This window comes from Dipodomys spectabilis, unplaced genomic scaffold, assembly GCF_019054845.1.
Source record: "Dipodomys spectabilis isolate Male_0828 unplaced genomic scaffold, ASM1905484v1 ptg000039l, whole genome shotgun sequence".
Taxonomy (NCBI): Eukaryota; Metazoa; Chordata; class Mammalia; order Rodentia; family Heteromyidae; genus Dipodomys; species Dipodomys spectabilis.
Genome location: NW_024870716.1, coordinates 13,834,515 through 13,906,603, shown reverse-complemented (window position 1 = coordinate 13,906,603; position 72,089 = coordinate 13,834,515).

Below are 72,089 nucleotides of genomic sequence, written 5' to 3'. Positions count from 1 at the left end.
CTAATACTGAGTATTTGCAGCACCTGGATTAGGGCCTTTGTCTCTATAGTCTTGAGGAATGAGGCCACAGATACAGAGGGAAAAGTAAAATGGCAAAGATTTAGTGAAGAAAAAAATAAGCAGAGCTCTTGCTAGATGGGAAGGGTCCCAAGGGAGGGCACCACCTGGGGTGTGTTGTGCCACTTGTTACTCAGGTAACTCTAGGAGAGAGCTATGTGACTTTCAAGGTTACTGGACAGCCTGTGGGCCATAACAGTCCCCTGACCCAATCAGAGACCCCACACAGCCTGTATGAGCTTTCTGTGTGTCATTTACTCACTCTGACTGGATGCCCTTTTCCAAGCACATCTCTTAAGTCCAATCAGCACATTGTTCCTGTGCAAGTCTTCCTGCAGCAGTGATCCTTGACATGATGCCCAGAGACCCACAATTTTGACTGCTCAAGGCCATGGTGATGAGATGACCAGGGGTCTGCACACGGACTGAACAAGGCCATGGCAGTAAGACGTCTAGGGGCCTGCACACAAGATTGCTACAGGCCATGGTGAGGGATGAAGAACTTCCATGAAAGGAGATCCTTATTCCTTGTTTAGCCTGGCTTTTTCTGTTCTTATTACCACCCACTGTATGAGCATTAGTGTTAGGGTTAGGGTTAGGTGTACAATAAACTAGATCATGCCAAAGTCTCACAGTGACAAAGACCTCCACTTTCTCAGGTTCCCCCTGAGGTCCATGTCGAAGTTGGTGGTACTGAGGGCTATCACATCAGTTCAGCACTGAGGCCACAAGTCTCTGCCTGGTGCTAAGACAGTTCTAGGGGCCACACTGTGAGCACTGGCCTGGCAATCGTTGTCCTGCCCAACGTTGGGAAACGGGTGGTACAGAAAGTCCCTTGGCTGAACTGACTCTGGACAGACACATTCCAGGGGTGCTGTTGTTGAAGCAGTGCCAGCTGTACACTGTCTTTCCAGCACACAGGGCCCCTCTGGATGCTATCAACTCTGATCTGCTCACAGGAAGTCAGGGTCTACCCAGTGCCATTTCTCCTTCTAGTACTGAAGGCCTAGTACTGAACCCCAAAACAAACCCTCTGATACTTGGACTTCGTACTCCCCAGCAAGGGGACTTTTGCCCTCAGTTCTTCTTGCTAGATTCAAAGAGGGATGAGAGACCCATAACTGTCCAGTACCGAGGGGGTCTGGGCTGCTAACAAAGACCACAAAGCTTTCACTTACCACCTCTGGGATTCATTGCACAAAGCCTGGCACTGGGTTTAAGTTCAAGGCAAGAATTTAATTCTATTTTGTTGTGAGGCAGTTTGTTTGTTTTTGTTTGGGGTGCTTTTTGTTTTGTTTTGTTTTTGTCAATCCTGGTGCTTGAACTCAGGCCTGGGCATTGTCCCTGAGCTTTTTTTTTTTTGCTCAAGGTTAGCACTCTATCATTTTAGTGACGGGTCCATTTCCATCTATGTGGTGGTTAATTTGGGATGAATCTCATAGAGTTGAACTGCCCAAGCTGGCTTTGAACCACGATTCTCGGATTTCAGCCTCCTGAATAGCTAGGATGATAGGCATGAACCACCAGCATCTGGCTAATACTATTTCTTTTTCCCAAATGAGAGGCATCCATCTCCCCAATCTGGGTTGCTTGGAGCTGGGAGGAGTGGTAGACACAACTCTTTCCTCTGGCTTTTCAAGGTGATTTTTCATCACATTATACTATGAGCTATGGTTCTGGAATCGAGTCTTTGAGGCCTCAAGTGTTAGGCCTTGAGTCCAACAGACAGGTGGGAGGGAGAGAAACCTAGGCCCATAGAGTTGTGCATCTGTTTTCCTTAAGTCTTGTGAAGGTAATTTGGTACATGAGTAGCTGTTCTTTTAGATGTCTTTAGAGGAACAATTACTGAATGACATTACTCAGCCACTCTTGCCCTGTCCCAACAATTTCATATTTCAATAGCCAGCAGTATAGTCCACAAAGTCATGTTCTGGCAGGGGGGCCCGGAGGGCTGGGTTCGACGACTTGTTTTGGGAAGGCAGTCCTGGGATAGGCACTGTCTCTGAGCATTTGTGCTCAAGGCCAGCATGCTACCACTTGAGTCACAACTTCACTTCTGGCTTTTTGGTGATTAAGTGGAGATAAGAGTCTCACAACTGGACGTCAGTAGCTCACATCTATAATCCTACTCAGGAGGATGAGATCTGAGGATCACAGCCAGCCCGGGCAGGAAACTCCGTGAGACTCTCCAATAAACCACTAGAAAACTGGAAATGGCGCTGTGGCCCAAGTGGTAGAGCGCTCACCTTGAGCTGAAGAGCTGAGGGACAGTGTTCAGGCTCAGAGTTCAAGCCCCAAGACTGACCAAAAAAAAGAGTCTCACAGACTTTTCTGCCCAAGCTGGCTTTGAACCACAATCCTCAGAACTCAGCTTCCTGAGTAGCTAGGATTATAAGTGTGAGCTTCCAGCTGTTGGCACATGTTTCAAGTCTTCAAGCAATTATTCACCATATAGAGCCAAAACCAGTATTACAGATTAAATTTCCACTTGACAAAGTAATTTTTATCTCTTCTATCTTGAATTGCTGAAAATATATTACAGAAGAGATGTGTTTTTTGTTTTGTTTTGATTTTTGTTTTTCTGAAAATACCACACAGAGGGGTTACAATTACATGAGCAAGGTGTCCTTGAGTTTCTTTATCGCTCAACCACATGAGCCACAGCACCACTTCTGGCTTTTTCTGCTTATGTGGTACTGAGGAATTCAACCCAGAGCTTCATGTATGCTAGGCAAGCACTCGACCACTAAGCCACATTTCCCGGCCTTGTTCATTTGTGGTAGAGCAGAATTTAATATTTATTTGCTTCAAAGCTATTACCCACATACTCTTTAGGTACCTTCATAATCACTATTCTGCACTTTTACATCCTTCTCTTTCAATAGAGGGCTTATATGATGCTGCTTCCTTATTCCCTGGACAAAATTAGATCCATAGTTAAAATCCACAGAGGTGTGCACTTGTTAGCTCTGTGGTCTTGGGGCAAGATTTTTGACTTCTTTGAGCTTGCATTTCACCATCTGTAATGTGAAAGTAATATTTACTTTGTAGTGATTAAATAATTTCTTAGATTTATGCATGTATACACAAATTATGTAAATTAGTCTAATATTAAAAATTTTTAGAGCTCACAAACATAATGATATTAAGTAAATATTATAGTACTTCAAATTTTGCATTTTATCAACTTAACACTAATTATTTTTGTTACCTAATTTGGCTAAACAGGCTCAAGTGGGAGAGTGCTAGCTTTGAGCAAAAAAATCTTAGAGAAAGAGCATAGGTCCTGAGTTCAAGCCCCAAGACAAGAAACAGCAACAACAACAAACCTTCAAATGAAGAGCAACTAGAAAAGAATATGTCTGAGGATGTCACCTATAAAATTACTTTGGCTACTCTAACTTACAACTCAACACTCATTGCCTTCCATTTTCTAACACTAACTTCTGTATTTGAATTATTATATTAGGAAAAGATGTGGGTTTAAAGGGTTGGAAAAGATGTGGGTTTAGGGAGTTTGGGTTTTTGTTTTGTTTCTTTGTTTTGTTTTTTATTTTATTTTTGTTTTTATGAGTGTGTGTGCCAGTCCTGGGGCTTGAATTCAGAGCCTGAGCATATCCATGAGCTTTTTCACTCAAAACTAGTGCTCCACCACCTAAGCCATAGCTCCACTTCTGGCCTTTTTGGGTAATTGGGAGAGAAGACTTTCATGGACTTTCCTACGCAGGCTGACTTCTAATGGTGACCCTCCGATCTCAGCCTCCTGAGTAGCTAGGATTATAGGCGTGAGCCACCAGCAGCCCCCCCCTCCTTTTAATTTTAATATACAGAATCCATTACATTGGCCTAATGTGATGATTAGATAGAAATTCACACTCTCTCTCTCTCTCTCTCTCTCTCACTGTTTCTCATCCCCTCTCCTGGTCCCCCCCTCCGACAAAATAGAAATTCTAATTACATATGGAAGATGATTCTTTCATATCAATATAACAAATGATAAATACATCCATTGATTTCCAGAAAATTGAAAAAATTCAAATAGAAATTTCTTATACATATGGTCCCTACTATTATTTTTATTCTTTTTTTTTTTTTTTGTCGGTCATGGGGCTTGAACTCTGGGCCTGGGCGCTGTCCCTCAGCTCTTCAGCTCAAGGCCAGCGCTCTACCACTTGAGCTACAGCGCCACTTCCGGTTTTCTGGTGGTTTATTGGAGATAGGAGTCTCACGGTCTCGCCTGCCCGGGCTGGCTTTGAACCACGATCCTCAGATCTCAGCCTCCTGAGTAGCTAGGATTACAGGTGTGAGCCACCAGCGCCCAGCTTATTATTTTTATTCTTAACCTCAAATGTTTCTATGATTTCATATGTTCAAATGTTCTACTAGAAAATAATAAGATGAAAATATTGAATACTTCTATTGATAAATTTTAACCTTATGTATATTTATTTAGCATATATACATATATGATCCTATATTTAGAAATATAAAAAGGTACCTATACATATACAAATAATTCACATACAGGAGTAGAAATACAAAAGTGAACATCTATGGATTTCACAAAATATTCTCAAATAAATAGCAATTAAGAATCTGGGTACCAGTGACTCACACTTGTAATCCCAGCTACTCAGGAGGCTGAGATCTGAAGATTACAATACAAAGCCAGCCCAGGCAGCAAAGTCTATGAGAATCTTAATTCCAATTAACTAGTAAAAGGCTAGATGTGGAGTTGTGGGTCAAGTGGTAGAGCACTAGCCTTTATCACAAAAGCTCAGGGCCAATGCACAGGTCCTGGACTCAAGACCTAGGAACTGCACCCCTCCCCCCACAAAAAAAAAAAAAAAAAACAGTGCACCTGCAATACAGAAGCTAATTCAGGCACTATGGTTGTCCCCAAGACAGAGACTGTAAGGTGAAGAAAATCCATGAGATTCAGGCAGTGGCAATGCTGGATGCTCTGTCATCTGATTCTTTACCAAAACTTCTCCTCAGAAAAATAATGAAATTCTCAAAATCCTAGTGAGATCTGAGTGTCTCAGTTCAAAGCCAGCCCAAGGAAGGAAAATCTGTAAGACTCTTATCCCCAATAAGCTACCAAAACTACAGGAAGTGGAGCTGTAGCCTAAGTGATAGAGTGCTTGAGCAAAAGAAGCTCAGGGGTAGTGTCCAGGCCCTGAGTTCATGCCCCAGCCCCAGCAAAACAAAAGAAAAGAAAAAGAAAGAAAGAAGAGAAAGCATGTATGCTAAGATTTTAAAATGCACTTGTTAGCATTCTATCAAAAAAATAAATCAGAAAAGAACAGAACCTTCATGTGCTAAGCTCCCATAGGGACACTCAAGCCTACTGATTTTAGTAGAATTCAGGTATTTTTTCCATTTGTTTTGGTGGTGACCTAAGCCTACCAGCCTTTGAAGCAGGTGCGTGTTTACTTACTGACAATTTCCCAGTCAACCTATTTTCAAGCTGTGAAGATTTGTGAATTTCAACACATATTATCCTAAACCCATAAAACTCCACAATTTTGGTGCCAATACTTGCTCAAAAGGCTTCCTGATAAATGGAGCTACACAGGCAGCTGGAAAATCTTTTGATTCTGCTTCTTGATCCAGTTCAAATGATAAACAGAGAAAAAGCACCTTTTTTGACCCAGGAAAAAAAACCAGAAATACCAAATTCACATAATATTCATTCAACACATTGACTAGTAGGGAAGAGAAAATCTCTTTGCAAATATATGCTTACAAAATATGCAAAATATACGAAATATTGGCCAGATACTGGTGACTCATGCTTTTTTTTTTTTTAAGTGTTTTTTGTTTGTTTGTTTGTTTGTTTTTTTGGGGTCCGGTCATGGGGCCTGAACTCTAGGCCTGGGCGCTGTCCCTCAGCTCTTCAGCTCAAGGCGAGCACTCTACCACTTGAGCCACAGCGCCACTTCTGGCTTTTTCTGCTTATGTGGTGCTGAGGAATCAAACCCAGGGCCTCATGCATGCAAGGCAAGTGCTCTACCACTGAGCCACCTTCCCAGCCCGACTCATGCTTGTTATACTAGTTACTCAGGAGGCTGAGATCTGAGGATCACGGTTCAAAGGCAGCCTGGGTAGGAAAGTTCATCAGACTCTCATCTCCAATTGTCCACTAGAAAACTGGAAGTGACATTGTGGCTCAAAGTGATAGAGCTCTAGCCTTGAGCGTTAAAGCTCAGGAACAGCATCCAGGCCCGGAGTTTAAGCCCCACAACCTATGGGGGTGGTGGGGGAAAGGGGGAGAGATGAAATCTTGCCTGAGTTTTTGAAGATTCAATTTTCACTAATAAAATATTCATCTGAAACAGATGAGAAAAGTGACCATTGTGTTTAAAAAGATAATTCTTATAGCAAAATAAATTCCATTTTAGATATTGAATAAAGACTAAGTAGATGAAAGAATTAATATTTGATTGGACCAAATCTTTTTTTTTTTTGGGGGGGGTCCAGTTGTGTGGCCTGAACTCTGGGCCTGGGCACTGTCCCTCAGCTCTTCAGCTCAAGGCTAGCACTCTACCACTGGAGCCACAACGCCACTTCCGGCTTTTTATTTCTGCTTATGTGGTGCTGAGGAATCAAACCCAGGGCGTCATGCATGCAAGGCAAGCGCTCTATCACTGAGCCACCTTCCTAGCCCATGGACCAAATCTTTACCAAGCAATGTTGAATTGGAACACATTTTTTTTGTTGGTCTTGGGGCCTGAACTCTAGGCCTGGACGCTGTCCCTCAGCTCTTCAGCTCAAGGCTAGCGCTCTACCACTTGAGCCAGAGTGCCACTTCTGGCCTTTTCTGCTTATGTGGTACTGATGAATCAAACCTAGGGCCTCATGCATGCCAGGCAACACTCTACAACTGAGCCACCTTCCCAGCCCCTGGACCACATATTTTACAGAAGTTAATGATAGGGAATGCATATAACTTTACTAAGGGCTACATGGAATAAGCTAAGCCCACACTGGTGGGCTAAGCTCACTGGTAGAATGGAAAGCCACATGCCATGGGAGATACTAAAATGTAATCAGGAAGAAATGAAGTTATCGTGTGGGCCCTCAAAGAAAGGCACAGTAAAGTATCAGCATGGAGGGAAGAGAGTCAGAAAGCTTGGGGGATGATAGAAATGTGAGATCATTTATTCTTACTGGAATGATGGGTATAAATGGAGCCCAAAGAATGAGGACAGAATATAACGTTGGAGATCATATTTGGAGCACCTTAAAGAGTTAGCTGCAGAAAAAAATCTTTAATTTCATCACCATTACCCCCCCCCAAAACCAAAAAAGCACTTATAATTTATGTGATACAAACTTCTGTTCATTGTTTAGACAATGTCTCCATCATTTAATAATGAATATTGAAGAGTTTTCAAAAGACTTGAAGTGGATAGGATTTTGTTCCTGTAGTTTCTATCTACATTCATTACTCTGACACTCCATCTATTCTTTTTTGTGCAAGTCTTAAGGCTTGAACTCAGGACATGCTAAGGTACTGTCCCAGAGCAATTTTGTTCAAGGCTGGTGCTCTATCACTTGAGCCACAGCTCCACTCTCAGCTTTTTGATGATTTTTTGGGAACAAAAGTCTCTTACCTTTTCACCCAGCAGGTCCAGGAATAGCTCAAGTGGCACAATGTCAGGAAATTTTAGAGAATGGCAGCTTGTCTTCATTTTGTTTCTTCCTTTACCTAGTACTTTGTTATGCCAGAAATTGAAATTTTTTTGCTATTAAAATCTTTTTTTTTTAAATCACTTACATTTAGTGACTAAGATATTCCATATATATATATGGCACCACATTAATCACCAAGGATTTGTAAATACGACTAAAGCACAGTGCCTGCTCTGCAGAAATTATACCTATACAATAGATACGGACAAATAAGCAATAGCAGTTTTGCTGTGGAAATGAATTAATTGTTATCATAAATAGAAAAAGATCAATTGCACAAGTTTTTGTGAGAGGAAGATACATTTGATCAAAACTTACTCTGTGTCTGATACTGTGGTGGATATTATCACAAGCTACCAATCCAATTTTACTTTGATGTTAAAGATATATTAGGTAAAATGTCCAAAGAAATATATATATATATGTATCCAAATATAATATGTTTATCTGACTTTGGGGGAAGGGAAGGGGAATAACAAAATGATGAGACAAAGGACAAATGTTGAACCAATGAAACAGTGATATTCACAAGACAATATGTTGGAAATGAACTTTATAACTTGAGGGAGAGTGGAGTCGGGGAGGAAGGAAAGCAGGAGAAAACGAAAGAAGGGATAACACTGCTCAAAATGAAATGTACTCATTATTTTACTTAGGTAACTGTAACCCTTTTGTACATCACCTTTTCAATTATATATATATATATATATAAACATATATATATATACATCCACATATATATAGATGTGTGCGTGCGTGCGTGCGCGTGTGTGTGTGTGTGTGTGTATGCGTGTGTGTGTGTGTCTGTGTGTGTGTTCTACATGTGACTGTGGAAGTCATAGAGTGTCCAAGACAATGTGGTATGTAAGTTGGATTTTCACAGCACAATAAAATGTTGATGTGTGGGAAAGAATTCAAGGAATGGTTCTGCATCAAGAGCACTGATATCCTTAATGTCTTTTCCATGTCATCAACTCTTTTATCTTTCTTCTAGCGTCTATCTATGTTCGGTAACAATCTACATGTGAAGATGGTGAGAAAATATACATGATATCCTTGGAATTCTTTTTCTTTTTTTATTGTGAAAATACTGTACAGAGGGGTTACAATTACATGGGCAAGATAATGAGTACATTTCTTTTTTTGTTCGTTTTGTTTGAATTTTTTATTAATAGATTTTTTATTGTGAAAAAATGAGTACATTTCTTATCAAGCATTGTAGCCTCCTCCTTTGTTTCCCCTTCCCAACCCTTCCCATCCTCCCCCCGCCCCCCAACCAACCCGCCTCCCCCCCCCACAAAGTTGTAAAGTTTGTTTTCAACATAAAGACTTGTACATCTCATTGTTGCAATGGATCCACCTGTTTCCTTATTTAAACAATTTGTTTTTTCCCTTCCCCTCCACAAATTACATCAACCTCAAATATTGTGAAAGCAAGGGTTATACCATGGGGGAGGGACAGACAAAGCAACAAAGAAATAATCTTACAAATGTGTTAGAAAGAACCACCTGAAAGAAAAAGAACATTTGAATAGGAATTCTTTTTCATTGAATATCAAATCCTGCCCTCATCAATGTTTTTTGCTACAGCCTCACCTGATTCTTATAAAGTCTTAGAAAGGAAAATAAATGAATATGAGATAAATAAAGCCTTACACATCATAGAAATCATTTTCCATACTTTGGGGGAGGAGGTATGTTCCAAATTTATATAACTACAGTCTAATGCTCTTAGCAATAACCAGATTATAAAAAGGTGATAGATTCTGGGGGCACAATGAGTTATGAACTTTAAGGCATCAGAGAAGTGTAAATCTTCCCAAGCAAACAGCAAGAACAGGCTCGGGCTTTTCAGGACAAAGGCACTATCTGCAGTCTTTGAAGATTAGAGTATCAATAAAAATTATATACAATTTCATGAAAAATGACACTTTGGAGATATGCCCTTTGCCAGAAATCAATTTCTTGCACAATGTCTCTAAATGCTATCATAAAAGATAAAATCTTTTTTATATAAAAAATAAAATCCCCCTGGGGTGGGAAGGGAACTTGGGTGTTTCTCTACTCTATAACCCTGTCTCCTCATAGGACCATACCTAATCCAGTTTTGAAATATGACATTGTTTTCTTTTACAAGAATCTCAGGAGATGCGATAATAGAATTTTTTTCCACTTCTCAAATAATGTTAAACCGTCTGCTAAGCAGGAATACTTTTCAATTGAATTTATGGGATACCTATTTCTTAGTAAATCTTTTCTTTTTCTTCCTTCCTCCCTTCCTTCCTTCCTTTCTTTTTCTTTCTTTCTTTCTTCTTTCTTTCTTTGTTTCTTTCTTTCTTCTTTCTTTCTTCCTTTCTCTTCTTTCTTTCTTCCTTTCTTCCTTTCTTCCTTTCTTCTTTCTTTCTTCCTTTCTTTCTTTCTTTCTTTCTTTCTTTCTTTCTTTCTTTCTTTCTTTCTTTCTTTCTTTCTTTCTTTCTTTCTTTCTTTCTTTCTTTCTTGCTGTCCTGGAACTTAAAACTCAGGGGCTGGTCCCTTTACTTTTATGTTCAAGGCTAGCACTCTACTACTAGAGCCATAGCTCCAATCTGGCTTTTTTTTGGGGGGGGGGGTGTTTAATTGTAGATAAGAGACTAATAGCCTTTCCTGCCTGAGCTGGCTTCCAATAAAGATCTTCAGATCTCAGCCTCCTGAGAAAGTAGGATTACAGGCATGAACCATCAGCACCTGGGCAAATAGTGAATTTTTAACCTTACTCCCTTTGCTTTCCCCTTCCCTGACTCGTTGTTTTTTTTTTTCTTCCTTGGCTTTTATGTGTTAAGATGCTTCTATAAATTAAATGTTTGCAACCCTCCCCAAATGATCGGGTGTCTTTGGGTGATAATCAGGTTATGAGGTTGTGAAGCTGTTGTTTTCCACCCCAGACTCAAACTCCAAAAATTTCCATGTGTCTAGTCTGACGAAGGATAGCCAACTAAAGAGACACAAGGAAGGGCAAAAAAAGGTTTATTCCTTGGTACAATTTGTCATAGCAAGATAGTACTTCATTCCATCTACATCCATCTTCAAGATATGGACATAAGCTACAAGTTTAAATACACAAAGAACCGTGGATGGGAAGAGAATTACATGTAGTCAAACAATCCCATAACCAGTGTGTTCTGGTCATCAGAAGTGGTTTCAGGAGGTCTGACAGCCCATTGCCTCTGGTTTGGTCAAGGCCTGGCCATGTTGGAGTATGGTGCTGTTCCCTGGACAGTGCCCAGTCTCCTCAACGTTCCTTCTGCCTTCCAAGACAACTTCAAAGTGACTGCAGGAGAGAATTGATCAGGGCAAAGGACGTAGATACAAAATGGAAGCTTGGATGGCAAGCTTTTTTTCTGCCTCTAGCTAGTGTTAGGCCTGAACTCGGGAGTCACAAAAGCAGCTTTAAGTACCTATTATTGTAGATATAGCCCTCATGAATTGGGTGCTCTGAGAGCTAGAGCTCTGGCTCCTCCCAGGGAGTATACAATTAAAAGGGAAGGGCAGTCAGCAACCTGGAAGAACCTGACCTATTAGAACGTGACCATGATGACATCTTAAACTCCAGACCACCAGCCTCCAAAACAAAATTCTGTTTTCTAAGCCACCTGGTCAGTAAGAATTTGTTAAAACATCCAGAGTAAACTAAGACACATGTCCTTACTATTTTTGAAAAGGTGGTTAAATTCACCCTTAAATTTTATTTCCCTTTGTAAATATATCTATTTTTCTAATATTTCCTTACAGATATTATTTTCCCATAGGTGATATTTCAATATCTTCTAGAATTTGTAACAAACAATTTCTGACTTCATAATCATTAATTAGTTGTGAAGCCAAGAATAGTTGCCCACTTCCAAAGCGGGCAAAGATATGTGTATATAGCTGAAAGATTTGGGACCTTTTCAGGAGAAGAGAAAAAAGAAAATGTGTTATTATTAGTAGTACTAATAGTATTATTTTATTGGTCAGTTTATTTTTATTCTTATTTTTGTGTGTGTATATGAGAGAGAGAAGAAGAGAGAGAAAGAGGCAGAGAGAGAGAGATAGCATGTGTGTGTGTGTGTGTGTGTGTGTGTGTGTGTGTGTGTGTGTGTGTGTGTACTAGTCTTGGAGTTGAACTCAGGATCTGGGCACTGCCCTTGAGCTTTTGTGCTCAAAATTAGAGCTCTACCATTTGAGTCACAGCTCTACTTCCATTATTATTATTATGTCAATACTAGTACTTCAACATAGGGCCTAGAACATAACTTGAAGCCTAAGCTGGGTGCCCATGGCTCACACTTGTAATCCTAGCTACACAGGATGCTGAGAGCTGAGGATTGTAGTGCAAAAAATGAAAAGTCTGTAAGACTCTGATCTTCAATTAATCACAGAAAAAGTCAGAAGTAGAACTGTGGCTCAAGTGGCTGAGCACTAACCTTGAGCAAAAGTAGCTCAGGGACAGTGCCTAGCCCCTGAGTTCAAGTCCTAGGACCAGTTAAAAAAAAGAAAAAAGATGGGCTGGGAAGGTGGCTCAGTGGTAGAGCACTTGCCTTGCATGCCTGAGGCCCTGGGTTCGATTCCTCAGCACCACATAAGCAAAAAGAAAAAAGCCAGAAGTGGCACTGTGGCTCAAGTGGTAGAGTGCTAGCCTTGAGCTGAAGAGCTGAGGGACAGCGCCCAGGCCCAGAGTTCAGGCCCACAACCGGACCCTCCCCCCCAAAAAAAAGAAAGACATCTGTGGTTTTTAAACTATTATTTAACAGGATGACCGTTAAATAGTATGGAATGGCACACATCTTTTGATCTGCTCTTGTGGTCATGTGACATTGAAAATTAGACACCATTCATCTTCCTCCATCAGTTTTTATATATCATATAGACTCCCTTCCCATTGGGCCATATGTATCACTGCTGAAAGAAGAAAATTCCTATGTTTCTCCTTCTGTGTCATTATAGAACACACAAATTAAATAAAGTGTTACAAAAGAAAGCTCTGTGTGTGTGTGTGTGTGTGTGTGTGTGTGTGTGTGTGTGTGTGTGTGTGTGTGTGTGTGTGTGTGTAGCTAGAAAAATACAAAGATACATAGGGGTTAGATAGATAGATAGATTGATTGATTGATTGAGTAGGTAATCCACACTGGCCTCAAACTTTTGATTGTCCTAAGCCTCCTGAGGGCTGGGATTACAGGCATGTACTGCCACACTACGCCAAGATTATAACTTTTATTCTTGATTGTGAACTAGAAGTTTAGCACAAAGTTGAGATCATTTTTTGTTAAATATAGTAAAAATAACAATAAAAGATGCTTTTCTAAAGACTCTATGCCAAGTGTTTGTAATGGACAGAAACAGAGGACTCCATTTTATTGGATGATTCTGCAAATGTGAACAAAAGCTCAAAGATTCTGGGATGGCAGTTGAAGCCTGCTGCTTCACAGAACTCTCAGCATTGGGAATGACTACTTTTAGCTTACTCAGACAAAGGCAATATTTATACAATGATAAATTTGACTCTGGTCTAAAGTAGATTTCCAAAGAAAGGGTCAGAACTGGGCACTGGTGGTTCACATCTATAATCCTAGCTACTTTGGAAGCTGTGATCTGAGGATCAAGGTTCAACATTAGCCTAGACAGGAAAGTCAGTGAAACTCTTACCTTCAATTAACCAGCAAGTGGTAGAGTGCTAGCCTTGAGCAAGAAAGCTCAGGGACAGTGCCCAGTCCTTGAGCACAGCCCCAGGATTCACATAATAAATAAGTAAATAAATAAATAAGTGATTAGACCTTTTAAATACATGACCCTCAAAACAGAAGCAGGATTTGAAATTCCATCTCTCAGACTGTGGTTCCTATTTGGATCATATTTAGGAAAAAGTCCTGGATTTGACCTCCGCAGTTACAAGGTCATTTGGAGAAGCATGAATTGGTAAGGATGGATATAAGAGCTGGAAAATTGATGTTTAAAACTCCTCCCCTTCAAATATACAGAAGTAGAGTGAATTTTTTGGATCAATATGGCATTTGTTGTAGAGACTATATCATCTTAAGTATATGCTGAGAAAGAGAAGAGCGTAGATTTTCTTTTTGTTTAGTTCAAAATCTGTAATGTTAAACACAGAAATAGCCACATCATTCTGCAGCCTAGTAGGGAACACAGAGTCATAAATATTTTAGTGTGGTCACCTAAGGAAATGATAATTGGGTATAAAGAACATCAATTTTAAAATCTGATTGTCGAAATGAACCCCAAGATAGGGACACAAGAGGTTTTATCTTTGTTGCTGTTGTTTTAAATATACTTATAATGCACTATGTGATTTTTTTTTTGTCGGTCGTGGGCCTTGAACTCTGGGCCTGGGCACTGTCCCTCAGCTCTTCACCTCAAGGCCAGTACACTACCACTTGAGCCACAGCCCCACTTCTGGCTTTTTCTGCTTATGTGGTGCTGAGGAATTGAACCCAGGGCCTCATGCATGTAAGGCAAGTACTCTACCACTGAGCCACTTTCCCAGCCCATACTCTGTGATTTTTTTTTGTTTGTTTTGTAGGTTCTTCCCCCATGGTATAACCCCAGTGCCCTGCATCGTGTATATACATTTTTCTAATTTGGGAAGGGAAGGGAAATACCAAATGCAGAAATAAGGATACAGGTTGACCCATTGTAGCAATGAGATGTACAAGACACTATATTGAAAACGAACTTTCCAGTGGGGGAGGGGGGGGGAATAGGGAAAAACAAAGGAGGGGGTAACAATGCTCAATAGGAAGTATACTCATTACCTTACTCATATAACTGTAAACCCTCCATACAGTATCTTTACAATAAAAATATATATTTAAAAATCTGAGCTGTCACAGTAAATTGTGGAGAATATGCTCACATTCTAGCATCCATGACTTGAAAAAGATAAGATGGTGTTCATTGTCAACACAACTATGTTTCCTTCCAGGAAATCAAGTATTGAAAATATCTTTGCTTTTGTGAATCAGAGAAAGTACTCTTCACCCTTGAGAAATTTTATATACATATATATGCATATATATATATATATATATATATATATATATATATATATATTGTTCTTGCCCATCTCCTGTCTAAAGGAGGGCAGTCTTGAAGTTCCATGAAGAATGATACTCCCTATTTTATTTTGGTAAAGACTCAAAGTAACAGAATGAACAGAATTGCTGAGGGAGGGCAGACAAAGATGACCAGCATAAATAACCCTGCCAGGTGTTTTATTTCGTTTTATTAGTGATTGGTCATTTTTTTCCTCCATAAACATAAGCCTAAGTCTTAGAGGTGTTCTGTTAACTCCTGTTGAGCAAATCTTTTATTGTAAGATAGAGAGCTAGAGGGAAAAGAGGTGAGGCAGCCAGCCCCAGGGTGTGACATCATCAGACATGGTAGCTTCTAGTAGCTGGCCCAGAGCTGGCACTCTGTGAAGACTGGTGGCTCTTGCTTGTAATCCTAGCTACTCAGGAGGCTGAGATCTGAGGATTGTGGTTCAAAGCCAGCCTAGGCAGGAAAGTGCAAGTGACTTACATCCAGTAAACTACCAAAAGCTGAAAGTGGATCTGTGGCTCAAGTAATAAAGCACTAGCCTGAGCTAAACGAACTCAAGGACAGTGCCTCGGCCCTGAGTTCAAGCCTCAGGATCAGTATTTTTTAAATCTAATTTTATTTTTTATTTTATCTAATTTAATTTTGTCTGAGCTTCAAGTTTTTCAGGCCGGGCACCAGTGGCTCAGGCCTGTAATCCTATCTACTCAGGATGCTGAGATCTGAGGGTCGTGGTTCATAGCCAGCTGGGGCAGGAAAGTCCATGAGACTCTTTTTGTTGTTGGTGGTGGTGGTCATGGGGCTTGAACTCTGGGCCTAGGCGCTGTCTCTCAGCTCTTCAGCTCAAGGCAAGTGCCCTACCACTTGAGCCACAGCACCACTTCTGGTTTTCTGGTGGTTAATTGGAGATAAGAGTTTCATAGATTTTCCTGCTCTAGATGACTTCAAACTTTAATCCTCAGACTTCAGCTTCTTGAGTTGCTATGATTACAGCATGAGCTACCACTGCCTGTTTTTCATTTTTCATTTTTGGAAATAAGTGATTTTTTTCTCCTCCATTAAATATTTCTCAATACTCAGCATCAGGAGTACAATGGAACAGAAAGATTTATCTGACCTCAAATTAGAAAAGCCCTAAGAATTATAAAAGATCAGGGGCCAGGGATTAGTATAATATTTATAATATTATGATATTGTGCAAATTATTGATACTAGGAGCCCACCCCTACATCCCCAGCTCCTAAGTGTCATAGTGTGAATAGAAGAAACTTGGAATGTTTTCCTCTATTCATTTGAAGGATACAGAATCAAGGTCAGCCTGTTGCCCATGCATATTTTTGTTTTTGGTGCCAGTCCTGTGGCTTGAATTCAGGGCCTATGTGCTGTCCTTAAGATTAGTCTACCACTTTGAGCCACAGCTCTCCTTCTAGCTTTGTGGTGGTTTATTCTTGGGCTGGCTTTGAACCTCTATTCTCAGAGCTTAGCCTTTACAGTAGCCTCTACAGTAGCTAGAATTATAGTGTAGAGTCTTTTAGTGCCCTTAGGGATAAAAAGAATAGTCCTGAAATTATTGGGTTGAAAGAAGAGGATTTGAGTGTAGGAGAGGCAGCAATATTAACCTCAGCCATCTCTGTGTCTATTTCTTCATTTCTCTCTACAAGTATTTTAAAGCTCTCCCTCTCATTGACCAGGATGCCACATGTTGAGCTTAAGACCTACTGCATAAGAAGCCTTTGTCCATATCTTTTCTTATTCTCTCATTCTCCCACAGGAACATAACACTGAGAAAAACAAACTATTAAGTTTCCACCTTTGTGAAACTTACAGGAGGCTCAGGTCCTTGCTGAGCCTAAGTCTTCAAGCACCTGCTTTGGAGACTGCTAAGTGAATCATCTCATCATGCATCTCTCTGATACATACAAATAACTCCCACAGGTTGCAGAGAGGCCTCTAACAGTCTTATCACTAGGAAATAAAACTGGTGATTTCTAGCTTCCTTTTTCTCAGCTGCTGTAATGGTATGGTAATATCAGGATGTGACATTTTTACTACGCATGCTGTTTGCTGACGGTTGTATTTCTACCATAAATAATAAGGCCCTCAATTCATCTTTGATGAGTACATCTGCCCAGATCTTGCCATTTCTGAGACATCTCGTATTCATGGCTCTAATATTGAAGGTACACTCCTCAAAATATAACTCAGGAAGCTCTTAAAGTAGTTTTTATAAATTTTCTTCCTTAGTCTGTTTAAAGAACATCTGACACCATTAAAAAAAAATTTTTTTTGGTTGGTCATGGGGCCTGAACTCTGGGCCTGGGCACTGTCCCTCAGCTCTTCAGCTTAAGGCTAGCGCTCTACCACTTGAGCCACAGGGCCACTTCCAGCTTTAGTGGTGCTGAGGAATGGAACCCAGGGCCTCATGCATGCAAGGCAAGCACTCTACCACTGAGCCACCTTCCCAGCCCAGACCATTTAAATTTTTAACTAAGGTTAAAGTACTTCCAGGAAAAAAAATGTTCAGTCTAGTGTCAGTAGCTCAGCCTGTAATTCTAGTTATTCAGGAGACTGAGATCTGAGTATCATGGTTCAAAGTCAGCCTGGATAGAAAAGTCCATGAAATTCTGATTTCTAATTAAACACCCAAAATAAAAAGGCTCAAGCCTGTAATCCTAGCTATTTAGGAGAATGAGATCTGAGGAACTCGGTTCAAAGCCAGCCCATGAGATTCTTATCTCTAATAAACCACTCAGAAAACTGGAAGTGGTGCTGTGGCTAAAGTGGTAGAGAGCTAGTCTTGAGCTGAAGAGCTGAGGGACAGTGCCCAGGCCCAGAGTTCAAGCCCCATGACCGACAAATAAAAATAAAAATAAAAAACCAGAAGTCAAACTGGCTCAAAAGGTAGAGTGCTAGCCTTGGGCAAAAAAGCTCAGTGACAGCCCCCAGGCCCTGAGTTCAAGTCTCAGGACCAGCATGCACACACACACAATATGTACAAATGTTTATACTGTGCTGCACTAAACATGGGGAGATCATCAAGAGAGGGTGACCAGACTTTCAGAGAAAGCAAGAAATCAAAATGACCTACACAGGAGAGCAAAGAAAATCCCTAATCCTCTAAGAATCATTTTAGGCTTGCATATTTTTAATTCCTTAATAAATAATGACTTTGTGATATATAAGAGAAGGAAGTCATGCCACCAAAATGTTAGAGATCATGAACACCCACGAGTAGTTAATGCTTGGATTTATGGAAGAAAAGTGGAACATTTTCCCTGGTGTTTTCAAGGGCACTACTCTCAAACTGGGGATTTCCTCATAAGCAAGTGGGCAGCATTTCACATACTGCTGGAGGTGGGGAGTTTTATTAATTATATTTTTATTATCTTTAAGTAATTGTACAAAGGAGTTATCACTCAACAAATCAGTATATAAATACTGATGTTGCATCTTGATCAATGTCCCCCCTTCCATCATTTTCCCCAATCTCTCCCAACCCAACCCCTCTCTTCAACTTTTTCATTTCATAGATATGCATTGTATATTATGACTGCATTCTTCCCCTTCCTTTCTTTATTCTTCTATCCCACCTCCCCCTTTCCCTTCCCCCTCTAGTACCTTTCAAGTGCCAGTTTCCTGGTATTTTTGTTGAATTGTGATGTATTTTTTTCTAAGGAATTACACCATTTGACTTCTCCCCTGCAAATATACTTTAGTTAATATAGTTGTGCACACTTGCATATGCCCCATATGTGTTTATTTGTACGTTAATAAATTAGTTCTTGCTTCATGTATGAGAGACAACAGTCTACCTTTGTCTCTCACCTGACTTACTTCATGCCAGCAGCTGCTCTACACAGACTGTTTTTAAGTTGCTAAATCAGCAATGTGCCCACGTTATTTTGCTGCACCCATGAAAAACATGGCCCCTTGGGTTCAGCTAAATAATAAAGGCCCATTGCCTATTCAGGCAGAAAGTCAATCCATCCATCATGTTTCCCATGATAGATCTGCTGGCATTATCTAAGGATTTCTCACTTGTTGGTGCTGGTCAAAATAAACCTACGGATTACATTGAAAGGGAGAATATTTACTTTCTTGTGTCTTAGTGCATTTGAACTCTCCCATTCACAGACAAAAGTCCAGCACTACTTGGATGAAGAATCAATTCTGGAGTAATACCTTTATTGCTTTTCTATTCACCTTCTCTCAACTTTGCATATGTCTATGTGTTCATCATTGATTGAAACTCTCATTTGTTGTTTATCTTCTTTTTCAGGTTTCTCAAATATTTGTGTTTGAGTCATATAGGGTCCAGTGACATAGAATGTGCTCTTTAGAACTTCAATTAGAGATAGCTAATGCAGAAAATTAGGCATTACACTTCACTTAAATGAGGTGATACAAGTGCGAATCCAAGCCAAGTAGAACTCCAAGAGTTCCATTGGGTTTTGTTTCAGAATCAGCTCTGATCTAAAACCATGGTAAAGTTGGATGCTAGTGGCTTGTATCTGTTATCCTAGCTATACAGAAGTTTGAGATCTGGAGGATCAGAGTTCAAAGCTAGCTGGGATGGGGGAATCTGTGAAACTTTGTCTTTATAGTCAGCAAAATATGGGGGTGGAGGTGTGGCTTGAGTGGTAGACAGCCAGCTGAACAAATGACCCAAGAAAGGGTAAGGCCCTAGGATGAAACTCTGCCCCTCAGAAAGGAGGAGGGTCATTGAGGAGTTGTCAGTCTTCCCCCATTGCTGTGAGTAGGCCTGGGACAGAGACGCTTCCAGCGCAGCCTCATCTGCTTGAACATTTGTGAGTACACGGCTACCACCGGAATCCCTGCCAGCCCCTGAGCGGGCATTCTGTATTCATGAGCATCAATCTCACTGGTAGAATTTATAAGGCCTCTCTCTGCACATGTAACTATGTGTGACAGGCCTCAGTGGGAAATATCTAGAAGACTTTTTTCAACTTCTGGGAGTTTTATGAACAAAAACTCAGAGCAGAATAAATTTGGTTTGGGGTTGTTGTTTTGGTCAGGTATAGGGCTTGAACTTAGGGCCTGGGCACTGTCCATGAGCTCTTTCATTCAAGGCTAGCACTCTACCACTTTGGGCCACAGCTCAACTTCTGATTTTTGCTGGTTAACTGGAGATAAGAGTCTCAGAGACTTTCTTGCCCAAGCTGGCTTCGAACTGTGATCCTCCGATTTCAGTCTCCTAAGTAGCTAAGATTACATGTATGAGCCACCAGTGCCTGGCTATAAATCTGCTTTGAACAGGTAAAAATATGTTATTCTGAACAGGTTCACCTGGACTATTTGCCATTCCTATAGAATTGGAATGCAAAATAGGAGCACTAGGCTCTCTCAAACTTCCCATCATCAGCATACTTGATATTCTCAATGTGTTCGTGTGTGTGTGTGTGTGTGTGTGTGTGTGTGTGTGTGTGTGTGTGTGTGTGTGTGTGTGTGTGTGTGTGTGTACCAGTCCTGGGGTTTGAAGGGTTTGAATTCAGGGCCTGGCCACTGTCCCTGAGCTTATTTGTTTAGGGCTGGTCCTCTACCACTTGAGCCACAATTCAACTTCTAGCTTTTCTTTCATAAACTTTTCTGTCTGGGCTGGTTCTGAACCATGATCCTCAGATCTCAGCTTCCTGAGTAACTAGGATTACAGATGTGAGCAACCAGCATCTGGCTTTCTCTGTTTTTCTTTTTTTTGGTGGGATGGTAGAGCAAAGAAAGACTCTATGCTTGGGACTGTGCCTTTTTGTCTTTTGCAATAGAACTATTTCTATTATAAGTTAATTTGATGCCCTTTATGATGTTCTTAATGATTCTTTATATTTAAGGGTATGTTATTTTGTGCCAAGGTCTATCTGAATTCTTTTATCTAAGATCAGAGATTAATATCTCTTATTTATTCAATAAATGTGACATACAGGTAATATATTAAAAGACATATGTCATAATTAGTTAAAGCTTTAATCAATTCAAAAATAACCCAAAACAGAATGCAAACATTGGGTAGTTCTTGTTTTTTGATTCAATCTGCTATTCTTCTTTTGATTGGAAAATTGAGTCCATTAATGTTGAGGGTTATTATAGAGAGATATGTCATGCTTCCTGCCATTTTCTTGATTTTTTTTGTATTTTGTTTTTTTCCTCTTCCTGTGTTTACTAAATAGATCTTCTAGTGATTTTTGTCTGATGTGTTCCTTTGATTTTGATTGTTTTCTTCAGATTATATTCTTCCCTTCAGAATTCCTTGTAATGCTGGTTTGGTGATCATGAATTCCTCTATTTTTTTTTTTTTAAATTTTATTTTATTTTATTTGAGAACATACTGTACAGAGGGGTTACAATTACATGGGCAGGATAATGCATACATTTCTTACCAAGCATTGCAGCCTCCTCCTTTGTTTACCCTTCACCTCCCTTCCCGGCCTCCCCCCTCCCTCCCAACCAATCGTTCCCCCCCCCTCCCCCCCCCCCACCGACATTGTAAAGCTGGTTTTGACATGACATTTTGTACTTCTCATTGTTGCAACAGGTCCACCTGAATCCTTAAACGACTTGTTTGTCCCCATCTCCTCCACATGTTATACTGACATCAAATATAGTGAAAGCGGGGGTTACACTGTGGGGGAGGGACATACAAAGCAACAAGGAAATAATCTTATAAATGCGTTAGAAACACATGCATGAAAGAAACAAAAACATTAAAATACATATTTGAGGTTTTGTTTTCCTAACATCACATTATCTGACTTTTTCCGCTTGACTCATACCTATACTAGATATTGCAAATAAGGGAAACCATGGGACCTATGTTTCTTTGGGCCTGGCTTACTTCACTTAATATAATTTTTTCCAAGCCTTTCCATTTCCTAACAAATGGGGAAATGTCATTCTTTCTGATGGAGGCATAGAATTCCATTGTGTATATATACCACATTTTCTTGATCCATTCATCTACTGAGGGGCATCTGGGTTGGTTCCATGTCTTAGCTATGGTAAATAATGCTGCAATAAACATAGTTGTGCTGGTAGCTTTAGTGTGGCCTTGTTTGTGATCATTTGGGTAAATGCCCAAAAGTGGGATTGCTGGGTCGTTGGGGAGCTCTATGTGGAGTCTTTTGAGGAACCTCCATACTGCTTTCCAAAGTGGTTGAACAAGTTTACATTCCCACCAACAATGAAGTAAGGTTCCTTTCTGTCCACATCCCCTCCAGCATCTGTTGTTGTTAGAGTTCTTGATTTTTGCTGTTCTAACTGGAGTGAGGTGATATCTCAATGTTGTTTTGATTTGCATTTCTTTTATGGCTAGGGATGTTGAACATTTCTTCATGTGTCTATTGGCCATCCTTCTTTCTTCTTCAGAGAAGCTTCTCTTTAAGTCTTTCGCCCACTTACTTATTGGGCAGTTGTTTCTTTGAGGATTTGTTGTTGGGTGGTTTAATTTTTTGAGTTCCAAGTATATTTTAGATATGAGACCCTTGTCCGTTGTATGGCTAGTAAAGATCTTCTCCCAGTCCGTGGGCTTTCTATTGATCTTGCTAGCTATGTCATTTGCCCTGCAGAAGCTCTGCAACCTTATACAATCCCATTTGTCCAGCCTTTCTTTGATTTGTTGTGTTTCCGGGTCTCTATTCAGAAAATTTCGGCCTGAGCCAAGGAGACCCAGGGTTTCTCCTATTCCATCCTGTAATGTTTTCAGAGTGTCTGCTTTGAGTTCAAGGTCTTTGATCCATTTGGAGTTGATTCTGGTGCAGGGTGATATATAAGGATCTAGCTTTAGTTTTCTACATGTAGTTAACCAATTTTGCCAGCACCATTTACTGAAGAGGCTGTCTGTCTTCCATTCTATTGTTTTAGCTCCCTTATCGAAGATTAGATGGCTATAGGTCTGTAGGTTCATTTCTGGGTTTTCAATTCTATTCCATTGGTCCTGAGGTCTGTTCTTATGCCAACACCAAGCTGTTTTGATTACTATGGCTTTATAGTAGAGTTTGAAATTTGGTATTGATATTCCTCCAGCAGTGTTCTTTCCGTTGAGGAGCGTTTTTGCTATTCGGGGTCTTTTATTGTTCCATATGAATTTTTGGATTGCCTCTTCTATTTCCTTGAAGAATGAGGGTGGAATTTTGATAGGTATTGCGTTGAATTTGTAGATAGCCTTGGGAAGTATTGCCATTTTCACGATGTTAATCTTTCCAATCCAGGAGCATGGGAGGTTTTGCCATTTTTTAAGTTCTGTGTTGATTTCCTTTTTCAAGATTTTAAAGTTTTCATCATAGAGGTCCTTCACTTCTTTAGTTAAGTTAATTCCTAGGTATTTTATTTTTTGTGGGGCTATTACAAATGGAGTTGCTTTCCTAATTTCAGCCACACTTTTCTCATTGTTGGCATACAGAAAAGCCATTGATTTTTGGGGGTTAATTTTATAACCTGCTACTTTGCCAAAGTTTTGAATCAGCTTGAGTAATTTGGGAGTGGAGTCTATGGGATTCTTTAAATACAAGATCATGTCATCTGCAAAGAGGGAGAGTTTTATTTCTTCTTTCCCTATTTGGATCCCCTTTATGTCTGCATCTTGTCTTATTGCTGTAGCTAGGCATTCTAATACTAGATTGAAGAGAAGTGGAGAGAGTGGGCATCCTTGTCTTGTTCCTGAGTTAAGAGGAAATGGCTTTAGTTTTTCACCATTGAGTATAATGCTGGCTGTAGGTTTGTCATATACAGCCTTTATTGTATTGAGGAATGTTCCATGGATTCCTAATTTTTCCAAAACCTTCATCATAAAGGGGTGTTGGATCTTGTCGAATGCTTTTTCTGCGTCTATTGAGATAACCATGTGGTTCTTATTCTTGCTCCTGTTGATGTGATGAATAATATTAATTGATTTGCGTATATTGAACCAGCTTTGCATCCCTGAAATGAATCCTGTTTGATCGTGGTGTATGATTTTTTGGATGAATTGTTGAAGTCAATTGGCCAAAATTTTGTTGAGAAGTTTCGCATCAATGTTCATCAAAGAAATGGGTCTATAGTTCTCTTTCTTTGATGAGTCCCTGCCTGGTTTTGGGATGAGGGTTATGATGGCTTCATAGAATGTGTTCGGTAGTGAGCTTTCTCTTTCAATTTCATTGAAGAGTTGGAGGAGAATTGGTGTGAGCTCTGCTTTGAAGGCCTTGTAAAATTCCGCTGTAAAACCATCTGGTCCTGGACTTTTCTTAGCTGGGAGGTCTCTTATTGCTGTTTCTATTTCAATGCTTGATATGGGCCTGTTAAGATAGTTTACCTCATCTTGGTTTAGTTTTGGCATGTCAATATTTGCTAGGAAGAGGTCCATTTCTGTCAAGTTCTCAAACTTATTAGCATAAAGTTTTGAGAAGTATTCCCTTATAATGTTCTGAATCTTGCTTGTTTCCGTGGTGATGTTTCCATTCTCATCTCTGAGTTTATTAATTTGGGTGTGTTCTCTTCTTTTTCTGATAAGATTTGCTAAGGGTCTGTCAATTTTGTTAAGTTTTTCGAAGAACCAACTCTTTGTTTTGTTGATTCTTTCTATAGTTTTTTTGGATTCTAATTCATTTAATTCTGATTTAATTTTGATTATTTCTTTCCATCTACTGGATTGGGGTTTATCTTGCTGCTCTTTTTCAAGGAGGTTTAGATGTGTCATTAAATTGTTAGTTTCAGATCTCTCCAATTTGTTGATGTAGGAGCTCAGAGCTATAAACTTGCCTCTGAGTACTGCCTTTGCTGTGTCCCAGAGGAGCTGGTATTTTGTGTGTTCATTTTTGTTGAATAGCATGAACATTTGAATTTCCTTTCTAATCTCTTCCATGACCCACTCATGATTCAGCAGTGTGTTGTTCAGCCTCCATGTGATACCGGACTTTCTTTGGTGGCTTTTGATGTTGAGTTCTAACTTTATTCCCTTGTGGTCAGAGAGAATGCAAGGTATAACTTCAATGTTTCTGAATTTAGACAAGTTTGCTTTGTGGCCTAAAATGTGGTCTATTTTAGAAAACGTTCCATGTGCTGCTGAGAAAAACGTGTATTCTGATGCTGCTGGGTGAAATGTTCGGTAAATGTCTGTTAAGTCTAGTTGATCTATGCAGCTGTTTAGATCTGCAGTTTCTCTGTTGAGTTTTTGCCGAGTTGATCTATCTAGTGGGGAGAGTGGTGTGTTAAAATCCCCAACAATTAATGTCTTTGGATCTATATGGGATTTGAGGGAAAGTAGTGTTTCTTTGATAAATTTGGGTGCTCCATTGTTTGGCGAATAGATATTTAGAATTGTAATATCCTCCTGAAGGAGAGATCCTTTAATTAGTATGTAGCGACCTTCTTTATCTCTTTTCATGAATTTTAATTTGAAGTCTATTTTATCTGATATTAGGATTGCAACTCCCGCCTGTTTATGCGGTCCGTTTGCTTGGTAGATTTTGTTCCAGCCTTTAACATTGAAAATGTGTTTGTTTTTATGGGCAAGATGTGACTCCTGCAGGCAGCAGATAGAAGGGTCTTGTTTTTTAATCCAACTAGACAGTCTATGTCGCTTGATTGGAGAGTTCAGTCCGTTAACATTAAGAGATAGGACTGAGAGGTATTTGGGAGTTCCTGCCATGTTATCTACCTTCTTGGGGGCTGCGAAAACTGGGTTCTTCCTATGGTTCTTGGATTCTCAGTTTGGGTGCAGTTTCTTGGCCTTTATTGCGGTCTTGTTGGTTTTCTATGTGTAGGACATCTTTAAGAATCTTTTGTAGGGCTGGTTTTGTGGAGATGTATTGTTTCAATTTTTCTTTGCTATGGAAGGTTTTTATTTGGCCTTCAGTTATGAAGGAGAGTTTAGCTGGGTACAGTATTCTTGGTTGATAGTTGTTTGTTTTTAGGGCATGGCATACATCATTCCAGGCTCTTCTTGCTTTGATTGTCTCTGCTGAGAAATCTGAGGTGATTCTAATTGGTTTCCCTTTATAAGTGATTACCCTTTTCTCCCTGACAGCTTTAAGGATCTTTTCCTTGTTCTGAGTTGATCCTGTGTGGATTATAATGTGACGGTGGGATGTCCTATTCTGGTCTGGTCTATTTGGGGTTCTAAAGGCTTCTTGTATCTGGACAGGCCTATCTTTTTGCATGTTTGGGAAGTTCTCTACTAGGATCCTGTTAAACAGATTTCCTAGACCATTAACTTCTGTTTCTAGGTGTTCCTCTACACCCATTATCCTTAGATTAGGCCTTCTGATGGTGTCTTCCAGGTGTTGGATAGATCTATCATATTTCTTGGACTTGTCTTGTATGGTTGTATGTTCTTTCTCTATAATATCTAGGCTGTCTTCAATCCCTGAGATTCGATCTTCTGCATGGTCTAACCTGCTGTCAAGACTCTCTACTTTGTTTTTTATCTCTTTTCCTTCTAGTTGGTCAGCTTTGATGGCTTCAAGTTCTTTGTTGAAGCTCTGTTTTAGGTCTTGTATGAATTTCTTTACTTCCTTAATTTGGTGTTCAGTGTTTGTCCTCAAATCGCTTAGTTGATTGGTTATGGTTTCTTTGGACTCCCATTCCTTCTGTTGGGTTCCATTCAGCATTCCCTTTGTGGTCTCCCTGACTTCCTTCAGCTCTTTGTTAATGGATTCCATGAATGCCTTTAGTGATCTTTGTGTGTTCTCTACCTTGTCTCTCAATTCCTGTATTACTCTTTGATTTGCTTCCTCCCGTTCGTGGGATTCCTGCAGATCTCTTTGAGTGTTCTCAGCCTGCTCACGCCATTCCTCCCTTTCTCTTTGAGTATTCTCAAGTTGTTCACGCAAATCCTGTATCAGTTTTTGAGTAGCTTCCTCACGCTTATGATATTCCTGTATAAACTTCTGGGATGCCTCCTCTCTCTCCCTATCACGCTCATACAGAGTCCTTTGTACGTTGTCAAACTTTTCATTTATCATGTTGCCACCAGTGTTTGTAGAGCTGTTTGGGAACTCTCCTCTGGATTATTCATTATCTGTTCTAACCCCTGATTATCAGGATTGGGAATTGAGATACCCGAATTTGCCATTTTTCTTGTGTTTTTCCGGCTTACTCTGCCCATTTGAGATGAAGATAGCACCAGTTTTGTGCTAGAACACTATCTTAAGGCAACCATCAACCAAAATTTGCATTTGTACAGTCAATAGTCTACAGATACAATCTAGTTCAACAGATACATCTATTCGACATCAAACAACTATATGTTAAAGGACTTCGAACCACAGAGAAGAATTTGGAAAGCCAGAAATTATTAGGGTTAGGAAGAGATGTGGGTAAAAAATAGGAATAGATTGGTGTGGGGAGGCACAGGGAGAGTTAACTATGTCCTAATCACAATGCAGGAAATAGGTTGGGTAGGATGTAAGTAGAGAGAGAGAGAGAAAAAGAAGAAAGGGAAAGGGGAATGAAAAGAGACCAGAAAAAAAAATAGAAACGTAAAAATTAATGTTATTTTAGAGATTAAAAGACCATCTATTTATAGAGGAATATGAATATGTTGAGAGAAAGGGAGGGACATAGAGGAGATGAGAAAAACTTTAAAAAAATGCTTAAAATATTGTATAGGTATAAAGTACTGCTATTAGTGAATTTAAGTCTCAGAGGTTTTGAATTGAGTAATAAGTTTGTGGATTAAGTGTGTACACAATAGGGGATAGGGTCTACTGGTTAACTACGGGTTTATCTGAGGATGTGCAGGACGAGAGTTAAGTCACATAAAGATGAACAAAGAGGAAAAGATGGAAAGGATAGGAAAGTGAGAAGAAAAGATCAGAAGTTCAGTAGAGCTAGAAAAAAAAACAAAAAGATAATTAAGAATGAAAGAAAAAGAGAAAGAAGACAAGAAAAGAAAAGAAAACACACATTCACGTATTCCTAAAATAAAAATTATAAGAGGAGAAGAAAAAAAAAAAAAGTTAATGGAAAACAATTATTTTTTCAGAAGAGGCAAAAATTAAAGATTAATAAAAGTTTTAGAAAAGCAAAAAAAATTTTTTATATATATATAAGGTAACAAAAAATGAAAAAAAAAACAAAACAAGAAAAAGAAAAGAAGAAGAAGAAAAAAAAAGTTCTTTGATTTTTTTTTTTTTTTTTTTTTTTGGGAGGGGTGGGAAGAGTCCTGTATCTCCCTTTTGTCTGTAACCAGAGTCTGGTTGGAGTCTCTGGTCAGCTTGAGGTCCTGTGGCTTGATTGGTTTCTTAAGTCAGTTTGTTGGAACAGGCAGAAAAATGCTCTGCTTTACCCAAGATTTTGAGATCCCCCTCCCAGGTTAGTTTACTGGGAGGGTGATCTGCTTTGAGAATCACAAAAGAGGGGGATGCAGTGATGAGGCTAGGTTCTGGGTAGAGTTGAGGCCTTTCAACGAACAGTAGCTTTTCCCTGGGGCTATTTTGTGAAAAAAAACTCACAGCACCCAGCCTGGAGTCATTCTCAGGGTTTCTGTTTTTCAATTGATTGTGGTCGCTGCTAGAGGGAGGGGCAGCCTCTGGCTCTGGCCACCCAGCGAGGAGAGCCACTCCAATGGCTGGTGCCTGAGCTGGGCGACCCCTCCCTGGATGGAACTGAGTCTGTGAGGTCACCTCGCCGCCAAGTTCCTGTGACCTGCCAAATGACTAGCTCTATTCCAAGGCCTGAGCTGGAGCTAGCCGCTCCTCCGAGCTTTGTCGGTATCCAAGATGGAGATCACCGGTGCTGGGGGGGGGGAGGGGTGGCCTTCCCTCCTCTGCTCCCAGAGGAATGAGGAAGTGGGGCTTCTACTCACGCGGAGTCATGGATCTCGGGTCGTCTCTGGTCTGCAAAGTGCAGGATGAAGTTGTCCGCTCCTTGTCGGTTCTTGCTGGTGTTGAGTAGAATCCGCTCGTCTGCTGCGTTTGGCTCCTTCGTCCCGGACTGCGTCTCAGGTATGCCTCCGCGGCGGTGGTCGCCGCTGCGACCCTGCCGCCGCAGCAGCAGCTGCTCAGATGTGTCTGCTTGGCTTCCCCTCTCTTGACTAACTCTCTGTCCTGTGATGGCACGCTTGGTGTGATTCTCTGGCTTGGGACTGTTCACTGGAACTCTGAAACTGTTTTCTATGCAAGAGCTTGTTCAGATTCCAGCTTCTCCTCCTCCATCTTCCCGGAACTCCCCAATTCCTCTATTTTTTGTTTATCATGAAAGGTTTTGGTTTCACCATTTAATGTAAATGATAACTTTGCTGGATAGATCGGTCTGGGTTGGCAGTTGTTGATCCTCAGTGCTTGGATTAAATGATTCCAGGCTCTCCTGGTGTTGAGGGTTTGTGTGGAGAGGTCTGCAGTGATTCTGATTTTCTTTCCTTTGTAACATAGTGCCTTCTTTAATTTTGATGCATTTAAAATCAGTTCCTTACTGTACATGTCTGTTTTTATTATGATGTATCTAGAAGTTTTCTTCTTGTGTCTTCCAATCTACTGGGGGTTCTATAGGTTTCTGTTAAGCAGGTGAGAGTTTCTTTTTTTAAATAAGTTTTTATTGTGAAAATACTATACAGAGGGATTACAATTACATGAGCAAGGTAAAGAGTACATTTCTTTTCAAGCATTGTTGCCTCTTCTTTGTTTTTCCCCTACCATCCCTTCCTTAGAGTTTCTTAAGAGGGGGGAAGTTCTCAGCTATTATTTTACTGAGTAGATTTTCGATGCCTTTACTACTAAATTCTTCCCCCTCATTGATCCCAATTATGCATAGAGTTGATTTCTTAGCTGATTCTGCCAATTCCTGGATTTCTCTTTGATATGTTCTGAGTGTTTTTTAAATGTTTTTTATTTTTTTTCCTAGCTCCTTGACTTCAGAAATTTTATTTTCCATTTCATTTATTCTGTTACCTATGGATTCCACTGTGGTTTGCAGTGTGGAAAATGCACCTTTTATGGTTTGAGATCAGTTTGCATAGTGTCCATTTCATCTTTTAATGTGTTATATAGCATGTCTGTTTTTCTCTCTGTATCTTTCTGTGACTCGGATTTTCTTTGTCATTCTGCTTTGGCTCTTGAAGTTGTTTTCGCATCTCCCCTTTTATTTCATTGGCCAATTCTGGTATCATTTCTTTAATAGTTCTTTTGTCTTCCATCTATTCTTCATTCTTATGGAAGTACTTCCCTGGATTGTTATTGACTATTGAATTTGATTGTTGTTGGAGGAAGGAAGGAAGATGGTAGCCAAACAATAGAGAATTGTTCCAGCTCTCTCTAACCAAACAGAGATTTGTGTTCCTAACATGCACTTCTCCCCAAAAGATCAACAACACATATATAAACAATCAGAGTGTCTTAAAAAAACAAACACACAAAAAACCCTTGTAACATAAGGAGGAAAATTCTCGAAAGCTCTCACATCCCTCTACCCAGACCCTACAGCATGTCAAAGAGGCCCTGCCTTGGACTCTAGGACCCACCAGCCGACTACAGCATTCTGACACTGAAAACTCCTACAACACCAGACCAGGCAGTTCAGAGAGAGTGACCAGCAGGGAGCCACCATGACACCCAGACCTGGAAAACTCCCAAGGCGCCACTGGTCAACCCACAACCACCATGCCAAAACTGTGAGAGTGCCCTGGCAGCTGAGAGGTGGAAGCAGCCTGGTGGTGGGGAACAGCCCAGTGCACGTCCATCTCGAAGACCGGAATCTAACCTTTCCAGACCTGATTAAGCTCCCTCCAACTAGCTCAGGACTGAGCACACTCACAGGCAGCGTTCGCTGGCCTGGGGAGCCCGTGTGGGCTAGCCTACCCAGTGTGAACTAATCCAAGCCGAGCAGGGCTGCCACCAGGATCACGGCCCCAACAATCTCTGAATCTAAATGCCTAAATCACAACAAAAGATTCAAAGATTCATGGACAAGCTGTCCTTAGTTTAAATGCGTCTTTAAAATGGAAGATTCTGTTGGTCATCTCTATAATAATATATGCAAACTCAATTATACAAATGTATACATTTGAGTAAACTATTTATATTTCAGTTGTTGAGCCAAAGTGCCCATCTAACATGTTTCTTTTTCGTTTTTAGTCCTGGGGCTTGAACTTAGGGCCTTGGTGCTGTCCCTGACCTGGCTTGTGCTCAAGGCTAGTGTTCTACCACTTTGAGCCACAGTGCCACTTACAGTTTTTGAGTGATTAAGTGAAGATAAGACGCTCATGGAGACTTTTCTGCCCAGGCTTCAAATCACAATCCTCAGATCTCAGCTTCCTGAGTAGCTAAGATTACAGGCATGAGTCACAGGCACCTAGCTCATGTAACTTTTAAAATAATGTCATGAGAAACAAAAGAAATAATAGAGAATTCTGCAGGGAGCCAGGGCAAACGCCATTACAAGATGGCGCCCACTTCCCTGCAGCTTTGAGGTAAACAACTCCATGTTAGGCAATGCTTGGTGGGATTGTAGGTCCTGGGCTTTGCGCATGCGCGAGCCACGTAGCATCCCCAGCCAATCCCGTGGCACCTGGTGACGGTGAAAGGCAGATGACCAATGATAGAACGACCCGTGTTCCTATACCATATATAAGCGGCCACGTTTCTGTACACGGGGTCTCTCGCTCAAGCTCTCCCATCAACCAAAAAGCTCTCCAATAAAGTGTGATCTGAGAAGACTCCTGGTGTGGTGGTCGTTCTTCCTCGCTGGCCGAGAAGGCGTTCGCCGCAAGTGGTGCCGAAACCCGGGACCCACGCGAGAGGCCGAACAGGAGCCAGAACTCAACACACGGAGAGGAGACGTCGGTAAGTTTCCCCAGGATCAAGAAACGCCACATTGGGTCCCAAGTCGGTTGACACGACTTGTCAAGGAAGACAAAGAAGAAGAGAAAAATGACTGCGAAATCCCTGATAATGATGATATTATTGATGGTCAAGATCTGCCCCAGCCAGGAGGAACACAGATGGGGAATCCTGTCGGTGTTCCCGAGGCCGATGCCAGTGAAGCATGATGCCAGGCCTCGTATCTCCCAGGACCTGGTCCTTGCTTTAAGGCGAATGCCTCCTGGGTTAGTGGATGGTGGCCAGCAAGGAGAGCAAAAAATTAGAGTGTTCAAAGCAGGCCCGAGCCACCTGGATACCGCAGCTAGGAATAATGGAATAGGACCGCGGTTCTATTTTGTTGGTTTTCGGAACTAAGGCCATGATTAAGAGGGACGGCCGGGGGCATTCGTATTGCGCCGCTATTCTTGGACCGGCGCAAGACGGACCAGAATCTCCTCTGCTGTTTCCTGGTTTAAAGAGTGGGTGGGAGTTGGGATGTTTTTGGCCTGCTGCTTGGGAGGATGCGTAGTCTGCCTACAAGCATTAGCTGCCTTGGAAAGTGGATCCTCACCCCAGATTTGGCTGTCAGCCCTAAAAGGGGGAACTGCAGGGAGCCAGGGCAAACGCCATTACAAGATGGCGCCCACTTCCCTGCAGCTTTGAGGTAAACAACTCCATATTAGGCAATGCTTGGCGGGATTGTAGGTCCCAGGCTTTGCGCATGCGCGAGCCACGTAGAGTCCCCAGCCAATCCCGTGGCACCTGGTGACGGTGAAAGTCAGACGACCAATGATAGAACGACCCGTGTTCCTATACCATATATAAGCGGCCACGTTTCTGTACACGGGTCTCTCGCTCAAGCTCTCCCATCAAAGCAAAGGCTCTCCAATAAAGTGTGATCTGAGAAGACTCCTGGTGTGGTGGTCGTTCTTCCTCGCTGGCCGAGAAGGCGTTCGCCGCAGAATTCAGCCCTCCCAGCTGCAGTATCTCTTAAGGCAGAATGTCTCATGTTTGTTCAACAAATCTGGTAAAAATCCATCCTGTGCTCTTTCTTGAAGTGAACACACCAAACAATGCACTCTTGTGCTTTTGAATTCCTTAAGAGCTCTCCAGCCTGGCAGGTCATCATGTTCTCTAGTTCCTGTGAGCTCTGCTTCATTCATTGTGAAAGTTTTTCCGTTTTTACCACACCCAAATCTACCTCAGAATTGCAATCTCAATTTTCTCAAACTCCTGGAAAATAATTACTTGTTTTAAATTCAACAAAGAGTATCTAATTCTAAAATAAAAACAGTTGAGCCAGGTGCTGGTAGCTACTCAGGAGGGTGAGATCTGAATATCACAATTCAAAGCCAGTCTAGACAGGAAAGCCCATGAGACTCTTCAATAAAATGGGGTGGGGGGGGACCGGAAGTGGAGTTGTGGCTTAAAGTGGTAGAGCACTAGCCTGAGCAAAAAAGCTCAAGGAAGAATGAGTTAGAATCTCTGGTCTCTAGCACAAAAACCTGACTGTGATGCAATGTGATGCTAGCAAAGAGATTTTATGGAAGGAGGCTTGCTGGACTGGGAACGGACAAGAAAGGCTTCTGGGAGGAGCAGGTACTTACATTCAGCCCCTAAGGATGCTTACAGGCTGGCATTGTGAGCAAACTGGGAATAGTATGCCAGAAAGACAAATTCACAGGAGCTGAGATGGGGACAGAGAACTTGGGGACACTGTGGGAACATAGCAGTTTAATGTGGATAGCTTGTTATTTGGGAACAGGAACAGAAAAATAAAATTAGAATAAGGATGGCTCTTGCCCGCTTGACTCTCGCTTGGTTTTTCATTGGAATTTTTTGCATCTTATGTATATGGAAAGTACATTTAAATGACACGAAATGTGATGCTCAGGCTATGGAGATAGATTAAACCTAAACTAAGTTTTGAAATGTGTGTTCTTAAGGAAGAGCTGTATGAATGTGTATACACATTCTTTCTAACCTTTCAAGATTTGGGGTTTTGACAATATATATATGCATCTATATATACAGAAACCAGATATTTTATGCTACATTTATAAGAAAAATTAAGAAAATGCCATATGTTTGCTAGAATATCTATACATACATCTATGTAGATATATACAGAAATATGCATATAGATACATATATATCTATATATAATGAAATATATATGCATATATATGTGTATTTGTGTGTGTATTTATCTCTTTCAAATAAGATTACAATTCTGGGGGCTGGGAAGTTGGCTCAGTGGTAGAGCGCTTGCCTTGCATGCTCAAGGCCCTGGGTTCGATTCCTCAGCACCACATAAGCAAAAAGAAAAAAGCCGGAAGTGGCACTGTGGCTCAGGTGGTAGAGTGCTAGCCTTGAGCTGAAGAGCTGAGGGACAGCGCCCAGGCCCAGAGTTCAGGCCCCACGACCGGACCAAAAAAAAAAGAAAGATTACAATTCTGTCTTCTATGAACACTCAGATCAGTGGAAGAGTTTTTATTATATTCCTAAACAGCATCATAATTAAATATTTTGTTCAGTTACCATTTGTTACTTTGGCTTTCTTTCCAGTCTTTTCTAGAATTACCTTTTAGATTATTAAAATCATGGGTATCTATTATATTATGTCATCTTGAGCCATGACTATTTTCATAGTTGACATTTTAATTTTATTTGTAATCTCACTTGCTGTCTTACTCGCATTTTACTTCCCCTATTATCTAACTGCCTACTTCTTATTATCCAGTTCAGAGCCTCCTCTCTAAGGGCTCAGTTGCATTTTTATGTCTCCTGCACAGGCAAACTCCTATAAATAAAAAGTATTTAAAGGTGAGTTGAGCTCAATTGCTCAGTGATTTTGAGTTATAGCCCTTTTAATCTCAGGAATCTTCTGAGTTAAAAGGCAGCTCTGTAAGCAAGTGTGAATGCTTTACTTATCTTTTATTCTCCAGAAAACCCTCTACAGTAGTCACTTACAGTGAGATTTTAAATCATAGGGGAGAGTATTGTGTTCTTTTTAGAAATTTTTCTTCATCTGAAATGAGGATGTCAGGAGACATTAATAAGTAGTAGGTGATAATCTACCTACCAAATTTCTCTATAATTCTTTGAAGAAGCTATTCCTCATAAATTCAAGATGCTCACCCTAAGTTAGGTTATTTGTTTTTTTTTGTGATTTTTTTAATTGGGGAGGGGGGCTTGTTATTCTTGTTGTTTGCCAGTCCTGGGGGTTGAATTCAGGGCCTGGGCACTGTCCCTGAGCCTGAATTACTGTCACTTCACCTAAACCATAGCTGGATTGTCATTTTACCTAAAGCATAAGTAGAGTCTTCCAATTTGCTCTACAGTGAGATACTTGTAGGTATGTAGGAGATGAAGACAACGATAGATTCTGGGGGTATAGATTTGGTAGACGAGGTCTTCCCAAGTGCAGGAAATGCAAAAATCAGGAAATGAGAAAATATAGGGACAACTTGGAGGGGCAGAGAATAGTTGAATCAAAGCACTTAATCATTTGAGTACAAATGTTATCAAGGAGAAGATAAAAGCAGGGCAGGAATGCAACAGATAAAGATATATTGGGAAGACTTGGGAGATCAAATGTCCTCAGAACCACGCTTGGGGGCACTGATCGGAGCTACAGGCTTAAATAGAAGAATGAGTGCAGAGGACAAGAGTTCTGCATGGTTAAACAGTCATGAGACAATCTGTGGCTTGGTTGATCTTTAGTCTTAGGGAGGTTGTTACTGCTAGAGGGCACAATTTGGTTCCCTTCCCAGCTGATGGCTTCTGCTTAGAGGGGCAGCCTCAGGACTCATCGTGGGGAAATTGCTTGCATTTAGGAAAGGGATGAATTGTCATGGGGGTGATCTGTCTGCAAGACTTGCTTTGCCTTGCTTGCATGTTAAGGGAAATCATTGGGGACCTCTGGGTACAGCTCTGGAGGGCTGGAAGAGCTGCTGTCAAAGTTGGCAGTTGATGAATCATGGATCATGGTGTCTCTTCAATGGTGGAAATACCTTCATTCCTCTTGCTGTCTCTACCCTTGGTGGGAGAACATTACCAGCTTTAGATGAACATGACTTAACTTACGCCTTACCAATTAGCAGAGCTGAAAAACATCCAAAGCAAAAGGGATTATTTAATTTTTTTTGTTGTTGATTGTGGGGGTTTTTTGGTGGAGAATCAGTGTGTGTGTGTGTGTGTGTGTGTGTGTGTGTGTCCTGGGGCTTGAATTTGAGGCCTAGGAGCTGTCACTGAGCATTTTTCCCCCCATTCAAGGATAGCACTCTACCATTTGAATCACATCACCACTTCCAGCTCTTTGGCAGTTTAGTGAAGACTAGAGTCTCACAGACTTTCCTGTCCTGAATGACTAAACTGCAATCCTCAGATCTCAGCCTCCTGAGTAGCTAGGATTACTGGCATGAGCCACCGGCTCCTAGCCATGCCAAAGTTTCAAAGTAGCAAAGGAGCAGATACAAAATGAAGGTCAGCGAAGACAAGATTTACCTTTCTTTTTGGTACACAATGAACATTTGCAAGCCCAAGTGGAGAGACGTTGGTGCTAAGATCCTTGTTATAAATGGCTAGTTGCAACCATGGGAAATGTTCAAGCCATCCTAGTAAATGGCAATGTAGGAAAAAGAGTTTGGTGCAGAACACTTGGAGAGATACATTTCTAAAGAGAAAGAGGCAAGTACCATTGAATTGAAATACACTGGGATGCAAACTAACCTAAAGGTGAAATAGAGGATGCTGATAACATTGATTAGTTTGTTTGTTTGTTTGTTTTTTAGGGTCAAGGACAAGTTCATGAAGGGAGAAAAGGCTGTTTTGATACCTAAAGCACAATTAGGGACTTGCGGGAAAGTAAGTGGGTTAAGATCAAATACACCTGTGGCTTTGTGGTTCTTCACTGAAGCCTGGGAAGGCCTTAGCAGTTTGTAAGGTCCTTCCCTTGGCATTTGGCCTCTGGAAGTTGTTGGTGAGAGGTCCTCTTTTTAAAAGTATCCCTCTGAGCCTGCCATTGGTGGCTCACACCTGTAATCCTAGCTACTCCAGAGGCTGAGATCTGATGATCATGGTTCAAAGCTGACCCTGGCAGAAAAAAATCCCTGTGAGACTCTTATCTACAATTACTCACTAAAAAACCAGAAGTGTGCTGTGGCTCATGTGGTAAAGCACTAGCCTTGAGCACCAAAGGCTCAGGGACAGTGCCCAAGCCCTGTGTTCAAGCCCCACAACCAACAACAACAACAAAAAGCTTCCCTAGTGTATTCTCATTAATAGACTCTTCACTCATATGTATAAGCCTGCAGGTGATTCTTAACCTCTTTCAGTTTCTAGTTGAAGACTGGCGTTCCTCCCCACCACTCCCCCACCCCACCTGCCCTGGGACCCCCAGATGGTACCTACTTTCTAATGAATTGTAAGACGTTCCTTTCTGTAAAACTTTGGTAGCAGTCTGCCTCTGCATGCAGAGGAAGCCGTAAGTCCTGCTTCAATGTTTTTAATCGAGCCACTTATTTCACTTCTCTTTTATTCAATGCACCATGCTGCAGCTTTCCCGTAAGATGCAAGAATTTGAAGCATGTTGTGAAGACTGCTTTACACATACTCATTATAATCACTATTGTACCTACAGCCTAGAAGATGGAGTCTTTGTCTTTTATTTGTCCCACATTTACCTCTTTCAGTTCTAAGGGTGCCCTGATAATTGGTGAAATAATGATTCTACTTAGGTATTATTAATATCAATATTTGCAGTTGAATGTTGTGCACTGACTCATACTGTATCCCTTGTGGTCAGACTCAACCAGCTTTCACTGTTTCAGATTCATTCGCCTTTGCCACTTCTCTTGATGAGTTTAGTCCCAGTAATGACATTTTTAGTTACATTTTTAATGTGAATACTGCAAGCCATAAGTGGCAATGAGGCTTCATTTTTCAATTTTGTTTGTAATGTCTTAGAATGTAATTTTTAAATATGTATCTGAAATATCCCAGCTTCTCAGGGTTGGTGGGACTCGAACCCATGATCAGCGAAAGGAGTCACCCACCAATACTCACTCAATAGCAGTGACATCTACTATACCAAGACAGTGAAGAACAGCAATAAAGTCAATAGCTCAGGGTATTGAAAGGTAAGATCCATGGGGGAGGAGGGTGCTACTCACAGGTGGCCAGTGGTACTTTTGCTATCGGCAAAGAAGCAAGTTTCAGAAGCAGAGCTCGCAGTTAGTGATTGCAAATTGATGATTATAATTCCAGTCATTCCAATAACCAAGGCCATAAGTCACAAGGCAAAGCCCTGATCCCGAATCTTCCTATCAAAGAAGCAAGTTAGTGAAATAGCAATTAGAGTCTCTATAAGCAAAGGACTAAGTCCTCAAAGCAATAAACCACTCTCCAAATTTCTTACTTATCACACCCCAAAAGCAAACCACCTTCCAGGTTTTCTGGCTCTTTCTGAGTTTCACTGTTATTTACCAAATTCCAGTAACCTGGTGTTAACCTCACCAATTTACTTCAGGTCTTTAGCTTTGCTTGTATGACTATCCTGGAGTTTTTCTCTACAGGGAGATCCTGCCCTTCAAGTTTGGCCCTACGCGCTTGCAAATTTCAGTAAATGCCAGGCCTCTCAGTACAGGGTGTGTACCTATGTTTCTCAGGTTAAACTATGTTGTCCACGTTAAACTTAATTTTTCCTTGGTCTAATTAATACTTTATTTGTTTAATTTAACCTGGTTCTAACATATCATTTCTCAGAAAAAGGTTTTTACCGCTTCTGTCAACTGTGTTTAATTATAACCAACTGCCTGATGATTCTCAAGAGTCAGTACCCATTAACTATATTTTATAGAACAACTTATGTGACAAGCACCCATGTAGTAATTTTTTCTCTCTCTGCCAGTAGTGCTTTTCATATTTAATATTTAAATATTAACTCATTAGTGCTGTTATTAAAAAGTGTAAATATGTGTATCTTGTTAGCTTGAATAGATCAGTAAAAACTATCAAGTCTCTATATTACTAAAGGCATGCAGAAAAACAGTGTGGCTCCAACACAAATTATGTTTAAGGATGTAAGTGTTTATAGAAAATGAAATATACAACATTACATGTCAATCAGTCTGTGGAAACAGTTATCCTTCCATTTACCTCCCTGTCAGTTTATACATGGATGAATAATTTCAAACATCTTTTCACTTCAAAAGAGATTTTTTTATGGTTTGCAGTGCTGGAATATTTGAAAGAACTAAAAGTTTAAACAGAATGAAAATATGGTCAGAAGTTAAGCTATTTTATTTTCTTGGCTGGGGTCTAAAGAGAATCACAACAATGAAACTCTACATTTTCCTTTTCTCTCCAGACCTAAAGTAGATTAATCAAATCTTGTGTGCGAAAAATTCAAATATGAGCTTGTCTGGGAAGAATTTTCTTTGTAATTTTAGGTGAACTTTTTTAAATGATTTCTTATATGTCAAGTAATAACATTTTCACTGTGAGAACTAGAATTTTCAAACGTCAATATCCTCTTACCAGTACCTTGTTTTCATCATAGGAACATGGTTTTGGTAGATGTAATAAACAAGGAGCATACAGAGCACCTACTGCCCAGGGAACACACAGTTCTCATGGATGTTTATAATTTCAACATCTTTGCTGACCCCTGAGAGTCAAGTAGTCCTTCCTGACTGCTAAGCCTACTTCAATTTCTTATAAGGAATTCAACATCTGATCATTAATATGCTACCTGAAAAACTGGTGATTCTGGGAAAAGAATTTATATTTCCAAGGTTCCATTCTCCTCAATTAAATTGATCTCTTTCCATAAACGTATCTTTTCAAGGTACCTTGTCATGGAAGGCATTTTAACTTTATTTTATTCAGCACTTCATCTATCTGCCTAGTCTCTGCCTTGTCATTTGAGAGAAAGTGCTTTCTTGCCCATCACTGTATATGCAGGCTCTGGACAGATGTGGCAAGGAGAAAGCATTCCACACATCTGGGCAAATGAATGAATGAGTACATGAATTTTAGTTTACCACTGACTGGGATCTTCATTAAGCCAATTGACCTTGCTTAGCAAAGATCAGTAGAGGCTGACATATGAAATACTGATGATGCCTAACATATTTTTGATTTCTAGCATGAATTTGGCAGCTACTTTTCAAATGTTCAGTAATTATAGGTAAAACCTGATTCAGGTAGAAGGCTATTCAGTGGTTATATTTTGATTCAGTTTTCTAGCATCAGAGAATGAAGTGATTTGCCATGATTTCACCTATGAAGGTTTAATTAGTTTTTGTTTTGTGTTGTATTGTTTCTCACAAAGAAATGTCCAATATGTGTATTTGTCTATGACTTTCACTAATACTAATACCACTTTAACAGTACTTTGTATTTTATTTGGAAAAGATGGAGACTATAAAAACCACAAGAGAATATCAACTGTATTGAAGGTCATGAATTATTATACTTAGAAATGTGGAGGAATCATCAAATAAAATTACATATTTAAATATATAAAATGTTCACCAAAATATGTTATATGTATGGCCTTTAATTTTTGACATATATGCCAGGAGCTTGTCACTCATGCCTGTAATCCTAACTACTTAGACGACTGACATCTGAGGATCACAGTTCAAAGACAGCCTGGTTAGGAAAGTCTATGAGACTCTTATCTCTACTTAACTAACAAAAAGTCCAAAGTAGAGCCGTAGCTCAAGTGGTAGAGAACTAACTTAAGCACAAAAGCTCAAGGACAGCATGCATGCCCTGAGTTTGAACCCCAGGACTGGCCTACATACAAATGCACATAAATTTGGCAGATAGATAGATAGATAGATAGATAGTATTCTCTTTGTGAACACTCTGATATTTCTATTCATCCTGTGATAATGCCATACTTCTAAATTATATTGTAATGATTTTTTTCTACATAGTTGTTTTAGTTATTTAAACTATTTTATCTACAAGTAGTTGTATAAAGGATTACAATTTAACACATCCATTCAAGTCACCCATTTTAACATTCTCCTCATGCCTCCTGCCTACCCCTTACTCCACCATTATGTCAAGTAGCTCACTTCCTTTTTCACATGCGTGCATTCAGTGCTGTGAGTATATTCATCCACCATTCCCTTTTACATTCATCGCACTTCTACCAATAAATCTTCCCCTTTCCAAATGTGCTATATCTTAAGAAGGTTTAGTTTATTGCTTGCCAAATTCCCTGAGGATGAACTGGTAAACCAAAATGCCAGTTTATTGATATGTAAGAAAAATACCTTTACCTGGAAACTCAGATTTGCTGATGGCATGAGATTTTTCATTCTAGGAAAGCTACCTCACTTGAACTATAAGTAAGAAGGCTGTATGATAAAGAAAGGCAAGAAATGATTTGGGGTTCTCACAAAGGTGTATTTAAGTGTTGGTAGTCAGTGGATTAACCTTCTTTAAAAGCATTTTTGTCTAAGTCATTGTTTTAGTTCTTGTTCAATGATGTTTAGGGAAGGGATCATGGACTATAAGGCATTCATGAGTTGAATGGACCACAGAAAAGTAGTTTCAAGGTTGAGGATGTAGTCAAGTGTAAATCTGAGAAGTAGGCTGGGCACCAGTAGATCATACCTGTAATCCTAGCTACTCAAGAAGCTGAGATCTGAGGATCATGTTTCAAAGCCAGCCTGAACAGGAAAGATTCTTTGTCTCCAATTTGGCACCAAAAAAGCCAAAAGTGGAGCTGTGGTTCAAATGGTAGAACACTACCCCTGAGCTAAAAAGCCCAGGGACACTGCTCAGGCCCTGAGTTCAAGCCCAGGACTGACACACACACACACACACACACACACACACACACACACACACACACACAAATATATCTGAAAACTAGCAAACAATAGTGTGTGCTTGTAAATCTATACTTGGAAATAAGAATCTTCCCCCAAAACAGTCTGTTTTACTGAGTTCGACCTCAATTTCATCCAATCAGTTAAACTGGAACAATTTATCCTAGGCCACATGTAAACATTCACTCATTAAAATTTTATGGGACAAGATTGTGCAAGGTACTTGCCAGGTTCCTGGAGCATGCAGCTCAGAACTGCAATTTCCTAGCACTGACAAGGCCATGGGGAAATGGAGGCATTGGTAGGAGTGAGGTGGAGATTCCATGGAGGATGTAAAAAGACAAAAAGTGAATCATGATTTCTAATCTGTGCTGTACAGGGACAAAACAAGATACAAGATCCTGGGATCCTAAGTCCCAGGGAAGAACATGTTTTCAATGGTAGGACAACAGATGTGTCTTGAGAAGATGAGACAGACAGTGTGGAGGATTAACTGATATGAAGTCAGAAGGATCAAGTAGAGGACACATCCTGGTCAATAGAATGATTGAATCAACTATGGGAGTTGAGCTGTGGTTCAAGTGATAGAGTGCTAGCCTTGAGCAGTAAAGCTGAGGGAGAGTAGCCAGGCCACAGGATCAGCATTCAAAAAAAGAATAAAGAAAGCAACCAAAAGGAAGGTGGAAGAAGAGATGAAAAGACAATGGGAACAATCTCACTAACCATGTGTGAGTAGATATGTATGTGTGTATGTGTGTGTGTTTGTGTATTTAGATTCAAGGATAGGGCCTACTTGTTGGCAATCCTATGGGAGAAGCATTATATTCCAGCTTGAGAGTGGCAAAGAGATTCAGATCCCCAGCACTGTCCCCAAAATACCATTCTTGGAAGAACATAGCATTCCTTCATCACCTCTGTTTGTCAATAAATCATAAGGCAAGCATCTTGAAACATTCCCTTGAAAAACTTGTCTTAGCTTTTATGCCTGATTTTCCTGGGCATACATTTTCCCACAATGCAGAATGTTCCCCTGAGTTTGGGTTGCTTGGTGAATACCCTCTAGTGCTGGTATTTGTCCCCCTCCCTTCCCTTTTTTGTGCTGGTCCCGCGGCTGGACTCAGGGCCTGGGCAATGTCCCTTGAGCTTCCTTTGTTCAAGGCTAGCACTATCACTTGAGCCACAGCTCCATTTCTGGCTTGGGGTGGGGAGTATTTTTATTAGAGCTAAGGCTTTTCATGGAGTTTCTTGCCTGAGCTGGCTTCAAACTGGTGATCATCAGATCTCAGCCTCCTGTGTAGATAAGATTTTGGGTGTGAGCTACTGGTACCTGGCTTGTTTACCCCATCCCCACCCCACCCCTGTAATTCTGGCAGAGTTGTTATATTCAGCCTTCGCCTGGAGACAAAGCATGATGGGGAAGGAGAATGGCCTTAGGGGCCCTGAGAAAGAAGTCCCAGTAGGAACTTGCCCTTCAGCTGATGATACAGTCAATCACCAACCCAGGGTCACTGTTCAACACACATTATATTCACAATGCAGCCTACTCGCCTTAACAGCCAAATGACATTTCTGTCAGGGTGACCTGGCCTTCTTGATGAGCATTCTTTCCCTGCCAGGCAAGTGCAATCACCCTCATCTCTGACTTCCCTCTCAGACTGGAATGAAGCCCACAGCACCTGATAAGAAGATGCTTGGTCTTTCCCAACAAGTTAAAAAACTAGAGTGTTCTGTGTCGCAGTCATTACAAACAGCTATGATACCTCAACAAAAGCCATCTTTGACCTTTTTCTTTTATTGTCTTTTCTTTTTTTTAATATTTTTATTGTAAAAATAGTGTACAGAGGGTTACAGTTACATGAGTGAAGTAATGAGTACATTTCCTATGGAGCATTGTTACCTCCTCCTTTGTTTTTCCCCTACCATCCCTTCCCTCCCCACCTCCCCAACTCCTCTCTCTCTCCCCTCTACAACTTGTAAAGTTCGTTTTCAACATAGTGTCTTCACTTTTCTTCTTCCTTCCTTTCTTTCTTTCTTTCCTTCTCTCTTTCTCTCTTTCTCTCTTTCTCCCTTTCTCTCTTTCTTTCTCTCTTTCTTTCTTTCTTTCTTTTTTGCCTGTCTTGGAGTTTGAACACAGGACCTGGGCACTGTCCCAGAGCTTTTGTGTTCCAGGCTAGTGTTCTACCACTTGAGCAACAGTTCCACGTTTGACTATTTTTCGTGCTTCATTGGAGATAAGGTGTCAAGGACTTTCCTGAACTAGATGGCCTCGAACTGTGATCCTCCAACCTCAGCCTCCTCGGTAAGAGGACAGGCAAGAGCCACCAGCACCCAGCTAAAACCCCTCATTTAAATACTAAGAACATCTACATTTTTGTTTATTTTAACATAGTGAATTTTTTTTAAAAAAACAACTAGGTCTCAGCTATGACTTTGTAGAGGAAAAAAGACCGCTGCTCTCTCTTTCCTGAAACTAGTGCTATTTTGTCTTAAAGTAGAACTTGTCCACCCCCTTGTGGTCTTTCACGGTAAAGATACTTTTGAATTTGTTCAGTCAAAATGCCTAGAAACTAGAATCAGACAATGCATGAAAGTTTAAAATTAGATCAAGGTCAAAACTCAGTGGATAAACATTTTGAATAAAGAAAACCTCCCTTTGAAAGCACATTTAACTTAGCTTTGTTAATTCATAAAGAATCTGGAGGGCTGGGAAGGTGGTTCAGTGGTAAAGTGCTTGCCTTGCATGCATGAGGCCCTGGGTTCGATTATTCAGCACCACATAAGCAGAAAAAGCCAGAAGTGGCACTGTGGCTCAAGTGGTAGAGGGCTAACCTAGAGCTGAAGAGCTGAGGGACAGTGCCCAGGCCCAGAGTTCAGGCCCACAACTGACAAACCCCTACCACCACCCCCAAAAAAAGAATCTGGAATTGAGGTACTGGGCACCTGAGAGGAGTATGGTGATGGAGATTGGGTAATGGTGACTTTTCATCACCTGACAATTACACAACATTACCTGAGTGATATACACATTAACTGTTACATGGGAAACAATGTGTGTGTGCTCATGAAATGCTAATAATAACAAGCAATGACCCAAATTTAGGGAAAAGAACAAAAATGAGAAAGAAATTACCAAAGAATAAACATTGCAAAATATGTATCCAGAAAAAAATTAAAGTATAAGTCTGAATTTTAACTTATGGGTTTTTGGTTTTTTACCCAGTCCTGGGCCTTAAACTCAAGGCCTGAGTCATGTCCTGAGCTTTTGTGATCAAGGCTAGCACTCCACCATTTGAGCTACAACTTCACTTCCAGCTTTTTGGTGGTTAATTGGAGATGAGTCTCAAGAACTTTTATGTCCAGGCTGGCTTGGAGCCATGATCCTCAGATCTCAGCCTCCTAAATAGCTAGCTTTACAGTCATGAACCACTAGCACTCAGCAGTTTTAGTCAATATTTTAACACTGATAGGGAAGTCCTAACATCAACTAATACACATTACTTTGAAGCCAGAAGAAATAGCATATATGACAGTAAGTTTCTATCTGTGGTTTCATTGAAGTGCTGATGAATCTATTAAGGATTTCATTTTCCTCTAGTAATTTTTCAGCAGACAGGCACTAGATGGCCTTGCATGCACTAGGAAATCATTAGGTGCATTTACAGGTTTTTCTCTGAGGAGATGAGATGATTAAATTAGAAGTATTAAAGGAAGAATCCAGGTCACCTGACTTTCGAATTGTTAATTATGCTAGACTTCCTGGGAACTTGCTAAAAGTCATCTCGCTGTGCTTGTAGTTTTTCTAAACAGCAATTGATGCCTATAACATAAGGAATTTGAATGAAATATTAAAACTCTCATTGTCAAGACTGTAATAGTGTTTTTCTAACATAGGCGGTAAAAATAACTAGTTTTGTGTTATAAACAAATGAATGAAGCTAAATGTAAGAGGAATGATGAGAGCTATCTAGAATAGAGTAGTTGAAACACCATCATCAGAAATCTCTGCTATCATATTACCCTGTAACAGAATCAACTTTCAATGGATCAAAGACCTCAATGTAAGGCCAGATATCATGAAGATGTTAAAGGGAGGGGTAGGGGAAATATTAAGCCTTCTAGGCATGAGTTAACACTTTCTAAGTGAAGGTCCAGAATCACCACAAATCAAAGACTGGATAAAAAGAGCATCTGCATGGTAAAGGACATAGCTCACAAGATATATAGAAAGCCCACAGAATGGGGAATTTTTTAGCAGCTATGCATCCGACAAGGGTCTCATATCTAAATATACTTAGAGCTCAAAAAATTAACCACCCAAAAATAAACCCTCAAAAACAACCCAATCAATAAATGGACTAAAGACGGAAAGAGAGACTTCTCTGAAGAAGAAATCAGAATGACCAATAGACACATGAAGAAGTGTTCATCACTGGCCTTAAAAGAAATACAAATGGAAACAACATTGTTAGAATGGCCATTATCAAGAAAATTAACAATAGCAAATAGTGATAGGGATATGGTCAAAAGGGAACTCTATTATACTGCTGATAGAAATGTAAACTTGCTCAACCACTCTGGAAAGCAGTATGGAGGTTCCTCAAAAGACTAAACAGAGTTTCCCTATGACCCAACAATCCCATACATGGGCATTTATCCAATAGACCACAGATAAGGCCACCCTAAAGCAATCAGCACAACCATGTTCATTTCAGCATTGTTTACCAGAGCCAAGATATGGAATCAACCCAGATGCCCTTCAGAGAATGAATGGATGATGAAAATGTGATACACACACACACACACACACACACACACACACACACACTGGAATTCTACTCCTCCATCAGAAAGAATGATATTGTATTATTCACAAGGAAATGAAAAAACTTGGGTAAAAATTACGTTAAGTGAAGTAAGCCAGACTCAATTCAACATAGTTTGCATGGTTTCCCTCATTTGTGGTGACTAAAAGGTGCCTATAAATCTGTAAGAAACATACTGAATGATTACACACACACACACACACACACACACACACACTTAGACATGAAAAATTATTTAAGATCTCTAGACATTCACATAATGAGGCCAAAGGAGGATAGGCATTGGAGTATAAAGCTCCATAGCTATGTGCATATGATCATATAAAATATTATCTTATGCAATGAACTCCAAGAAAAGAAAACAAGAGATTTCTTTAGTTACTCTTTTTGTTTTCTTTTCCTCTTGTTTGTCTTTGGGAGGGTAAGAGGGGATTCAGGAAAATGGAACAAAGGGTGAACAAATACTACAATGGAACTCACTAGATACTATGTGGGAAATGAACTATACATCTTGTGGGTGGGGACAGGAAAAACTGGGAAAGAGTGAGGGAAGGGGTGACATTGTTAAAAAAGAATTGTACTCATTATCTGACTCTGTAACTGTAATCCCGCTCTATTTCACCTCTACAATAACAATAAAATATTTTTTAAATCTCTTCTATCTTGTATGTAGCAGTAAACCTTTAGTTTCTCTGTTTTATTAGAGTTGTTAATTGAGCATATTAAAGGATTCTTTCTGGAGTGTGGTTTATCACCTATCACCAAGAGTCACTAGGATTTTTTAGCCTGTATTTAAAAGCAAAGTGTCCTCTTTTATTGTAGCATTTGTTTTTCACCTCCATGATTTGAGTTAGTAGGGTATTCCTTTGTACTTTGGATTTATGAATGAGAGGGTCTTTTTCAAGGCATTTAAAGGCTGTACCCTTAAGAATGGACAATACATTGTGCTTCTAATAATCAGACCTGAATTTGAGGAACCATGGGCTATTATGAAAGGCATTACAAGTGTATTAAATTAATAAACTGCAAGAGACATGACACAGTGATTACTTGTATTATAACTACGTCTCTCCTGCTAAACCTATCCAAACTATGTATTTCATACCATGCAAAATTCCCAAATGAGGTGTGCAGATACTCACTAAAGCATTAATAGCAATGTCCTGAGAAAGTAAATTGATTTCCCATGCATTACTGCTTTGTGCATGAAGAGGAATAAATGATTCCAGTTTTCCCATTACCAGAGATTTGGGTGTGCTAAAGATAAAATGTGGGGCCTTGCAGGTATAGGTGGCTCACACCTGTAATACTAGTGACTCAGTAGGTTTCAGCCTACTGAGGATCAAAGTTCAAAGCTAGTCTGGGCAGGAAAGTCCATGAGATTGTTATCTCCAATTAACCACCAAAAAGCCAGAAATGGAGCTATGGCTCAAGTAGTAGAGCACTAGCTTTAAGCTAGTCCTGAGTCCAAGCCCCAAGACCAACAAACACACATTCAAGCACACAAATCGGGCACTGATGGCTCACAGCTATAATCCTAGCCTTACTTAAGAGGATAAGATCTAAGAAAAACAGTTGGAGGCCAGCCCAGGCAGGAAAGCCCACGAGACTCTTATTTCCAGTGAACCACCAAAATGCCATAAGTAGGACTGTAACTCAAGTGGTAGAGCACTATCCTTGAGCAAAAAAGCTCAGGGACAATGTCCAGGCCCTAGGTTTAAGCCCCAGGAGTGGCAGCTCAAAAAAAAAAAAATCACTGTTAACCCAACTGGAGATATGCAAATAAAGTCTGTAATTGAAACATGACCATTGATACTTGGCTAAGTATAAGATTCTTTCTTTCTTTCTTTCCTTCTTTCTTTCTTTCCTTCTTTCTTTCTTTCCTCCTCCTCCTCTTCCTCCCCTCCTCCTCCTCCTACTTCTTCTTCTTCTTCTCCTCTCCTCCTCCTCTCCTTCCTCCTCCTCCTTTTTTTTTTTTTTTTTTTTGTCGGTCGTGAGGCTTGAACTCTGGGCCTGGGCACTGTCCCTCAGCTCTTCAGCTCAAGGCGAGCGCTCTACCACTTGAGCTACAGCGCCACTTCCGGTTTTCTGGTGGTTTATTGGAGGTAGGAGTCTCACAGTCTCTCCTGCCCGGGCTGGCTTTGAACCGCGATCCTCAGATCTCAGCCTCCTGAGTAGCTAGGATTACAGGCGTGAGCCACCAGCGCCCAGCCTCCTCCTCCTTTTTTGTCAGTTGTGGGGCTTGAATTCAGGGCCTAGGTGCTGCTCCTGAATTTTTTCTCTCAAGACTAGTGCTCTACCGCTTTGAACCACAGCAACAGTTCCAGCTTTCTAGTGGTTAACTAGAGATAAGAGTCACACAGACTTTCTTGCCTGGGCTAGTTTTGAACTGGGATCCTCAGATCTCAGCCTCCTGAGTAGCTAGGATTATAGGCATGATCCACTGGAACCCAGCTTCTTTCATCTTTAAATAATAACAACTTTGTTGTTATTTTGTCTTGTGTGAATGTTTCTACCCATAGGAAGGCTGACATAACATGGATTTATTTTCCTACCCAGATGTCTATGTGACTGTGTGGTTGTAATTCTGTAGGTACCTGAAAGTCTGTCTCAGCACTAATCCTACTATATTGACCTTGAAGTAAGGAGGCCAGGTCTGGCCAGAGCCATATTGGCCACATGGTGGATGGTAGGGTCTGGCATCTTGTCTTCATGCTGGGGGAAGGAACTGTGCACGCAGGCGCGCACGTGCACACACACACACACATCACCTGGCTCCCAGGTAATGGACATGCCCAGACCCCTGGAGGCAGGGGCAGGCACTTGGCTAATAGGTTACAGAATCTGTCTGTCAATCTAGTGCCTGGGACTGGGAATTTCCTGAGGATCTGCCCCCTACACCGAGCTATTTAGGTCCGACCAGCCTAGCCTCCAGGACTCTATGCCACATGTATCTCTGTGATCGTGTCCTGTCTCCTGTCTCCTGTCTCATTTCCAGTCATCATGGCCTCCCAATTCTTGGAGAGCTGAAGCTTGAATTGGCTTGTTGGTATTGTATTTGTTATTTCTTTCCTAGCTGGGTAATGTGTGTTTGCGTGCTGCAAGCCTTTGTAACAGGCTGCGGCCTGCAGCCTGTTAACTGTATAATAAAGACTCCAATATTCTATATTTTAAAATGTGGCTTCTGGGATGATTTACCTTACAACAACTTCCTTCTGGAACATGATCTCCTTCTTGATCTGCATAAAGCCACTATTTCTGAATTCTTTTCTTGTATTTTAATGAAAGTGTCTTGCTTTTTCTGCCTTATTTCCTTGAGGAAAAACATAGTTTTTTTTTTTTTAATCTATGGTTCACATCTATTATTTTTCTTTTTCATTTTTCTTTCTGTGAAGTACAGCACAGTATTCGCTGCAGCTTGATTGTGCTCTTTTGTCTCTGCATTAGTATTTTCTCCTCCTTTGCTATTCTGAGCTCTGAACCTCCTTTTTCATCTCTTCTTATACTCTCTTTGAGCATACAAACTTGTGCAGTGACTCTGTTATTTCTTTTTAGAAATTTCTCTGCGCTCTATTTCTTTGAAAGAATAGGAACTCTGGCCTTCCATGTTTCACTGAATAAATTTTCATTTGATTTGTCATCCTCAAATGTTTCTTTTTTTTTTTAATGTTTCTTTTAAATTCCCCTTATCCAGAATTTCTGCAAGGTATTTTTGTTATTGTTGTTATTGTTCTGTTTTGTTTCACGCCAGTCCTAGGGCTTAAATTCAAGGCCTGGATAATGAGCATTTTTTTCTCAAAGGTGGCACTCTACCACTTGAGCCAAAGCTCTTCAGATTTTGGCTGGTTAACTGGAGATAAGAGTATCACAGACTTTCCTGCTCTGAGTGGCTTCAATTTTTTTTTTAATTTTATTTTATTTTATTTTATTTGAGAACATACTGTACAGAGGGGTTACAATTAGTGGCTTCAATTTTTGACCCTCAGGTCTCAGTCTCCTGAGTAGCTAGGACTACAGCCATGAGCCACTGGCACCCAGCTACCAATAGCAATCTTGCTTTAATTTTTCTTTTACTTAATTTTGCAGTAGTAGATAGACTAAATCTGTAATTATACTAACATTTACTGTTTTGGAAAAGCTGAACTTGATGCTAATTATACCTAATGATTATAGTTCTTATATGTAATTATAGTTGAAAATCTGCACAGACAAATGTCTTTATACATTCAGTGGGATGGATTTTTTTTTTACTGAAAAAAAAGACCTAAAATTAGAGTGACACAGATGTCTCAGGAATAAATTCCATCAAATATGTGAGTAGTTTTCAGGTGAACTCTTGCAAGACTCTAATAGAAACAAAATAGTCTTCCTGATGAGTTTTGTCTGCCTTCTGTCTCAAACTATTTTGAGTCGCTGTAACAAAATACCACAGACTAGTTAGCCAATAAGCCACAAAAATTTATTACTCTGTTTTTGGAGGCTGGGAAAGTTAGATCAAGGTGATGTCAGATTCACTGTATGGCCAGGACTGCTTTCTGATTTGTGGATGGCAACTTGCTATTGTCTCCTCACAAGGCAGTTCCCTGGGGCTTCCTACACAGCCCCAGCTGTCACAGTGTCTCCTTCCTGATCTCATTATAAACACCATCAATTTGGCATTAGGTCTCAACAGGACACAAACTTCGGACAATAGAGCTTCCTCTGTATGAGTGTGTGTGTGTGTGTGTGTGTGTGTGTGTGTGTTCCTAGGACTCGAACTCATGATCTGGGCACTGTCATTAAGCTGACTTTTGCTAAGGGCTAACACTACCACTTGAGCCACAGCTCCACTTCAGCTTTATGGTGAGTTAATTGGAGGTAAGCGTCTCATGGACTTTCCTGCCCCAGCTGCCTTTGAACTATGATCCTCTGATCTTCCTTATCAGTTTCTTTGTTTCTGATCAGAGAATGTTGAGAGGCAAAGAAGTTTTCAACTCTGAAATTAAGTGATCTTGAAGATTTAATATGAAAGCTACCTTTGCCAGTGACAGCACAACGCAGATCAAACTTCCAACCAAAGAAATATGTAAATATGGGGAAGGAAATGATTGAAAAATTATTCACAACATGTGGGAGAAATACTTAATGTACATGTGTGAAATAAAACAATGAAGCCTGGTGACATTGTGTTCGGGGATGCGAAGAGGGGGACTGAGAGAGAGTGACAGAGGCAGTGGATCTGATCAAGGTAAATTGTACAACTAATTGATGATCATTAACTTTCCAAACCTATCTAAAAGTAATGGAAATAGAGCCTCATGTTAATGTCTCACATCTGTAATCCTGGCTACTCATGATGCTGAGATCTGAAGATTGCAGTTCCAAGTCAGCCTGAGAAGGAAAGTCTGTGAGACTCATCTCCAAAAACTCCAGAAGTGAAGCTGTGGCTCAAGTAGTAGAGTACTACCCTTGAACAAAAAAAAGCTAAGGAACAGCACCTAGGCTAGGCATTCAAGCCCCAGGACTGCTACACGTGCACGTGCGCGCACACACGCACACACACACACACACACACACCAAAAATTTTTTTAATTTAATTTAATTTTATTTTTGTGAACATATTGTACAGAGGGGTTACAATTACATGGGCAGGATAATGTGTACACACCAAAAAATTTTTAAGTATCAGAGAATAATCAGGATAGCACAGAATTAACAAACCATAAACAGAGAGATGAAGCAGTCATTTTGTAGCCTCATTTCCTCTGCATTCTTTGCAGATGTTCCTAGGGAAGCAGCAGCTGTCCACCTCCTGGATCTGGATGAATAGCCACATGCATTCAAGGGCACTGAGGAAGAGAGGAGCCAAAGTCATTGGTTTGAGGGAGTCCCAGAAGGATCTGCATTTTGTGGTAGGGATGTAAATGAGTACCTATTTGCCTCTCAGATGGCTCAGTTTCCAATGACCTTAAGTCATGAAAATTGGTTGAGATGAGATAAAGCTGTTCACTAGTGGTTTGCTAGCAGTGGAAATTGAGAGAATATTCTGTGACACAGACCTCTTCAAATTCATGTGCTTGTATAATATTACATAAGGACTCCATAGCAAGTTAAGGAAAGACTTACATTAAACTACTTTAAAGCATGGATAAGTGTGTTATCATATGGAAATCCAGAGGTTAGTACCACCCCTATCCCTGCCCAATCGTAGTATGGGGCTAAAATGATATAATAAAATTCCAGGATCCTTTGGCCTATCTGTTAAGCCATTTTAATAACCAGCTTTTTCCTTAGGGCAACTGCTTCTTGGGGGTAGTAAAATAGTGTCCATGACATTCTGAGATTTCTGCTTTTTGGTTTCTTTCTTTTCTGTTTTTCTTTCTTTCTTTTTTTTTTTTTTTTATCAGTTATGGAGCCTGGGCACTGTCCTTGAGCTTTTTCACTCATGGCTATCATTCTACCACTTTAAGCCACAATCATTTTCTGGTGGTTAATTAGACATGAGTTTCACAGACTTTCCTGCATAGGCTAGCATCAAATCATGATTCTCAGATCTCAGTCTCCTGAGTAGCTAGGATTATAGGCCTGAGCCAGCAGCACCCAGCAGATTATTCCAATTGTGAGTAATTCAAAAAGACACAATGTAGAAGAAACCAAGCATTGTTTTGAGCAGTTAAGTTTCTGTGCTTATAGACAAGTAACAGTGAAGAAAAATAAGGAAACAGAATTAACTAGAATAAATGCATTTGTAATAAAATGCACATCTTTAAGCAGCTTTCATACTCTTTGTCAAAATGTTTGTGAGTTGTCACAAGGTAATTACAAAGATATTGGGAGAACTGTTGGTAAAGCCAGATTACAAATGTTGAAATCTCAATTCCACCAACAAATAGCTGTTCGTTAACAGGCAAAACAGTGAATCTATCTTTTCCCTAGACTCCCATCTATAAAATGGGATACTGTGGCTACCCACAACTAGGTACAGCATGATGGGGGTCTGTACTGGGGCTGAAGAACTGAGAGAGGAGAGGATTGGAAAGGAGGCAACAGGGGAGCCAGCGCTCACCAGCTTCTGAACCCTGAGTTACCACAGCACCCTTATTAAGTTCAGTAAAGGGGAGGTGACCACACGTACATGCAGAAACTTGGGTATCAATCTAACTTGTGGTTACAACCATTAACATAGGGTATAGTTTGTATACATAGTAATAATCGACTCCCTTATCTTTAGGGAGCAGAGGAGAGTGGTAAACATTCCAATTGCAACACAGACATTCATGCAAGTTCTCAAACCTTTAATGTCCAAACAACTCTAACTTAAACACAATTAGGGTAGTAACTTATACCTCTGTCTTGCCTTGATGAGTTAGCTAAGCTTTCTGAGTGTTGAGGAGGCGGCCTTCCAGCCTCTTAACCCTTACCTGGTTTCATAGCTCAGCTCCAGAGTTCCTACAGATACTATTATTCTCCTTGTAAGACTGTTGTGAAAATTAATATAAGCATGTGTGAAGCATTTTGTATCATAGCTGGTATATTAAATGCTATTAGTATTTGCTAGGATACTTAATGATTGATGTTGCTGCACACAATAAAGTTATTACCATACTACTCAGTACAATAATCTTTGCTTACAAATAATGTGTTTATGTACATTAATTTGCAACAATAGAGCTTAGCTTCTTTCATTTTTATTTTTAAAAGGGAGAAAGATCTGGATGCTGGTGGCTCATGAATGTTTTACTAGTTATTCAGGAGGCTGAGATCTGAGGATTGCAATTCAAAGCCAGCTGATCAAGAAATTCTGTGAGATTCTTATATCCAATCAGTCATAGACAAATATAGAAGTGAAGCTATTCAATTGGTGCTAGCCTTGAGTAAAAAGGAGCTCAGGGACAGCACCCAGGCCCAAAGTTCAATCCATAGGACCACCAAAAAAAAAGTATAGGGAAAGATGTGACTCAAGTGGTAGAGTGCTAGCTGTGAACACAGATGCCCAGTGACAGGTAAAGGCCTTGGTTTTGAAGAGTTAAAAGTGGCTTCGTTTTGAAGCAGTAACCGTTCTGTTGCTCATGTTAACCTTGGGCCCACCTGAATTTCAGAAACCGTCTTGTTTGTGCTGAAACTGCTAAACCATAGATTACTTGAACAAAGCTACTCTGAAGTCAGGCCCTACTTTGTACTATAGCTGGCCTTGGGTCCCCACAAACTTCAGGAGATGACCAAGCTGGCCCAAGATAAACAGACCACCAATTACTCCCTGCTAAGCTTTAACTGCTCTGGAATGTCCAGATGGCCCATTGAGACCCAGCCGGTTTGATCACTCCCTACTACCCCTTATCACCTTGGAATGCCCTGCTGACGCTCTAGTTGCTGTAAATTTGTCAGTCTGTGATTTTTTTTTTTTCTCTCCTCCTTTTGTAACTTTGTAGTTTTTGCCTTTATGAACCCTGTGACATTTCAGCTTGGGGCTCTCCTCCTAAGCTCCACTGAGTCGGTGTGTAGGACGAGGCCCGAGCTGCAGCCCGCCTGAATAAAGCCTTGCTTTTGCATTTTGGAACGTCTGACTCTTGGTGGTCTTCTTGGTGGGGGTCCTGCGACGGGGGTGGGGGGGGTGGGGGGGGTACAACAGTTTCAAGCCCCAACAGCAGCACAAAAGAAAAGAAAAAAGCCAAGTAGAAATCGAATTCAAAAATGGCACTGGAATCACTTCACAAAAATTTATTTATTTATCTTGTTGTTACTGAGGATTGAACACAAAACAAGCACTCTTATTTCAGTCATGCCTTCAGACATTTTGCTCGTAGCTGGTTTCAATCATAAGGTCTCACACTATTCCCTGGTTGGCCTGGGAAAGTGATTTTTCCTATCTCTGCCTCCTGAGTAGGGATTGCAGGGATATACCACTGTACATGAGTGAAACATGCTTATTTGATACATGATATAACTTTTGATGAATGAAAAGTCTCTAGTAGTTAACTCCCCTCCTCTTGGCTAAGTCTCCGCCCAGTACCTGTGTCACCTAGGTAACTGGCACACCTGGAGACGGTCACCTCCTCCTCCACGGTCACATCCTGGACCACACCCCTTGTGTTCTGCCTCCTGCTTAATTTTTTGTTAATTCCTGGATATACCAGAGCTTGCTTAACTGGAATTCTATGATTTGATCTATGCTTGCAACTCAGCTCTTGGCTGCTTTACTGGAAATGGTCAGACTTTTCTGCTTGGGTGGGTTCAAACCAAGACTTGAGTAGTGAATATTAGAGGAATGAGCCTTGTTTTTGAGATGGGGCCTCCCTTTCTGCCTGGGGTCTGTGCCTGAACCTCAAACCTCTTTTTTATGGCTTCCCAACTTAATTAAGATTACAGATGTGCATCATCATTGTATCACCATTAGGATGGGGTCTTGTGGATTTTTCTGCCCTGTATGGGCCAGGCATTCAGAAGAGATGAAATCCTGCCCATCTCAGCTTCCAGGCAGCTGGGAGAAGTCCAGATATTGTATGAGAATGAAGATCTTCCTGATCATGGCTTCCTAAGTAGCTAAAAATACATGCATGAGCCATAGAGGAGGGTGTATTATCTCTCTGATATGGGTAGTAGTAGAGTGCTTGCCTCTCATGCATGAGGCCCTGGGTTTGATTCCTCAGCACCACATAAGCAGAAAAAAACGGAAATGGTACTGTGGCTCAAGTGGTAGAGCACTAGCCTTGAGCTGAAGAACTGAGGGACAACACCCAAGCCCAGAGTTCAGGCCCCACAACCAACAAAAAAAGAAAAAAGAAAAGAAAAGAAAAAAAGAAAAGAAATCTGTCTGACAAAGAGAAAAATAAAATTTAAAGATAGTCAGTCTGTGTCAGGATGCTTCCTGTTAGGGGAACTAGCCACCCATCTTCCTGATTTCCAGGTAGCCATACTGATAGCTACAAGAAGGTGTTTCCCATATGTAACAATTGATTGGAGCCAGGACAGGCTTAACTCCAGAGAAACAACTACCAAGTAACACAGACATTAGGTAAACTTATATGGAAAGATGAACTAAGTCAATCAGATTCCCTCTGATGGGAATCTGGATGGAAAAATACATGCATTTTTTAAGTTGTTCACAATAGCTTACAGTTTATCCAAAGATTACATGGAGGCCCTGGTGAGCCATGAGTAAGGACAGAACAGTACTGAGTGAGGAGGACAGTGGAACAGATTCATAGGGACGAATGAACACTTAAGGAATGTGGATAAATGAGGACAGCATAAAGCCTGCTTAGTAGCATCAGGTGAAAGCAGATTACACATACTTTCCAGCTCAAGGAATATATAATTGCACTTGACAGAGCACAGGAGAGTCTATTTTATGTCAAGTAAACACCCAAAAACAGAGACAGAATCAGGATTGAGATCTTATTATATGCACTATTATTATAAAATTATCATATTATATATTATAGTTTACACTCAAACCCCCATTACGAGCATGCATTTTAGTATCACCCACTTGTGCTTAATCATCCTTCTATTAAGAGTAAGGAAAACTAACGGTATGTCTAGCCACTAATGAAGCATATATATTTATTCACCACTTAGTGTGCGGTCAGTACACAGGTGAGCTGGGGAAGTTCTTACAGAGAGCTGAGCTGGTGGGATGCAGTTAAGTCAGAATGGGAGAAGAGCACAATATACTAACTGTGCACTAGAAGGCCCCTGGCAAGTTTTCAGTTCTGATTCAGTCCTGGAGTAGAATCCCAAAGAAAGGCAAGTTGGATCCAATGCCTTCTCTAAGGGAACAGAGTACACTAAGGGTGGGAGAGAAGAAGGAAGAGAGAAGCTAGGATGTGGATCCACTCCTGGATACTCTAGGTAATATGACCTCCAAAGAGTGAGACAATCCATTGGGCATAGTTAAAGGTGACAAAAGAATTTTATTTACACTATTTACACAAGAAAAAGGGCTGTGACTGCCTTGTCCTGGGCTAGCTACCCAGAACTAAGAGCAGCCTCGACCACCAAACCTCCAAGCCTCCAATGGGTAGCCCAACCTTTATTAATTGGTCTGGAAACCTCAATGTGCAAGGCTCCAAAGCTCCAAACCCCAAAGGGGAAGGCTATTCCTTTTCCTTCCTTCCTCCTTCTCTGCAGGCCTCTCCCCAGGCCTCTCTGCACCCTGCTCTGCTCTGGCAGGCACCTCTTGCTCTCTCCCCACCATCTTCCTCAATCCCTATTCTCCCAACACATAACCTATAGATAGGCTGCTCCCCTCCCCCACTCCAACAGCTCTAATGGTTTCAACTGTTTCTCTCGCCCCATCCCAGGCCACCCACTGTCCAACCACTGCTTGACACCTCTTGACAACCCCACCCATGGGGAAGTAACATCAGCCTCTTGATGCCCCACCCCCTCAGTGGGCAGAGCCATGGGGCGATGATGTCAGCGCAGGGCAGCCTTTGGCCTCACTGGTTATTACATTCGCCACTGGTTTTCATGTCCAATCAAATCATTGATTTTTTTTTATTGTGAAAATACAGTACAGAGGGATTACAATTACATGGGCAAGGTAATGAGTACATTTCTTATCAAGCATTGAAATAATTGATTCTTACATCCTTTGGGCCAAATCCTAAATTCCCCCCTCTCCCACCATTGAGCAGGCTTAAAATGCAAATTTAACAGATAACAAGGAGGGGTAACCATAGAAACAAACTAACACTTGTTGAGTCTTATCCTTAAGGGATGCTCTGAGTGTCTCTGAAGAGTCCATCTTGCCGCTGTCTCCTGATACTGTTCCACTGCCTGTTTCACTTGAGAGTGATAGATCCAATGCTGTTTTCCTGCAACTTTAATAGCCCACAGTGTAGTTAGACTACCAAGTAAAGTCCTTGCCAATTTGGAAGCGTGGTGCCTTTTTACCTACACCAGCTGTCCAGGTGAGAAAGAGTGGGTGGAGGTTTTCCCAGAAGGCCAGAGGGGGGGCTCGGCTACAAAAGGATAGGCATGTAAAAGAACATGTTGCAAAGCCTGCAGGGACTGTACAAGATTGTGGTTAGACATTTCTGTTAACATAGCTTCCCCAAGTTTAGAAACCAAAGGTGGCGGTCTACCATAAATTATTTTGAAGGGAGTGAATCCTCTAACGTAAGGGTTGCATCTTGCTCAGAGGAGAGCAAAGGGGAAGAGGCTTACCCAATCATGGCCAGTCTCTGTAACTTAGTTAAAGTTTCCTTTAAGGTCCTATTCATTCTTTCCACCTGCTCTGAACTCTGAGGTCTAATAGTACAATGTAACTTTCAATTTATTCCTAGGGCCTTAGCTAATAATTGAGTAACGGGCCTTGAAGGCCAGGCCATTATTGGATCCCACTGCAAAGGGTAAGCCAAATCGAGGAATTACCTGTTACCTGAGCAGTTTCAGTTTTTGTCAGGAATGCTTCAGCCTATCCTGAAAAAGTCCACTAGTACTAACAAATACCAATACCCATACCTTCCAGGCTTTACCTCTATGAAGTCCACTTCCCAAAATTCAGCAGGTGAGGTTCCTTACATACGCACTCTCTCCACATGTTCCGTCTTTCCAGTGTTTACCTGTTTGCAACTTTCTACATACATTACATAGGCTTGGCAGGCTGAAGCCCCACTGATTTTCAAGGAAGTTTTAGGCAGTGGCCTGGGGTAATTTACCAGAATGACAAATCACCAGATATAAACAGAAAGAGGCTCGAGCCTGTAATCATTTTACACAAGTGCCATCTCCACATTTGCACACTTGTCACCACTGTTTTTAATGCTTCTTCCATTAATCTTAACTAGTGGCTCTAGAGGCCCCACTGGCTTTAGGGTGGCCTCCTGAGTTACCCCATCATTTTGGTTGTTTCCCTGAACCTCAGGGGTCTCTAATTTCTTTAACACCTGTTTAATACTCTGAACCTCAGTCGGGAGCTTGGAGACTTCCACTTTATTTTGGCTTTCCTCTTCCTTTTCTCTCCAGCTCACTTTCATAATCCCAACCTCCTTCTCAAGGGCCTCCCTAACCTACAAGTGTTCTGACAGGAGCACAGAAGAGTTCCTTCAATTGTCCAACTGCCACTGCAGCCTGCTCACAGCCTGCTGCTCCTTCTCACAGCGCCTTTGCTTGCTCTTCAGCTCCTCCTTTAAGTTCTCGATGGTGCTGTTGACTTTTTCAGCACCTCCACCTGTTCCACTGGGACATGCTGCTTCTGCATTAGACTTTGTATGGTGAGGAACTCAGCTGTCTGGTCTTTTCCTCTGGTAGCTTCTCTTCCTCTTTCTTCATTTCAGTGTATTTTTGTGACAGATCTTTCAACTGTTTGTTTAGCTTTTCTGTTTTTTGCCTAATGCTCTTTCCATTTCCTGGGCATTCCCCATCAGAGCATGTGTGTCCTTAAATTCTTTCTGAAGAGTGACAATCTCCTTCTTGAGCCTGATGTTTTCCTGTTCGCTTTTCTTGGCCTCTTCTCTGACATGGCACTTTTGCGTCTGCTCCACTAACTGCTCTTTCCATTCTTTCTCTATTGCTTTGAATTTCTGCTCACACTCTTCAAAGTTGATAATTGGCTGCACTTCAGCTTACTACATTCTTGTATGATGTCCGGCTCCTTTTTCTGGGCCTTGATTTCTGCATGCAGTGTCAGGATTGCCTCCTGGCCTTGCTTATGGCAGCAAGGACGGCAGCATTGGCAGCCTCTCACCTGTGGCCCCCCCAGCTTGGCCTTGTGCTCACCCCCTCTGATGTACCAGGATTTCACTTGATTCTGAGTGTTTTCCAGGTTCATTCTGAGGATTTCATTCTCATCTTTAAGTTTTACAAGTTCCTGATTTATGTCTTCAAATCTTTTCTTGACATCTGATCATTTTCTCCTATTTTTCTCCAGTGTGGTGTTCAATGCACGTTTAACCTTTTTGTGGGTTTTGATTGGCATGTACTGGAGACTCAGAGTCTTCTTCAAGCCAGTGTTTTCAGACAGAAGTGTAATATTTTTTTTCTTAATTTTCGCCACATTTTTGGTAAGTCCAGAGAGCTGATTTTTAAGCTGAATTTTAAGGTTGGATTTCAGAGCCCTGAGCTCCTTTCCACGTTTCTCAGGAGATATGAAGGTTCCAGGTGGCTAGCTTGTTTACTTAACCTATCGTTTTCCATCTTTCTCCTCCTTGGACATTGCTTTTTCCAATGTCCATTTTGCTTTCAATAAGCACATTGGTCTAGTCCTAGAGGTTCCCTATGCCATTTGCAAATGAATTATAATCTTCGCCAAGGGTTTCTTGATCCTTGTCCTGGTGTTGCCACCAAAACTTGAACCGCCTTTGTTAACTGTTATTTCTTCTAGGATATCTCCATTATCAAATACCCACTGGGCAACTGATACCAACTCAGATAACACCTTTGCCTCAAGACCTTCTTTTTTTGGGGAGGTAGAGGTCCAGTCATGGGCCTGAACTCTGGGCCTGTGCGCTGTCCCCCAGCTCTTCAGCTCAAGGCTAGCGCTCTGCCACTTGAGCCACAGCACCATTTCTGGCTTTTTTTCCTGCTTATGTGGTGCTGAGGAATTGAACCCAGGGCCACATGCATGCAAGGCAAGCACTCTACCACTGAGCCACCTTCCCAGCCCCAAAACCTTCCAACCTTTGAAGTTTTTTCTAATATCTAAGGCCAACCAAGTAATGAAGGCCATATTTAGGGCTTTTCCATTCTCTGGAGCCTCAGGATGTACAGGCATATATAGGTCCTCTAGGCCTCCAAAAACTGTTCTAGAAAAGCAGTGGGGGACTCACTGGGGACCTGCCCAATCTCACTCAACTTAGATAAAGTTGGCTTCCTGGCCGCTGCCCATATCCCTGCACTAGAGTCTGGTGATAACTGGTAAGCTCCTCCTTACCTTGATCACTATTGTAGGCCCAGCTTGGGCAAGTCAGTAGAAAGACTCACTCCAAATGGACTGGGTAATCAGTGGGGGAGCCATCTAGTTAAAGGACTACCTTCAAGGCACCACACTGGATTCACTCCCTTTCCTCTGAGGTGAAAAGCACCTGTAAAAGTTGCTAGCAATCATCCCAGGTGGGCGGGTGTGTGAAAAACACTGACTCCAATAATGAGATGAGCCCCTGGGATTTTTCAGGAGAGGATGGATTTTGTTGTTTCCAGTTATACAGGTCACTGGTTGTAAAGGGAACATACACTAGAAACGGGGTTTGCCCACCATCTCCCCCATGTGCCTGTCTCAAGGGCATTAAGAGGACTGTACCACCTTGTACCACCTCAGGCTGATACAAGGAACCACTTCTAGTATGGGGCGGACTTAACATCGGAGGTGCTGATGGCACAGGTAGAATACACCAGTAGGTCTTCTTCTGTGGGATCCTGTGACACTGGGGGAGGAGATTTTTCAGTTACAGTTTCACTTCCAAGAATTTTAAGATATTGTTTTCTCATCCTGGAGAAAAAGGAGTAAGCAGAGGTATATATAGGGCACAGAACTAGTAACAAACACAAACAGACAAGTAGCCACAAACACTTAACCCACATGTGCCATGTGTCCCAAATGACCTCTCAAGGAGACCCCAGACGGCTTCTCAATGAAGACCAAGATGGCCTCTCAAGGAGGTCCTAGATGACCTCTCGAGGAAGTCCCAGATGATCTCTTGAAGAGGTCCCAGATGGCTTCTCAATGAAGCTCCAGGAGGCACAGGGGATGTCTCATGCCAGCCTCACACTCAGGGAAGTTATGCTGCATCCAGCCTTCCACTGAGTCTCCCCAGATGCAGGATGGAGGCTTGCTCAGACTCAACCCTGGAGGGTTTCCAAATGACTCCTGTCCACATTGGTCTTCAAGAAATAGACACTCAAGCAAAGCTCTGGGAATCCTGGGGCTGAGAAATATCTCCAAGCAGCTGTCTCCTGCAGGCTAAGTCACTCTTCTATGTGGGAGTTTCCTGGGGTCCAGGCTCCATGCTGTCCAAATGGATTATCTCACTGGGGCCTCCAAATATTATGACCACAAGAGCGAGACAATCCATCGAGGCATAGTTAAAGGTGACCAAAGAATTTTATTTATACTATTTACACAAGAAAAGGGAACACTGACTACATTGTCCTGGGCTAGCCACCCAGAACCAAGAGCAGCCTTGACCACCGAACCTCCAACCCTCCAATGGGCAGCCCTCACCTTTATTAATTGATCTACAAACCTCGATGTGAAATCCTCCAAACTCCAGACCTCCAAAGCTCCAAAGCTCCAAAGGGAAAGGTTTTTCCTTCTTTCCTCCTTCTCTGTAGGTCTCTCCATGCTCCACAGGCCTCTCTGCAGGCCTCTTTGCAGCCTCTCTGCAGCCTCTTTGTAGGCCTCTCTTCAGGCCTCAGGCCTCTCCACAGTCCTGCCCTGCTCTGCTCCAGTCAGTGCCTCTTGCTTTCTCCCAACCATTCCCCAACCCCCCACCCCCATCCTCAGAACACACAGCCTATATATAGACTTATGACCCCTGGAAAGTGAAACAATCCATTGAAGCACAGTAAGAGGTGAACAAGAGAAGTTTATTTACACTATTTACACCAGAAAGGGGACTTGAGACTACCTTGTCCTGGGATAGATACCCAGAACCAAGAGCAGCCTCAACCACCAAACCTCCATCATCCAATAGGCAGCCTGAACCCCCCCCCCCCCCGACCTTTATTAGTCAGTCTGCAAACCTCCAAACTCTGACCTCTAAAGCTCCAAAGCTCCAAAAGGGAAGATTTTTTCCCTTTCTTCCCTTCCTCCTCTTCTGCAGGCCTCTCCACTCTCCACAGGCCTGCCCTGCTCTGCTCTGCGAGGCGCCTCTCCACAGGCCTCTCTAGAGGAAGGTCCCAAATGGCCCCTCGAGGAGGCCCCAAATGGCTTCTCCTCAAGAAAACCTAAATGGCCTCTCAAGGCTTGCCCTGTTCTCCACAGGTTTGCCTGGCTCTGCTCCGGCAGGCTTTCCCCTCCTGCTGCCTTTCCCTCCACTCCTACTCCTCCCCTTCCTCCACACTAACTCGGTAGTGTTTTTCCCTAAAGGTTCTTCCCCTAACAGTTTTCCCCTAACGGTTTTCCAACTGCCATTCATTCTCCTCCCTCAAGCTGCCCACTGCCCAATCACTTCCTGACAGCTTTCCATGTGGGGCTCGACACCCCACCCCTTTCAGTGGCATGCCCCGCCCCATTTAGCGTCATGCCCTGTGTGGTGGTGAAGCCAGACTCTCAAAGCCCTGCTCTGTCCGTGGCCCAGTCTGTGGAGCAGTGAGGCTTGCCGCTTGATGCCCGGCCCCCTCCAGGCCATGGAGCCCCACTGACTATTGGGTCCTGCTGATTATCAGGGCCCCATGGGTTTATTACATTCCCAATTGGTTTTCATGTCCAATCAAATCATTGATTCCTTCTGGACCAAATCCTAAACTTTCCCTTCTCTCCCTCCATTGAACAGGCTTAAGATGCAAATTTAACATAACAAGGAGCAAACCGTATAAACACACTAGTTAACAATAATTAACACTTGGTGAGTCTTATCCTTAAGGGATGCTCTGAATGTCTCTCAACAGTCCATCTTGAGCCTTCTCTGGTTATTGCTCCACTGCCTGTTTCACTTGAGAGTGATGAATCCAATGCTGTTTTTCTGCAACTTTAATTGCCAATAGTGTAGTTAGCACTACTGAGTAAGGTCCCTGCCACTTGGGTTCCAATTCAGGAGCACAATGCCTTTTTACCCACAGCACGCCAACTGTCCAGGCAGGAAAGAATGGATGCAGTTTTTCTTAGGAGGCCAGAGGGTCTCAGCTACCAAAGGATAGGCAAACAAATGAACCTCTTGCAAAGCCTGCAGGGACTGTACCAGATTGTTGTTAGACATTTCTGTTAATATAGGAACCAAAGGGGGCAGCCTACTATAAATTATTTCGAAGGGAGTGAATCCTCTAACATAAGGGGTGCATCTTGCTGGAAGGAGAGCAAAGGGGAGGAGGCTTACCCAGTCATGGCCAGTCTCTGTAATTAATTTAGTTAAAGTTTCCTTTAAGAACCTATTCATTCTTTCCACCTGCCCTTAACTCTGAGGTCTATCAATACAATGTAACTTCCAATTCTTAGGGCCTTAGCTAACAATTAAGTAACTTGGGCCATGAAGGCCGGGCCACTGTCGGACCCCACTACTATGGGTAAGCCAAATCGAGGAATTATTTCATAGAGTACATTTTTAACTGTTACCTGAGCGAGCGGTGTCAGTTTTTGTCGGGAATGCCTCAGCCCAGCCTGAAAAAGTCTCCTAGTACTAACAAATACCGATACCCATACTTTGCAGGCTTTACCTCTGTGAAGTCCACTTCCCAAAATTCTCCAGGTGAGGCCCCTTGAATACACACCCTCTCCACGTTTCATCTTTCCAGCATTTACCTGCTGGCAACTTTCTACATACAATGGGTAGCCTTGTCAAGCTGAGGCCCCACTGGTCTTCATGGCAGTTTTAAGCAGTGGCCCTGGACAATTTACCAGGGTGACAAATAACCAGACATACAGAGACAGAAGGCAAGTGCCATCTCCACATTTGCACACTTATGATGACTTTTTTGCTTCTTCCTTTCATCTTAACAACTAGTAGCTCCAGAGGCCCCACTAGTTTTAGGGTGGCCTCCTGAGCTAGGTGATCAGCTCGGTTGTTTCCCTGAACCTCAGGGGTCTCGAATTTCTGTAATGCCTGTTAGTACTTTGAATCTCAGTCTGGAGCTTGCAGACTTCTTCCATTGTATCCTCCTCCTTTTCTCTCAAGCTCACTTTTATGATCCCAATTTCCTTCTCAAAGTCCTTCTTAACCTGCAAGTGTTCTGCTGGGGTCACAGGAGAGTTCCTTTGACTGTCCAGCTGCTGCTCCTCATAATACCTTTGCTGGATCTTCAGCTCCTCCTTTAATTTCTCAATGGTTTAATTTCTCTCCTTTAATTTCTCAAGGGTTTTCTCGCACCTCCACCTATTCCAGTGGGACACACTGCTTCTGCATTACAGTTATGGTGAGGCTCTCAGCAGTCTGTTTGGCCTTTTTCTGTAGTAGCTTCTCTTTTTCACTTTTCAATTCAGTGTGTTTTTGAGACAGGTCTTTCAACTTGTCTGTTTAGCTCTTCTGTTTTTCTGCCTAATGCTCTTTCCATTTCCCGAGCATTTCCTAGCAGAGCATGTATGTCCTTTAACTCTTTCTGAAGAGTAACAATCTCTTTCTTGAGCATGATGTTTTCCTGTTTACTTTTCTTGGCTGCTTCTTCTCTGATATGGCACTTCTGTGCCTGCTCCGCTAACTGCTCTTTCTGGGCCTTGATTTCTGCATGCAGCATCAGGATCCCCTCCTGGCCTTGCTTATAATCAGCAAGAATGGCATCACTGGCATCCTGTGCCTCCTTCAGCCTCTGACCTGTGGCCCCAGCTTTGTCTCATGCTCACCCAGGCTGATGTACTTAGATTCCATTTGATCCTGAGTGTTTTCCAGGTTCATTTGAGGATTTTGTTCTCATCTTTGACTCTTACAAGTTTATGATTTATGTCTTTAAACCTTTTCTTCACACCCAGTAATTCTTTCTTAGTTTTCTTCAGTTTGCTGTTCAATGCACTTTTAACCTTTCTGTGTGTTTTGACTGGCACATGCTGGAGATTCAGAGTCTTTTTCAAGCCAGTGTCACCACATTTTTTGTTGAACACAGTTTCCAGGCGATTAACTTGCTTACTTAATCTGTCATTTTCCATGTTTCTCCTCCTTGGACATTCCTTTTTCCAATGTCCATTTTGTTTGCTAATAAGCACATTGATCTAGTTCCCTACTGCCATTTGCAAATGAATGATACTGTCTTCACCAAGGGTTTCTTGATCCTGTTCTGGTGCTGCTACCAAAATTGGAACCCACTTTCTTTTTCTTCCAGGGTTTCTCTGTTGTCAAACACCCGCTGGGCAACCACTACCAGCTCAGATAACACCTTTCCCTGACAAACTTTCTAACTTTGAAGCTTTCTTCTAATATCTGGGGCCGACTGGGTAACGAAGGCCACATTTAGGGCTCTTTGATTCTCTGGGGCCTCAGGATCTATGGGTGTATAGGTTCCATAGGCCTCCAAGAGACATTCTAGAAAAGCAGCAGAGGACTCACTGGGGAGCTGTACAGTCTCACTCACCTTAGATAAATTAGTTGGCTTCCTAGCTGCTGCCTGTATCCCTGCTAACAGAGTCTGGCAATAATTGGTAAGCGCCTCCTTACCTCAATCGCTGTTGTAATGCCAGCTTGGGCAAGTCAGGGGAAAGACTCGCTCCAAATGGACTGGGTCATCAGTGGGTAAACCATCTGATCCAAGGACCACCTTCAAGGCACTGAGTCAGATTCGCTCCCTTTCCTCCCAGGTGAAAAGCACCTGTAAAAGTTGCTAGCAATCGTCTCAGGTAGGCTGGTGTGTGAAAAATACTGTCTCTACTAAGGAGATGAGGCCCTGAGGTTTTTCAGAAAAGAATGGATTTTGTTGTTTCCAGTTATACAGGTCACTGGTTGTAAAGGGAACATACACTAGAAACGGGGTTTGCCCACCATCTCCCCATGTGTCTGTCTCAAGGGTAATAAGGGGACTGTACCACCTTGTACCACCTCAGGCTGGTACAAGGAACCACTTCTAGTATTGGAGGGACTTAATATTTGAGGTGCGGATGACACAGAATAGGGGGGAGAGCACGCCAGTGTGTCTTCCTCTGGGGGATCCTGTAACACTGGGGAAGAAGGTTTTTCAGTTACAGTTTCACTTACGAGAACTTTAGGACATTGTTCTCCTATCCTAGAAAAAAAGAGTAAGCAGAGGCATATACAAGACATGGATAGAATTATCAGCAAACATACACAAACAAATAGCAACAGACTCTTAACCCACATGTCCCAGATCTCCCAGATGACCTCTCTACGAGGTCTCAGATGCCCTCGTGAAGAAGTCCCCAGTGACCTCCAGAAGAAGTCCCAAATGGCCTCTGCAAGGAGACCCAAATGACCTCCCAAGGATGTCCCAGATGGCTTTTCAAGGAAGCCCCAGATGACCTCCAGAGGAGTTCCCAGATGGCCTCTTGAGGACACCCCAGATGACCTCTCAAGGTCCCAGATAGCCTCTCAAGGAAGCTCCAGATGACCTCTGCAGGAGGTCCCAGATGACCACTCAAGGAGGTCATAGATGGCCTGTCAAGAAGGCCTCAGATGATCCTCGAGGAAGTCACAGATAGCCTCTGAAAAGCCCCAAATGACCTCCAAAAGAACTCCCAAATGGCCTCTCAAAGAGGCCCACATGACCTCTCAAGGAGGTCCCAGATGGCTACTCAAGGAAGCGCCAGATGACCTCTGGAGGAAGTCCCAGATGGCCTCTTGAGGAGGCCCCAGATGACCTCTCAAGGAGGTTCTAAAAACAGCCTGACAAACTTGCCCAGACTCACCCCTAAAGGGTTCCCAAATGATTCTTGTCCACATTAGTCCTCGGGAAGCAAACATTCAAGGGAGGTTCTCACCCCTGAGGGCTGAGACACTCACCTATGAGGGGGTTTCCCTAGGGCCAAGGCCTGCTACCATCCAAATGGATTATCTCACTGGAGTCTCCAAAACTTATCTCCAGAGAGCAAGACAATCCATCGAGGCACAGCAAGAGGTGAACAAAAGAAGTTTATTTACACCAGAAAGGGGACTTGAGACTACCTTGTCCTGGGAGAGATACCCAGAACCAAGAGCAGCCTCAACCACCAAACCTCCAAGGCTCCAATAGGCAGCCCTGAGTTCCCCCCCCCCACCTTTATTAGTTGGTCTGCAAACCTCCATTAGTCAGTGTGCAAACATCCAAATTCTGACTTCCAATGCTCCAAAGCTTCAAAGCTCCAAAGGGGAAGGTTTTCCCCTTTCTTCCCTTCCTCCTCTTCTGCAGGCCTCTCCACTCTCCACAGGCCTGCCCTGCTCTGCTCTGGACGGTGCCTCTCCACAGGCCTCTCTAGAGGAAGGTCCTAAATGACCCTCCAGGAGGCCCCAGTGACCTTCAGTGGAGGCCCCAAATGGCTTCCTCGAGAAGCCCCAAATGGCCTCTCAAGGCTTGCCCTGTCCTCCACAGGTCTGCCCTGCTCTGCTCCAGCAGGCTTTCCCCTCCTGCTGCCTCTTCCTCCACTCCTACTCCTCCCCTAACTCCACACTAACTCTGTAGTAACTATTTTTCCCTATAGGTTCTTCCACTAATGGGTTTCCCATAACAGTTTTCCAACTGCCATTCATGCTTCTCCCCCAAGCTGCCCACTGCCTAATCACTTCCTGACAGCTTGCCATGTAGGGCTTGACGCCTCACCCCTCCAGTAGCGCACCCCTCCCCTTCCAGCAGCATGCCCTACTGGCAGCATGCCCTGCCCCTTTTTGCAGCTTGCCCTGTGTGGTGGTGACGTCAGCCTCTCAAAGCCCTACTCTGTCAGTGGCCAGGTCTGTGGAGGGGTAAGGCCCACCTCTTGATGCCCTGCCCCCTCCCGCAGGCCAGGCCATGGGGGTCACACTGACTATTGGGCCCCACTGATTATTGGGGCCCCATGGGTTATTACAATAGGTTGTGTGCCTCCCCCACTCGAATAGCTCCAACAGTTTCAACTGTTATTCCTGCACCTCCCCCAAGCCACCCACTGTCCAACCACTTCTTGACACCTCTTGACAACCCACCCCGTGAGTTGGTGACATCAGCCTGGATGCCCTGACCCCTCCAGCGGGCTGAGCCTTGAGGCGATGAGGACAGCAAGGGGCGAGCTTCAGCCCCACTGGTTATTGCACCAAGAAGTAGGCAGATACACCACAGGCACCTGGGAGGAGGGGGTGGTAACAGTAGGGCAGTCTGGAGGACTGCATGGCATTGACGAGGCATTTCTAAGACCTGAAAATATGGGGCAAAGTTGAGACTATACAGTGAAAACTGTTCCTGCTGCCAGTTTCTCAGTCACCACCTGAATTCTGGAAGTCTGATCCACCAAACCTGATCATGAGAATCTCAAACACAAGAAGGTCTAGAGCATTGGCCAAACAACTAACTCTTGGAATCACTGAGTAATTACAATTGTGTGGTAGAGATCTCCTGATATGAACAGATGTATCTGTGCAGGCACCCAACAAGAGCTGCTCCCTCACTGACCCATATTGGGCAGAGATACATAAGGGAAGGGCAGCAGGACAAGCTGTCATTGGGCCTCCACCCATTCTGCCTGGATCACAAGATTCTGGCAACACCTCCAAATTTTCCTTGTTTCTCTCTAACCAAAGGGATACATGGGTTTAGGCCATTCCCACACCCTATCTTGCCACGTAGCACTGGGATTCCCCTCTATAGGTTCACACCACTACAGCAGTTGAGAGAGGTGGAAGTGGTGAGTGGTGAGTGAGCGATTCAAGGTGATTAGGAGGTATAGTGGAGATAGACAGCTAGTGGTGATTGTAAGAATAGAGTTGATTTTAGAGAGCCTGGGAATGTGCCCCCCCCCCCTTCGACATCCCAGTGCTGGGATATCTGAGCGTAAAAGACAAAAAAAATTAGCTGCAGGAAAGAAACAACTGCAAGAATACCAGCAGAAGAATGGTCCTGCTAAGCCTGCAGATTACAAGAACAAGAAGAAAATTAAAGAGGGAGGTAACCCCAAGACAAACACTGCTGGAGACTCCTTACTCAAGGGTGTGGCCCAAGACCATACAAACCCTGAGCCCCCCCCCCCCCATTCCCTGGGCACTGTCAAAGCAGCCAGGGTCAAGAGTGTCACAGGTCCCAACAACACCAAGGACCTGGAGAGACACAACCAACACCTGGTGCTTGCCCTGGACTCCAGCACAATACAAAAGCAGCAGCTCTGCATTGAGATCCAACAACTGAAGCAGGAAATGAAAGAGCTGCAGCATAATAGTGGAAAGAGAATGAGAAGATGGCCTGTGTGCACAAAGCCCTGAAAGCAGAGCTTGTAGCCACACAAGCTGTCGCTATTGATACAGCTGTTGATTTCTGAAAAATCGGGTTTAGAGCCTTCCCTGCCGCACATGCAGCAGGTGGCCAATGAAAGAGCACTGGAGCAGGAAGGTCTTACCAACTGCCGGCAGGCTGCACACCAGCACATGACAGAGCTAGAAACAACATTGTCTGCAGTCTCCACCATGCAGAATGAGACCTAGCAGAACAACATAGAGCTCATAAAGCCCTGAATTGCGTGAAGCTGCAGCTCCAGGAAAAGGCATAAGATATGAAGACCTGGAGGATGAGAACACTGAGTTGCAGGAGAGGCTGGAAGTGCTCCTGATAAAGAAGGCGACATGAACATCCAAATCCACACGTTCCAAGAGGCACTAGTGGACCAGGCAGAGTTGGAAAGACAACCATATGAAAGGGTTCGTAGCAACATTAAAGGTGGAAAGAGACACCTTTGCAGAGGACCTGAGGGTAGAGAGCTCCATGGAGAAAGAGAAGGTCCTAGAAGGTCCTAGAAGATCTTAGAGAAGGTGAGCCAGCTGAGAGAGGAGAAAGAGCAAGGGGTGAGGCAGGTGTTGGAGCTGGAGAGCAAGCTGGTGGAGCTGAGAGAGCAGCTGTCAGAACTGCCGCCCCCACAGCCACCTGCAGGGCCAACTCAGGCTGAGCAGCAGCTTCAGGCCCACACCCTGCAGTTGCAGAAGGAGCTCAAGACCCTAGAGGAGCAACTGCACCCCAGGTGGAGGAGAACCAGAGCCTCAGTCTCCAGAACCTGTGGACATTGGAGTGGCTGTGGATATTGCAGAAGAAGGTTGAGGAATGGAAATAGCATGCTGAAGATCGGCACAAGATCCTCGAGAAGATGGAGAAGGAACACTAGATATTGAGATGCACACTGGTGCACTTCGTGAACTGAAAGAAGAGCTGGCCCAGCTGCAGGATGCCTTGCAGAGGCTGAGTGTTGAGAAGGAGGAGCTCGCCAGCATCCTGCACGCAGAACAGCAGAAGACAACCCAGCAGGAGAAGCTGGATTAGCTTGAAGAGAAGTTAGGAGAAGGAAAAGATTTGGCTGAGTTCAAGCGCCAAGCAACTGAGGGTGTGCAGAAGCTGCATGATAAGTACCTGGCCCAGGTGCAGGAGCTGAGCGCCACCTGCAAACAGCACAGGGCCACTAACCAGCAGCTGATGTCAGAGAAGGAGGCCCTGCAGCAGCACCTGCTGAATCAGAGCCATCTGATGGACCAGCTGAAGCAGGAGCAGGTGCAGAGCAAGTTGCTGGCCCAGATGGAAAGGGAGAAGTTACAGGACACTCTGAAGTGTCTGGAAGCAACAAGACAGGAGAAGGCGCAGCTGCGGGCCCAGCTGAGCGCCCTGGCTTTCCCCAGGGAAGATGAAGGCCTGAGCCAAGACGAAGACAAGGGTGAGGAGGCGACTCCCCATGATGTGACTGTCCCAGAGGACGTAGACAACCCGCAGAGCATGTGGGATTTTTACATGGACGCACTGTCCATCGCAGAAGGCAGGAAGGCGAGGATGAGCCGGCAGCTGCAGGAGCAGCAGGCCCGCTGCGGGTGCCTGAGTCAGCTGGCAGCCCAGTGCCAGAGAAAGCTGGAGAGCCAGGCCGCCTTCCCCCAGCGCTGCATCCACAGGCTGTTCGGCAAGAGGAAGCAGGACACACAGGCGCCCAAGAAGCAGCTGCACATCTGCTTCCCCGAAGACCTGGCCGGCAAGGGACACCCCCAGAGTCACGTGGATGACCTCCACCATTGCTGCAGCCAGCTGACCCAACACCTGACCACCATGGAAGAGACCATCGTGCTGTACAAGGAACAGCTAGAAGTCCTGGAGAAGCTGTGTCAGGA